The sequence below is a fragment of the Glycine soja genome, chromosome 2 (genome assembly GCF_004193775.1).
Source record: "Glycine soja cultivar W05 chromosome 2, ASM419377v2, whole genome shotgun sequence".
NCBI classification, from domain to species: Eukaryota; Viridiplantae; Streptophyta; class Magnoliopsida; order Fabales; family Fabaceae; genus Glycine; species Glycine soja.
The window spans coordinates 8,127,851-8,199,064 of NC_041003.1; the positions used below are offsets into that span (position 1 = coordinate 8,127,851).

The 71,214-nt window shown below is 34.4% G+C and overlaps 7 protein-coding genes and 3 pseudogenes across 11 annotated transcripts in view; 5 read left to right on the top strand and 5 right to left on the bottom strand.

The window, feature by feature from the left end:
• The first annotated feature begins 10,550 nt into the window (after positions 1 to 10,550).
• Positions 10,551 to 12,617, top strand: LOC114385188 (dof zinc finger protein DOF2.4-like). 2 transcript variants are annotated; one of them, XM_028345216.1, is made up of 2 exons: positions 10,551 to 10,747; positions 11,027 to 12,617. In XM_028345216.1, exons 1-2 carry the CDS (start codon positions 10,694 to 10,696, stop codon positions 12,083 to 12,085), a joined length of 1,113 nt encoding a protein of 370 aa, XP_028201017.1. In that variant the 5' UTR covers positions 10,551 to 10,693; the 3' UTR covers positions 12,086 to 12,617. The 2 variants fall into 2 exon arrangements, with proteins under 2 accessions (XP_028201017.1, XP_028201011.1); XM_028345210.1 differs by having other exon boundaries at positions 10,552 to 10,747; positions 11,024 to 12,617.
• A 7,334-nt stretch (positions 12,618 to 19,951) lies between these two features.
• Positions 19,952 to 21,333, top strand: LOC114370194. The gene is made up of 4 exons (XM_028327484.1): positions 19,952 to 20,062; positions 20,448 to 20,734; positions 20,866 to 21,046; positions 21,157 to 21,333. The coding sequence occupies exons 1-4, from the start codon at positions 19,952 to 19,954 to the stop codon at positions 21,331 to 21,333; spliced, it is 756 nt and encodes a 251-aa protein (XP_028183285.1).
• Positions 21,334 to 22,214: 881 nt separating this feature from the next.
• LOC114370202 lies at positions 22,215 to 23,453 on the bottom strand. The gene is made up of 3 exons (XM_028327493.1): positions 23,010 to 23,453; positions 22,899 to 22,934; positions 22,215 to 22,340 (listed from the first exon to the last, which is right to left on the bottom strand). The coding sequence occupies exons 1-3, from the start codon at positions 23,451 to 23,453 to the stop codon at positions 22,215 to 22,217; spliced, it is 606 nt and encodes a 201-aa protein (XP_028183294.1).
• A 4,485-nt stretch (positions 23,454 to 27,938) lies between these two features.
• LOC114385213 lies at positions 27,939 to 33,713 on the top strand (annotated as a pseudogene).
• A 3,989-nt stretch (positions 33,714 to 37,702) lies between these two features.
• LOC114385235 lies at positions 37,703 to 41,557 on the bottom strand (annotated as a pseudogene).
• Positions 41,558 to 41,837: 280 nt separating this feature from the next.
• On the top strand, positions 41,838 to 46,902 carry LOC114385221 (geranylgeranyl transferase type-1 subunit beta-like). Of its 2 annotated transcripts, none has more exons than XM_028345245.1 (11): positions 41,838 to 42,189; positions 42,326 to 42,401; positions 42,486 to 42,544; positions 42,657 to 42,796; positions 42,987 to 43,042; positions 43,146 to 43,222; positions 43,364 to 43,409; positions 44,822 to 44,946; positions 45,178 to 45,245; positions 45,336 to 45,423; positions 46,497 to 46,902. In XM_028345245.1, the coding sequence occupies exons 1-11, from the start codon at positions 42,007 to 42,009 to the stop codon at positions 46,644 to 46,646; spliced, it is 1,068 nt and encodes a 355-aa protein (XP_028201046.1). In that variant the 5' UTR covers positions 41,838 to 42,006; the 3' UTR covers positions 46,647 to 46,902. The 2 variants fall into 2 exon arrangements, with proteins under 2 accessions (XP_028201046.1, XP_028201053.1); XM_028345252.1 differs by having other exon boundaries at positions 42,047 to 42,189; positions 42,473 to 42,544.
• Positions 46,903 to 53,302: 6,400 nt separating this feature from the next.
• LOC114385245 lies at positions 53,303 to 55,257 on the bottom strand. 3 transcript variants are annotated; one of them, XM_028345273.1, is made up of 2 exons: positions 55,137 to 55,257; positions 53,303 to 54,382 (listed from the first exon to the last, which is right to left on the bottom strand). In XM_028345273.1, the coding sequence occupies exon 2, from the start codon at positions 54,285 to 54,287 to the stop codon at positions 53,592 to 53,594; it is 696 nt and encodes a 231-aa protein (XP_028201074.1). In that variant the 5' UTR covers positions 54,288 to 54,382; positions 55,137 to 55,257; the 3' UTR covers positions 53,303 to 53,591. The 3 variants fall into 3 exon arrangements, with proteins under 3 accessions (XP_028201074.1, XP_028201080.1, XP_028201071.1); XM_028345279.1 differs by lacking the exon at positions 55,137 to 55,257 and adding an exon at positions 54,811 to 55,125; XM_028345270.1 differs by lacking the exon at positions 55,137 to 55,257 and having other exon boundaries at positions 53,303 to 55,126.
• A 6,089-nt stretch (positions 55,258 to 61,346) lies between these two features.
• On the top strand, positions 61,347 to 62,001 carry LOC114370745 (annotated as a pseudogene).
• Positions 62,002 to 62,999: 998 nt separating this feature from the next.
• LOC114385265 (heat shock cognate 70 kDa protein 2-like) lies at positions 63,000 to 65,927 on the bottom strand. The gene is made up of 2 exons (XM_028345286.1): positions 65,588 to 65,927; positions 63,000 to 64,978 (listed from the first exon to the last, which is right to left on the bottom strand). The coding sequence occupies exons 1-2, from the start codon at positions 65,799 to 65,801 to the stop codon at positions 63,243 to 63,245; spliced, it is 1,950 nt and encodes a 649-aa protein (XP_028201087.1). The 5' UTR covers positions 65,802 to 65,927; the 3' UTR covers positions 63,000 to 63,242.
• A 4,599-nt stretch (positions 65,928 to 70,526) lies between these two features.
• The window catches only part of LOC114370209 (protein MAIN-LIKE 1-like), a 1,192-nt gene continuing 504 nt past the window's right edge, over positions 70,527 to 71,214 (bottom strand). The window contains exons 2-3 of the mRNA XM_028327503.1: positions 70,784 to 71,214; positions 70,527 to 70,709 (exon numbers count right to left, since the gene is read on the bottom strand). The exon at positions 70,784 to 71,214 is cut by the window's right edge and continues 166 nt beyond it. Coding sequence (XP_028183304.1) covers positions 70,527 to 70,709; positions 70,784 to 71,214 — 614 coding nt within the window. The remainder of the gene's footprint in view (positions 70,710 to 70,783) is intronic.

Sequence of the window (71,214 nt, forward strand, 5' to 3'; positions counted from 1 at the left end):
ATTTAGAGCATCTATGAATATAAGTTGTTTATTATAATTTTGTGGAGTCTTATAATTTTACATACATTTAAACACTTCACATGAAATTTACTTTAATGGCAAGAAGGTTGTTTAACTTAGTGATTAATTTTTCAAGTCTTACAATACTTGAAAAATATAATATTTTTGGTTCAATTTACTCTTTTATTTATTAAAAAGTTTATTTTAGTTCTTTTATCTTTTTTCGGTTTAATTTAGTTTTTTATGCTTTAAAAAATTTATTTTGATAATTTATTTTTTTGTTTTGTTCAATTTGATTCTTCAGCCTATTTAAGATTAACCTTGTTAATCATTTAAAAATAAACTATTTCAGTTGAAAATAAAGTAGAGGGAAAATAAGAAAATTGAACCAAAAAAAATTATTTGTAAAGAATTAATATCATCAGTTTTAAATAAACTAAATGACTAAATTAAATAAAATAAATGATTAAATTAAATTAAAAAAATTAAAAAAAAATCAAATTCAACTTTTTAAAACATAAAAGATTAAATTTAATCAAAAAATAAAATAAATGATCAAATTGAACTTTTTAAATGATAAAGGATAAAATTAAATAAAAAATAAGATAAATAACTAAATAATTTGTTTAACATAAAATTATCTAGGTAATATTTGGCCCCATTAATATTTTTTTTGTTGGGTCTGCCCTTGCTTTCTCAACTCATGTTCTGTTACAATAATGATCCTTAAATTCCTAGTCACGTACTCTATTTTTATTTTCTCATGTTATCTCACACTCACGGGAGAAGAAGTATTATATATATGCTTTTAGCCATTAAATGAATGCCATTAAGTTTAACTAAGTAACTTGTAGTAGTAATTAGAAATATCGCTACATAAAAATAACTTGAATGATTTGCAACAATTTATGGAGTGCTATTACGGCATTAATATATCTGGAGAAAAGCTACTTAATTAATTATATGTGAAGAATTATAATGATCTTTGATCATAGCTCTAGTGAGAAATAATGATGAAAGTGTGGAATATTTTGTTTAGCAAGGAATTGAATGAGCAAGGAAGTGACAAAAATGAGCTTGATTATGAAGACAAATGAAAAAGTGAAAAAGGAGGTTGACTATATATAGAAGATTCTCAGCAAGATTTATATCCTATGAAGGCAAATCTCTATGGAATATAGTGTAACTTGTCTTTCACAACTAAAAGCTTATTATATAAAGAAGCACACCCCAAATAACAATAGTATAGCTAACTTGGATCTTCAATTATTTTTTAATCAAATTTGCTTTTATCTATTATCTTTTTTTTTTTAATTTCATGTATTTCGATCGGCTTTGAAGATAGTAAGTTGAGCTTGTTTTTCTGTTTAATTAATTTAGTGGGAAATGGCCGAAATGCAATATAACAAAAGTATGAATTCTTGTATATACATAGAGCTAGCAAGTGATAATGTGCATACATGTATCTCTAGAGAGCATAAACATTTGCGGGGCAGAGGTGTGGAATCAAGAGGTCACAATCTTATCCTAAAATCAAGATTATTTGATGCACACTGCGCATGTGTTCCATCTTCCATGTCGCAGTCCATGCATGGCTGTGGGGCTGCCCCTGCCTTATCATTCATCAAAGATAAAAAAAAAAATTAAAGATAAACATATACCCATTTTCTCTAGTATATATTTTTTTCCACCTATTTTTTTCACATCACTTTTATATATATATATATATATATATATATATATATATATATATATATTTTTTTTTTTTTTTTCCTTTCATCCTGTATATTCCAAAATGGGTTTACTTTTCTTCTTTTCCATATCCATCAAACAAGGGAGGGGACTTGGCTAAGTAAAGTAGGAGTCCCCCCCTAGCCACCATCTGTATGCTGACTGCCATTTCCTTCTTCCTCGATCCCCACAATAACTGGCTGCCTTGTCCACCACTTCCACCATTCTTTGTCCCTCAATTGTCTCCCTCATATTTTGTTTAAACAGTTTTTAAAATACAATTTTAAAATTTCTTAAAACAGGTGGACCTTTGCTTTCTGCATTGAATTCTAATCAAATATTGTATTTTTACAACATAACAACTGGACAATATTTGTATTACTATTTCTAAAAATTTAGAATTACTCTAGTATATATCCATTATTATTATATGCTAATATATATTACGGATACTTTAATCACTTGTCTAATATTTACATGCTTATATCAAATACATTTTAATATATATTGTCATGATCAATAACCGGTAAATAGTTTACAATTTATCAAAAAAAAAAATCCAACAAAAAATTTAATTACTTTAGTTTTTAATATTTCAAAAATTAAAACTAGATTTTAGATTGAAGTTTCAGACGATTATTTTAATTTTTTCAGTTTTAAATCTAAAAAATGTGAGAGTACTCTTTACATTAGATTGTGATGAAAGAATCTCAAATGAAAGCATATATAATAGAATAGAAAAGAAAGCTTTTTAAATGTTTTTATAAGCTATATATGATCGAATTAGATTAAAAATTATCAGATTTAATTTGAACTAAAAATCATACCAGCCACAAATATACTACAATGTGATGTGATTTTTATTAGGAGCGGATCGTTTGATACAAGTCACAGAGTTTGGATAATGCTACTTCCAGAAAGGAAAGGTAAGTCAAGGTAGACGCCAGAAGAATTATCTTGATAAGTCTGAGATTGGTTCAACAAAGAACCAAAAGAGAAGCTCTCACAAAATTTTATCAAATGCCGAAAGTGCTTCCATTGAAAACAAAATCCATACATATTTAGCATGTGCCTTTAAATCAGTTTGGACCAAAATTACAATGAAAAAAGATATAAATAAAAAATAGAACATATTTGGCATGAACCTTCAAATTAGTCTGGGCCTTCAGCAACGATTAATATGCTTAGTAGTGTCTCTGCTTCTGGACTTTCATCCTTCTCCACTTGGGCCTTGTTAAGTATGTATGCTACCATTTGTTGGAGGGTATCCCTGATTGTTTAGTCTTACTCCTGGTTATAGGTCCCTGTATTTGGAAAATTTCAAGATTCTTATCATTTCCTCCTTTTTGGAAAGCATTTGTCCTCAAATGTTCAACATCATCACCTGCAACAAATAGAGTCAAGTTAGTAACATTAAATGAAGAACTTACTTCGTACTCAGTTGGAATATCGGTCATGTAAGCATTTTCATTGATCCTCTCTAGTACTTGGAAAGGTCTGTCTCCTCTAGGTTGAAGTTTGGACTTTCTTTGTTTAGGGAACCTCTCCTCTCTCATGTGTACCCAAACCCAATCACTTGGTTCAAGTACCACTTCCTTCCTGTTCTTGTTGGTTTGTTTGGCATAGCTTTCATTCTTCTTTGCAATTTGAGCCTTTACCTACTCATGCAATCTTTTCACATATTCAACTTTAGCCAGTGCATCCTTATGCTTAAAATCAGAAATGTTAGACAATGGTAACAAATCAAGAGGAGTCAAGGGGTTAAAACCATACACTACTTCGAATGGAGAGTGTTGTATAGTGCTATGTACAACCCTATTGTATGTAAATTCAACATGAGGTAGACATTCTTCCCAACTCTCTATATGCTTTTTAATCACAGCTCTAAGAAGAGAAGACAAAGTTCTGTTTACTACCTCAGTTTGGCCATCAGTTTGAGGGTAACATATGGTGGAAAAGAGAAGCTTTAATCCAACCCTACCCCATAGTGTTCTCCAAAAGTGACTAAGGAACTTGGTGTCTCAGTCTGAAGCAATGCTTCTTGGTAGTCCATGGAGACGCGCCACTTCCTTGAAAAATAAATCAACAACATCAGTCTCTTGGGGATTGCTTTTGTAAGCTATCTTGTTAGGCAATGAAGCTCCTGGAAGAAGGCCAATTTGATGTTCTATGCCTCTTGAAGGTGGCAGTCCATGAGGAATCTCCTTGGGAAAGACATCTTTAAATTCCTGCAATAAGGGTTCAACACTAGGAAAAACAGAAATAGTTAACACATTAGAGTTTTCAGCAGAAACTCTACTGTCTTTGCAATATAGTAGATAGAGCAACTCACAAGCAAGTAACACTTTCCTCACTTCACTCACCTTTGCTACACAATTAAATTTTCTCTCATGTGTATCACTCTTTCTCTCATGTGTATCACTCTTTCCCTCACGTGTATCACTCTTCTTTTTCATATTCCTCTTTGGTGTTTCACTCTTTTCTTTCTCTTATTCTCTCTTTTCTCCCATTCTGATTTGGTCATCACACACTTCTCTAGGGGATAAAGGTTTAAGAATAATTTTCTGGGCATGGTGCTGAAAAGAAATCTTGTTGGTGAAGCCATCATGCATTGCTTTGGTGTCATACTGCCATGGTCTTCCTAATAGTATATGAGTCGCCTCCATTGGAACCACATCATAGAGCACCCTATCATTGTATCTTCCAATGGTGAGACACACCTCAACCCACTGAGTCACCTTTACCTTTTCATCTTCACTAAGTCACTGAAGTTTGATGAGAATCATGAAACTGGCCAAATACAGGCTAAAGGCCCAAGTGGAGAAGGACGAAGGCCTAAGTGGAGAAGGACAAAGCCCCCGAGTGGAGAAGGATGAAGGCCCAAGTGGAGAAGGATGAAGGCCCAGAGGCAAAGACACTATCAAGACTATTAATTGTTGCTGAAGGCCCAAACTAATTTGAAGGCTCAAGTTAAATAAGTTTTTAGTTATAATTTATTTTTATTGTAATTTTGGCCCAAACTATTTAGAAGGCCCATGTCTATTTTTATCTTTTTGTTTAGCTACACTATAAGTATTGGTTTTTGTTTTGAATAAAAAAACTTATCTTCCTTCACCGGAAGTGGCGTCTACCCTGACTTATCTTCCTTCACCGGAAGTGGCGTCTACCCTGACTTATCTTCCTTCATCGGAAGTGGCGTCATCCAAAACCTCCGTAGCCTGTATCAAAGTTTGTATGGCCTAGGATGAGGCTTAGTATCCAAATTCAGTTTGGACACTAACCTGGAACTTGTAACATTGGTACAACTTCCTCCATCAACAATTAAAGAGCAAAGATTACGATTAATTGTGCATCTGGTGTGAAAAATATTTTCTCTTTGGGTGTTGTCCAATGGCTGCATCTGACTTCCCAAGAGCCTCCTCAGCATTAGCATATCACCCTGCATAGCTTCCTCCTCAAGCTATTCTTCCACTTCTTCTACTTCACTGATTTCATATTCACTAGTGATTTCTCCATCTGTCTTCATGATCATGGTCCTCCTAGTTAGACAGTCAGAAGCAATATGTCCTCTGCCTAAGCATTTGAAGAATTTTATGTTTTTGGTACTGGTGTTGGATGATGAGGCAGAATTATGCTTGGTTTCAGCATTGGACACTGCTGACTTTCCATGTGGACTGTACGAGTTGCCTCCTTCCTTCTTGGATCTGTTGGTCCAGTTCTGGTTGAAATTGTTGGATGAGTTCCTTTTTGCTGCACTTCTCCTCTTAAGTTATTGTTCAACCCGTACTACTTTGTGTAGTAAGCCATCCAATTCCACATACTCCTGTAATTCAACAACATCTCTAATGTCAGGATTTAGGCCACTAAGAAAACGAGCCATTGTGTCCTCAGTTTCCTCTTCAATGTTTGCCCTCACTAGTGTCATCTTCATCTCTTTGTAGTACTCCTCCATAGTCAGACTTCCCTGTGACAGCCTCTGGAGCTTCTGTCGCATGGTTCTGTTGTAGCTAGTTAGAACATACCTCTTTCGCATAACCCTTCTCATCTCAGTCCATGTATCTATCTTCCGCCCTTTCTCTCTCATCATCTCTCTTTGATTTTTATTCCACCAAACAAGGGCATAGTTTGAGAATTCAGTTGCTTCTAACTTCACCTTATATTCTTCAGTATAATAATTGCAGTAGAATATATGCTCAATCTTCATCTCCCAGTCAAGGTACGCATATGGATCACTCCTGCCCTTGAAAGGAGGTATATTGAGTTTTACCCCTTCAATTTTGTTCTACCCCTCCATTCGGTTTAGTCCATCATTGACCCTTTTGTTCCCACCATAAGGTCTCCCAGTATTCTGATTCATTTGGTGCTCTAGTCCTTCTATTCGTCTGTAGAGCTCTTCATTGTTACGATTCAGCAAACGTTGCATTTGTGTAGTCATCATGTACAGTAACAAGCGTTGAGATCCATCCAGTTAATGATATTTACCACCACAGTCACCAACTCTTGTCATAATTAAGGAACAGAAAATTCTACAGTAATGTAAACAAAGGTTATAGGACCTCACCACACTCTACTCATGTGTTTCTTTCTTTGATGGTAGTTCACTCGTATTTGATGCTCTCAATATAGACTTTTGTGTGATGTTTTTCACTCTTGCCTTTTACCACTCACTCCCTCTTAAGTTCTTGAATGAATCAAATTAGACACACAATGTAATATAATAGGAAAGACAATTTAATTTCACAACTCAGTAACAAATTTGATTTTGGATAACAGATTTGATTTCGATAGGAGAATTAATTTGGATAATAGATTTGATCTGGATAACAGATTTGATTTGGATAGTAGAATTGATTTGGATAACAGATTTGATTTTGGATAACAGATTTGATTTTGAATACAAATTTGATTTTGATAACAGATTTGGTTAACAAATAGAAGAAACAAAGAAGCTACTTAATCAAAGAGAAGAGAACAAAATTAAAGAAGATGACATATAAACTTTAATTGGTCATAACTTCTGCTACGGTTGTCCATTTGAGACCCACTATATGTCAAAACGCTCAAAATTCAGAGGAGAATCCATGGATTTGGTCTACAATTTTTGCCAAAAAAACGCCTCTAACTACCTCAAACACCCACTTTCTTTCTTTCTTTCTTTTTTCAAGCTTTTTGCAACCTTTTTTCGTTTTTTTTACAATGCTTTTTTTTTTTCAAATTCGTGTAGGATAATTTAGGAAATTCGTTCAATAGGCAAATAGATTCAAGAGCTTACTCCCTAAATTCCTAAATTCTTCCAATAAGCCAAAATCTCCCTAAACAGAATTTGAAACAGAATTCAAACAAATTTTTTTTTGACACAAAATCTGAAAGAAACAAGAACAAGAACCTGACAAGAACAAGAACTAGAACGAAAACAAAAACACAACAAGACGCAAACAAGAACGCAAATAACAAAACATGAACCTGGAAAAATTACAAAGAAAAGGAATTGATAGGATAAAACCTGTATCAAGAGCTAAAACTCTGATACCAGATGATGTGATCCTTACTAGGAGCAGATCGCTTAATACAGGTCACAAAGTTTGGATGACGCCACTTTCAGAGAGGGAAGATAAGTCAGGGTAGACGCCACAAGGATTTCCTTGATAAGTCTGAGATTGGTTCAACAAGGAACCCAGAGAGAAACTCTCACCAAATTTTATCAAATGTAAAAAATGCTTCCATTGAAAACGAAATCCATACATATAGTGTATCTGAATGAAAAATAGAAATATACACGAGTCTTCAAATTGGTTTGGGCCAAAATTACAACGAAAAAATTATAAATAAAATATAGAACATATTTGACATAGGTCTTCAAATTAGTCTGGACCTTTAGTAACGATTAATATGCTTAATAGTGTCTCTGCTTCTGGACCTTCATCCTTCTCCACTTGGGTCTTCTTAAGTATGTTTACTAGCATTTGTTGGAGGATATTTCTAACTATTTAGTTTTATTCCTGATTATAGGTCTCTGTATTTGAACAGTTTCAGAATTCTTATAACTACAATGGGTGAGGCAAAAAGGCTTAAAATCAATTAGAGACTAAATATTCAATTTCCTTCTCATAAAAGATTATTTAACTCGATTTTATTTGTTGAAAAAAGAAGTTGCTAAATAGTTTCTCATGATTATAAATGTAGAACATTTTAATCCTCTCTATTTATTTTTTATTTTAGTTAATATTTTTAGAGACTAATTTGAATTACTAATAATTCTTTTAAAGACTAAATACGTACACATTCTTTTTTAGCGCCTAAAGATGTACTAAAAATTAAATATAACAAAAATAGTAGAAGGACTAAAATATTTTGTTCGTAATCTTAATGAATTATTTGATAATTTCTTTTTCTTAAAGAACAATTAGACAAATGATTTCTCTTTTTTTTTTCAAGGTTCGAATTGGATCGATGTCTACTCCTATATATCTTTCTTCGAAGCACTAAATTCAATAATTCTTGAGCGATTACTTTGATAGTTGGCATAGGGAATCTTGGATTAAGGTTGGAAGCAGATCAGCAGATGCCAACATCTAATGTCCAAATAAAGATCTGGAGCCTGGTTTCAACAATATACATATCATTATTAACATTACAACGATATCATTGTGTAACGACAGTATGCAATTTTACGCATTACATTAACCAGCAAAAAATAAAAATCTTAAAGTTTGACAAGGATATTAATTTGTACGTTTCATTTGTCTGAACTTGAGCACAACCCTCCATCACTTCCGACTCACAAATTGTCATTTCAATTTCAACATAGTTTGGCAGACGACCGGCCAATATGTAAATTTAGTGGTTTAGTGACAACACAATTCACTATTTTTTTTATTACACACAATTCACTATTTTAAAATGGTGGGGGTGGGGGTTTAGATTCTTCACTTGGATCAAAGTAAGTTTTTCTTGTATAAGACAAGTCGGGGTCTAATGGATACTAGCGAAATCGAATTTAATTGTCATGCTTTGATGATATTTGTATGGGTCATTTTTCATAGTAGAATATTTACAGAACCTTGAGAATGAGTGTGTGAGAGTAATGAGGGTGCTGAAACGAAAAGAGAGAGTATGTTAGAATTTAAGACTGTATTTTATTTTATTTTAATTTAATTTAAAGCTTTGATATCTTTTTTTAGCTTCAAACATGTCTTTTTTAATTTTAATTTTAATTTTAATATTTGCAAATTATTTTTGTTGTTATTAGTCTTTCTAAATTATTAATAATGTGGCATATTTATTAACATGACACTCTTGTTAGGTGACATGATATATAATAATCATCAAGATGATGGTGTGATATTTTTACTAATTTGACATGACAATATGATCTAGGTGATGAAATGACATGTGATATCATCAAAGTGCATATGTCATTCTTTTTGTATGAAGACTAAAGACAAAAAAGAAAATTAGAGTTAAAAGCCAAAATACATTAAATTAAAAGAATGAAAAGTACATTTAACTAAGTCTTTATTTTTGTTATAAATTATCTCATTTTATTTTCATGTATATTTTTCTTTAGAAGCAATCATGTTAAATATATGATACGGTCAAACAATAAATATAGGTACTTCTTTTAGTAAGAATTTAAGCCTTTAATTAATTGAATGTAAGTAAAACATCAATCTTTTTCACTAGACTCAACTCACGTTAATATAAAATATATCATTTGATTTCATTGGAAGTTAAAGTGTAGAATTTAAATGCATTTTTAATTTATTTTCTTCTAATTATACATATTTGTTTAACTTTTTTTTAATCTAAATTAACTTATTGTGAATTTTTATAGAATTAATTACTATATATTGGTGAGTTTTTTTTTAATATAGAAATTGAGCTTAAATACTTAAGGAGTTCTCATGCAGACTGTCTAATATCTGAGCTAGATACCTTAATTATTCTTTATACGTATGGTTTTGCTTTTCTTTTTCTTTAAAATAAAATAACTTTCAAGTTCCAATTAGGTTTAATAAATACCCTTTGACTTATAAATATATTTCATAAGAAAGGTGGGAATGGGAAAAGGGAGTAAAATGTCAATTAATTAATCTATAAACAACGTTTGAATTTATATATACCACTGTCTCTTTGTAAGAGCATAAGGGGTACCGGTAATGAATCTTACTACTCTATCATCAGTAATATAATTTGGATATATATTGGTCGATTTTAATCGTAGTAGCGTAGGACTGAAGTATATCACAATATCCAAAAAAAGGTGTCAAATTTTTTATGATACATGCGTATTAATGAATAATTTTACACAAAAACGAAAAAGCTGTTACTACAAAAAAAAAAGTTGAATTAAATAGAGGATAAAAAAAGAAAATAATGACTACTTTTTTTCCTGAGGAGAGCTGGCGGAAGGGAAACAAAGGTACATTCGATTGTGACGCATCCACCGAAGACCTCCCCACCATGAGTCCATGACTCATCACCTTTTTACTTTTACATTCCATATTTATTATTCTAAAATATTTTTTAGGCATAAAAAACCTCACAAGTCATAATACAAAATATATAATATGTTAATCTAAAGCTAGGGCTAGGGTTTCTCTTTCTTAAGTCTTAACATGCATGGCGATTGGAGAGTAAAGTCTTTAATGTTAATGCCACAATAAAAGCAGAAAAGAAAGGTGCTTATAGAATAGGAAACTCGTTTGGTGCTCCTCCGTAATCCCCCAATAATTTTAATAGAAACAAAAAGATCGAGGAGAGATAAATTAAGAACAAAAATAAACAAATAAATTAAATATATAGACACACCCCCACAAGCTCCTTTATCTTTTCCCGTCCCCCTGTGATCTCTTTCTCTGCAACTCTCTCATGTTGATGTGATTCTCCACCCACACACACCACCAAAGAACCCATCAAACTTTTACAAAAGAGAAAGAAAGCTCTCTAATTAACAAGAACTATGGTCTTCCCGTCCCTTCCAATCTATCTAGATCCACCCAACTGGTCACAACAGGTAAGGATTAATTCTTTCATTCTCTCTTCCATTTCTTTTCCCTTTCTTCTTTTTCTTATCATAGCTTCTTCATCAATAAAGCTACCTAAGAATACAATTGATCAGAAAAAAAAATCAGATATTCCTACACATACACTTTATCAATCTTTTTATTTATTTTTCCCTGAATATACTCTCTGTATGTGTGTACACTTGTAGATATTCAATTATGTAGTTTCTTTTTTTTTTCTTTTCTTCTTTTATTGTTTGGCTTACACTTGTAAAAAAAATTCACAGCAGCCTAATCAGCAAGCAGGAATTGGCACTAATAATCCACAGATTCCACCACCTCTGCAGCCGTCACCACCTTCATCGGTGACGACAGGTATCGGAGGTGGTGACTATATTCAAGGCTCTATCAGACCAGGATCAATGGCTGATAGAGCCAGGATGGCCAAGATACACCAACCCGATGCAGCACTCAAATGTCCACGATGTGAATCCACAAACACCAAGTTTTGCTACTACAACAACTACAGCCTCTCACAGCCTCGCCACTTTTGCAAGACTTGTCGTCGTTACTGGACCAGAGGAGGTGCACTCAGGAGCGTGCCAGTTGGAGGTGGCTGCAGAAGGAACAAAAGAAACAAAGGGAACAGTGCTAGATCAAAGTCTCCTATGAAACCTTCAGCAAGTGCTAATTCTTCTTCTAGTGGCTGCACCCCTGATCATGTGATGATGACTCATTTGCCAACTCCAATAACACCAACTCAATTCCCATTCTTGGCCTCTTTACATCATTATAATGGCGACTACGTTTCTGGGGGCATTGGATCTCATTTTGGGGCGATCACAACACCTTTGGTGGCTAGAAATAATGGCAACAACACTAGTGATGTTGAGTTTCAAATTGGTACTAGTTCAGCTTCATCACTTGGTAATATTAGTGGAGGGGCTATGTTGTCAAATAATGGCCTTGGTGATCAGCAATGGAGGTTTAACAATCTGCAACAAGTTCAACATCAGTTCCCTTTCTTGAGTACTAATTTTGAGCCACAAATTGGGGTGTTTCAGTTTGGTGGTGGAGAAAATAACAATGCTGAACCGCCAAGTTATGCAAAGGATCATGGAGGCCGGTTTAATAATATTCGTTCTAAAATGGATTCTATTAATTCTAGTGTAAGTGGAATAGTGCCTCAGCTTAATACAATAAAGCTGGAAGAGAATCAAGGTTTGAGTTTGTCAAAAAATCTCTTGATGACTAGTTCGGGAAATGGTGTACTTTGGAATAATGGAAGTAGTGGCAATGCATGGAGTGAGGTTCCTAGTTTCATTCCTTCACCTAACCACTTGTTGTGATCATTGGAATTAAACTACTCCAATTCTACTGCTTTGCTTTATTTCCTACTCGCCACACAGATTTTTATGATCATAGAAATGATCTAATGTATAAGAGTTATTAGAAGAACCTATTATATCACCTTGCTAACTTTGGAACGGAATTCTACTACCCTCTATGCATGAGTCTTGTCTTTTGAGGATAAATGGGATGGAAGGATAAGAAGATCAGAACACTTTGTGTAACATCAATGTGACGATAAAATGGTACGCAACTCTTCAAGTAATTTCCTTTTTCCATCGTTGGATGTCGTCGTTGATATTTTTTTGTTGTACTCCAAGTATGAACAAGTTGAGCAAAAGTATTGGTGTGTAATTGTTTATATATATGCTTGTGTTGTGATGACATGAGCGGTTAATTAGTTGATATTACTAATTGTGTGAAGCTATGTGGACTAGCCTAGAAGGCTTTTTATATGATGTCATTTTTTTTTATATTTGCTCATTGTTAACGATTTGCACCAGGTATAATGTAAGTTTAAGAAACTTTACACATTAATGTGTCTGACTTCGGATCCTTTTTTTAGTTTTCGTCAAATACAATATTCTTAATTACTGTCATTTTCTATGCAAAAAAGAAAAGATATAGTATATGTGTAATATACCGGCAATTGAAAGCTGCTAACAAAATATTTGAAACAAAGGTAATGGTGATATTTGAGTATAATAATTAATGTGAGAAATTCTAGCAAAATAATAAAGATATGTTGGACTTTTTTTAGTGCTGTGACATTATCCAGTTCAATACTGTTATATATATCATGGTTAGAAAGTCAATGAATTATATATATTTTGAGCGAGTGTGTGAAATTAGTGAATTTTGAAGATGCATTTTCCAACACTTATAAGGTGGTTACCTCTCTCCATCCCCTGCACCTTTTCCTCTCTCACATTATACTAGATATTAGATAAATAATAATCACACACACACACCTTTTCCTCTCTCGCATTATACTAGATATTAGATAAATAATAATCACACTCACACATATTCCTCTTAATTAAGGCCAATATAAAATTAATTTAAAGCATGGAGACTCCCTCGTGCATTAATTTTGTCATGCTAAGCTCTAGTTTGTTCTGACCCACTGCTGCTGGGTAGTACGTTCAACTTGATTTTTTAATCATCTAAATAGAAACTTCAAATTCGTATACTTCTCTTGGTCTCATATTTTGAGAATCACTTTTTCATCTTGGCTACTTATTTTTAACCTTTCACAGAAAAAGCACTTTGAATACATCCAAATTGGGACCATGACAGTGAGAGAAGAGAGTCACGTTGATCTGGTAGAATTGTAGTAATACGAATATGTACTAATTTGGTGTCGAAAATGATTATCAAATTATAAGGAAATTGACCAAATGGATCTATCGTACTTCTTTGTTTTATTATGCGAACTGAGAGCGGTAGCCATGGAAAAGGAGGATATGTTTCATTTGTTGTTAAAGAACCGCCAAAATACCCCTCAAAAACATGCAGCTCCTCTTTCATGCACTACAACTCTAGATATGACTTCAATTCAAAAACAAAAGAACTAATCAAGACAAAGAATAAAACAAAGGAGACATTATCAAAAGCTAGATTTCTAATTTAAACCTTTAAAGGTACAAGACAAAAAACAGGAAAAATGAATTTTGAATTAAAAAAAACAGAAAAAAATGAAATTCTTAATTTAGAAGTCATTTTTTTTTTCAACTAAAAATGCATATAACTAATTATGTTTATTCTTTATTTTCTTCTTTTCTCTCGTCATGCTTAATATTGATGGGAGGCTTGCTAATGCTTAGCACACATCTTTCATTCCTTAATTTTTTTGTTATAAAATAATGGAATAAAGGCACAAGGAAATCAATCTGGTAAAGTAGATTTGTCATAATCTAATTATGATTATGATGTCATTCATATGATAATTGAAGGAGGCTTTAGAGATGGAATCTGAGACTTTAAGTTGTTTGCCTTTTGCAATTTTCAAAGCTAGCTACTTGATTGCTTGCTTACAAGGAATAAAGGTGTCATAACATAGTCAAAAAAGCGAATCTCTCTCTCCCTCTCTCTGTTGGAGGAAGCAGTGAAGGGTGGTTTTTGTTGGTCGGTCGGTCGTAGTATACTGATGGGATAGTGATCACAAAAATGTCTATGGTAATTGTTTCCATAAGGTTCTTATGGGAGACATTATTCATTAAGTATTCCATCGTCACAATTTTATGATTCTAAAAAGTGTTTTGGTGCGCAGAGAAAAAAATATTTATAAATAATTTATAATCGTAACTTAAGTGAGGTAAGACTTTGTAATTTTTGAAATAATAACATGTATATATTTTTTTGAACTTTTTAGAAAAAATTTTGATTGAAAATTAAAGACTAATTAATCTCGATCTTATTCATGTTTTGATTGCTAAGAAAGGAAGAAAAATTAAATTTAGTAATATAAGTTTCATATCTCTTTGTCTCTACTTTAAATATTTCTTCTAATTAAATTCTATTTCCTTCAGTTTTCTTTCATTCAACCATATTATTAACTTAAGGTATATATCAAGATTTATTTAAGAAATAAATTATTTTAATAATTATTTCTTATACACACAAATTTAAAATCAAATTCTTGAGCAACTATTTAAGGAATAAGATTATTTACGAAGAATATAACACCAACATGATACTAATGTATATGCTATATCTGATGATAAAAGCAAAGAAACTTCGAAGAAATAGGTGCTGGTCCACCAGAAGTAGTATAGTAGAAGAAGTAGTAGCAGCAGCAACTAAAGGTAACAATAGCTCGGAATCCCAAGCAAGCATAGTTGCTGATGATGCCCACATGTCTAGGCGTGAATATGTTCTCTCTGTTTCCTTAGCAGCTTTTGCTTTTTATGACGTCCTTCTTCAACATGATCATTCTCTCTCTTTCTTTCCGTGATTCCAATCTATTCCTTCTTGGTTCCAAGGCCTATTGTTGCCCCACATTAGCTCAATCATATAATTGTTAGATTCTTCGTTACTTTTAAATAATTTATATATATCTTCTACTGTATAGAAACGTGGGCATGCAACCTTAACGTTTATTCGGATATTGAAAGAAAGACGTACTTCTTTTTCTTTCTTTAATTTTCTTCAATAAAAGAAATAAGTCTTTTAGAGCATGAAACTGGTTTCGTTACAAGCTATCAAATTCACTGCAAGAAAACCATCTAACTGTTACCTCAGAGATTCTTTCTATTTTAAGTTTATTCTCTCTAAGGGTATGTATGTTTTGGTCATCGATATCGTTGTGAATTCTATATCAATGTATAGTCACTATACGTATAAACTTTACAAATATATTAATTACTTTCTGTAGGAAACTGAGTATAAATATCTCTTCTAGTCTTCTTTACTTTATTCAGTAATCAAATGAGCGAGTCTCCGAAGTACAGTATGCAATTTACTGTAAGATAGTAAATAAGAGAAAAGATCCACCGAAAAAAGATAAAACTATTTCATTTAAGAGTAAAAGCCAAAGAAAATTGCTTTTAGTGCATTAGTCGTTTACTCTCGATTAGTACCTAACTTTGAATTCAAGATCGACCCAGCTTTATGTTGTGGTTAAAAAATATTAATCTGTGAACAAGGGAGTGATCTTAAATATATTCGTAATGAATTAATTCTAATCGATGTGTTCTTTATAAATGAAATTGTCTATTAGTATTTATATATATATATTATCCGATAAACTAATTAAAAATATATCAGTGGAAGTAATACTATAGACAAATATTTTCTTACCATTAGTATATAATGATATTTTTTAGTATATCTCTTACGTATTACACTGTTTATAAGAGAAGTATACCCAGTTAATTAATTCATATAAATAAATAAAATAAGTAACTCATATTTAAGAAAAAGTAATAAGTAAATTTTAAAAATAAAAAAAAAATCAATTTGAAAGTATAAAATTTTGTCATTCAAGACAGAAAAAAATTATTATTATTTGTAAATTCGATATTTAGAAAATAATAAGTAAAGTTTTAGTAAAAGTTCAAAGTGATTAATAGTTTGATAGTTTTAAAATAATAAATACGATTATCTAGGTGTGTTAAAAAGAAAAAAAAATATTATAAATGTCTTTTCTCAAATTATAATCTTATAATTAAAGTTTTTACTTATTATATCATATATACTGGTGAACTAGCATTTAAAAAGTAAATAAAAGACATGAACAATTGTTCGTGTTTGTTTTCATTTGAAGTAAAGCATAATACAAAATTAATTACAGTTTTTTATTTATTTATTTTACTATTGTTACCTAAGATTTTGATTCATTATTGTAAGTGTTTTTTAGAGAATAAAATAAAGTTACAATAATGAAATGAATCATTAAAATTATAGTAGACAACATAATGTATTTTTTGAATTTAGAGATTTTTTCTATCTTGAACTAGGTAGCTTTGAATCATAAAAAATACAACATCTCAGTTATAAATAATCAGTAAAATTTAGTACAATATCTTTCTTCTTCTCTTCTTTTTCGTTAATTGTACAATATCTTATACAATGTAATTAATAAATGTTGATTAATATTTTAAAAAGAAAGCCAAAATAGAATAAGAATAAATTGAGCCTAATATTCATTAGGAGGAAATCAGAATTCAGAATTCAGAAGGGATGCTGCGACTTGCGAACATGAAAGTTACCCTTATTGTGCATCTCATATTCTCATATATCGTAGAGAAAATAAATGTTAATATAAAATTAATAAGTAGAACTAAGTCCTATTACTTATCTACAGATATTAATATAATTTTTTAATAATTGCAATCGTGCGTTTTACAATCACATGTGCTGTCACTTTAACTAATTATGATTTTATATAAATTAATTATAAAATTATTATCTTGGATTTTTTTTAAGCAAAGACATGAATGGTTCGTGTGTTAACGCGCACGCTTTTTTTTTTTTTTTTTTTCTGGGTCTAGATGCACAAACTCTGAAGGCAACTATTGGAGTATTGCTAGGTACACCCAGCAGTTCATGTAAAAAGATGGAACTATTCCTGCTTTTTTTTTTTAAAAAAAAACGCTTCACTCTCCCTCCCTCCCTCCTGTGTTGGCCTTCTTCTTCCTCCATCCCACCATTTTTTTATCTTCTTCCTCACCTCAACTTCGTTTGTTCTTCTTCCTCACCCCTCACCTCACCTCACCCGCGTTCTTGCTTCTCACCTCACCCTCGTCTCAAAAAAGCTTCACAGGCAGCACCCATCATCATCATCCTTCACGTCGCGACTAACGTTTGTTCTCCGCACATGAGCGTCATCTTCTTCCTCCGCAGCGGGAGTCCTTGTTCTACGACCGCGCCTCCGTTGGTGTTGAGTAGCCCAGGCAAATTGAGGGTGGTGTTCTCCCTCGGTGCGTCAGCATTGTCGAGGTAAGCACCATTGTCTCTTCCTTTGTCGTCGTTTGTAGTTGATCCGTATAGGTTTATAGGTGATCCGTAAGTTGTAGTTGGCAGTAAAGTCTGATATAAATCTAGTTGATCCGTAAGTGTGTGACAGATCAAGTTGATATGTATGAAGCTTACGGATCAACCTGATCCGCGAGCTTCAATTTTAATTTTTAAAATTGGCAAATATTTGATAAATAGTGATTTTTTTAATTAGGATTTAGGGTTAGTTGATTAAGTTTATAATATATAGTTTGAAATTTGGTTTTGAGGCTTTTTTGTTTTGTACTGTAGAGTGCCTGATGTTGTATATTATAATCTTGGAACTTGTTGAGGCTTTTTTGGTTTGAATTGAAGTTTACTATGCATACTATATTTTATTTGTTTCTATTTTAATTGTTATCATTCACTTTTGAGGGTTAAGAAATAGTTTGAACATCACAATTATCTTTGTTGAAAAACCACCTTATAAGTGGAGTTAATGGTTGCATATGTGTTCCATTTGAAGCTTCCACTTTCATGTTACAAATGTTGCATCTTCACTTAACAAGTTAGGCTGTAAGGAGTATTGCTCCTTGAAATAGTGTCGAGTCACAAGCTGATGTCTTTGTGCCCCAGAAATTATCTTGAAACATACTCTCGTTTTTCTCTTGGTTACCTTCAAGGTTAGAAGGTAGAAAACATATTCCACCATGGGCAGCATTATGTGATGATTTAAACCTTTTTGATGAATAGTATTCATCTGAATTAGGATAATTATTATAAATTGTTAAAATATCCACAATATTGTCATCCTGTAATGATTTCAGAAGAAAGTAAGCAGATGAATTCAATTCTTGAAGAGCTCAAAATAAAGTAAACAAATATAAGAAACTGAAGAAAAAAGTACTTATGATTCTGAAATCCTAGGGTGTATGTTAGGCAAGAGATGCAAGGAAGGGTAAAAATGGGTACATAAATAGATTGGTTTATCTCCATTTTGTTCCCTTTCCTAACTATTCCCTTCATCAAAGCATGCTATAAAGTATCAGCCGTGAATCATTCATGATCATGAATGACAACAAAATGTGACATAACCTATAGATCCAATGCAAAAATATGGCAACATTCCCATAACCACAATGCACACTACAATTTTAACCTATAGATCCAATGCCACTTCACAAACAAATGGAGATACTCTCCCCAGTATTATTTGAACTTGATAAATGTTTACCAGTTTAGAGATGACTTCAACATATGTATCACTGCTTTCAAAGTATACCCTTTTAAATGACTCTGATTGGGTAGAGCTATTGACAAAATCATGATTATTTTCTTCATTGATCACTATACTTTCATCGGCTAAGATTAAATTTAGGAGTACTATACTTTCATTGATCACCATTCATAATTAAGGAGTATTATACAAATTAAATTTTCCTTGCCAAACCATGCATATTGATGGTTGCACAATATTTGTCCTGTTCACCCTCAAACCAATGACACGTAAGCATCAAAAACCTTAAGTCACCATAATAGTCTAAATCAATTATGTCATTGATTGCTCCATAATAAGTGTTACACCTAAATAATTGACTGAATGACAACCCTACAATCAATGAAATCCTAACAACTTGCATGACTTTAAGTCAATGAAATTTGCGTTAGACCAATGAAATTTGAGTGAATGAAATTAGTGATGGAATTTGTGGTAGACATTTGCAGTTCATGGTTAGGACTAGAGGGTTAGGTCATGCCTTAGGTGACGTTACTGGCAGAGGTGTGGGCAAAGGAGATCGTGATGATTCCGATGATGCTCTGCAGTGTCGACGGCCTACCGCATCCGCACGCAGGCAATGAGTACCTGTCACTGTTGTGGACGATGAGCCAGTGGTCCTTGTGACAGAGGCTAATGGAGCTTCGGTTGAGGTTGACGTATATGCGGATAAGCCCATGGCAGGAGGTGACGTACGAGACACTAGGGCAGACACTCCTGCAAACACCGACGCACAGGCTGTTGAGGATGAGCCTAAGGGATTTCCGGGTGATCCGAGCGACCCATCCGTGCTGACCGAGTATGCAGATCATGTTGCAGGCAGCGTATGGACGGGAGAGGTATTTATAATATTGAATTTTAGTTAGTTGTTAATTATACTTTATCATTGAAATTTGTTTTCCTTTAAAAGATGATGTTAATGAATTGTGTGTTCCTTTATACTTCAATTCAGGAGCGTCCTGAGTTGAAGTTATCCTCTCACGGGAGGAAGGTGCATAGTTTAGGCAGGCCTGTTCCTGCCATTGAGGGGCTAGTTGTTGGGACATGACTAAGTCCTCTGATCGCATGTTTGATAAACACTTGCGATCGGGGACTTTTGTTGTCGTTTATCGAGCGGTGGCACCGGGAGACTTCTAGTTTCCATCTCCCTATGGGAGAGGTGACGATCACGCTAGACGATGCGGTACAGATGCTGGTGGAGTTATTGATGGTCACTGCAGAGGCTGCCAGGGCTGAAACAGGGCAATGTCGTGGACCGTATGTATGCCTGCAATGGATACGTGATATCTATCAACGTCGATGCCAGGCCAGACATTGGACAGCTGCGGCTCGCACGTTTCATCTTCATCTTCTGGGTTGCACTCTTTTTGCTAACAAGAGTGCAACCCATGTTCATGTTGTGTTTTTGGAGGCCCTTCGTGACCTCAGTTAGACTAGGAGGTACGCCTGGGGAGTAGTTGCGTTGGTGCATATGTACGACCACCTGAATGATGCTTTTATCAGCACCAGTCGACAGTTTGGTGATTACATCACGCTGTTGTAGGTAACAAACATGTTTTTGATTCGTTGAGATTCAACAATGTTTAACTTGAAATTTTTTTAGACTTTCATTATTAATTTTTATGATTTTCATGTTATCTCTGTAGTGCTGGATATACGAGCACTTTCCCTCAATCGCGGAGTCTACTGTTGATCCAAACTACGACGAGGATTCACCGCGTGCCTGTAGTTGGATTGCTACGAAGAAGACCGTGAAGAGCATACGTACACTGATGTACAGGGAACGCCTGGACCGACTCCGGATTTCAGATGTCTGTTGGATCCCATATGGGGAGCACCGACCGGTCCAAGACTTCCATATGATTTCATGTTATTCCGGTCTGCTGCGCTGGGGGCTCGTTTTTGTGTATTACCGATCAGAGAGGGTCATGCGGTAGTTTGGATACACCCAGACCAGTCCTGCTCCACCTGTCGATTCATGGGTGTTGTTTGATGATACACACGATAGGTGGATGCACTATTCGGACCATATGGCTGCAACATGTGACATCTGTGTTTTGCCAGGGCAGTGTGCCAGCGACTACATGGACTGGTTCTTCCGTATTTCACATCCATTCATGACACCGGGCCAGCCATCAGATCCTCTGGCAGATGGTCATGCTATGCAGCCCAGAGTTATCCTTTAGGATCCAGAGACAGATATTCGTCCGATCACGAAGCCAGCAGTACCGTCGACATCTGCAAGGTCGGATGTCGACGACCCGAGACATGCAGTGGTAAGTGTTACTAATAATTTACGTCATTTACGTCAATTTTTTCATAGTAATTATCTAATTTGTTTTTTGTATTTAACAGGAAGCTTGTGATGCGATTGCGAAAAGGTTGGAGCGCCATCTCAACCTAGGGGTGGTCACGCTAGGCACATCGACACATGAGGTGATCGAAGAATGCCTCAAGATTGTCATGAGTGTCATAAAAGACCAACTAGTATATGTTAGGTCTCGACGCAGGCGGCACACGGATCAGTCGTAGTTTATTTACACATTTTATATTGAAATTCGATGTATATACATTTATTGTACTTGAACCAATTTCATTAGTAATGTTAGTTTTATTTATTTCCATTTTTGTTGTTCAAAGACCTTGGTCAATCTTTACAAAGTTTAATGAACAAAAATAATAAATATGGAAAATATTATAGTATAAAATTATTATAAATTATAAAATTTATTTCCATTTATTGTACTAATATATATAAAATTTTAAAAATAGATTATATAATATATTAATAATATAAAAATATTATAAATTATAAATTCAACACCCATGCATAACACGGAATATTACGCTAATATTGTCGAATATGTTTGCCTCACATTCACATCAATGATTGTGTATTCTAGTTAAAGAAAAGGCTAAAACATTGACATAAGTATATTAAATCCTTCAAAAGCAATTTATTCCACAGTTAAAGTATATGTAAAATACGATAGCTTTGCACATAGCAACTATATATATTAAATCAAAACTTAGAACATTCATTTTACCCTAGAAGCCTGAAGTCACCACGTTCAGTAGTTGAAGCATTATACATTATATTGAATTAATAATTGACTCATATAATTTATTTATTTTCTTAATTTCCATATTTTACATTAGAGTTAAATATACTTTGTTAACTATTTTTTATCAGTTCAACATTAAATTATTTTTAATTTATGACGAAATATATTTTAATTAAATTTTAATTTTATAGTAGTTTCTTTTAAAAAAATGAACTACTTGAGTTTAAATAATTTGTCTAATTGGAATCATAACCATTAATTGTTATTTTTCGTTTGTTGTACTTGTTTTTTTTATATTTAAAATAAATTTGCAACACCGACAAAAAGTAAAAGTAATACAAATCAAATTTAACAGAGAACAACAAGTCGTCTTCCATAAACTGTTAGGTACTTGAATGGGAACTGGAGTATTCTGATTTTTAACGTTTGAAAATCACAACCGTTAGGTACTTGAATGGGAACTAGAGTGGAAGCCTGAAAACAAACACCATTATCGTTGTGAATAATGAATCCATTTGGAAAAATAAAACCTAATATGGATGAAGGACGTAACAAATATACAAAAACACATAAATGTAATGTGAAAATCCAATTCAAAACGATCAGTCATTATAAATTACATGTTCAATCATCATTTATGTGAAGATAGTCTCTCTTGAACATCACGAAACTCTTGTAATGCTGCATTCTACTAATATATAGAGTTGGCCACTGTTTCGCCCGAGGATGACAATTGCTAGACCATAACAATGCCACAAGCGGTAAAGGACAACGTTCTTTTAAATAAACCTGTTGTACATGGGAAAAAAGTGTTAACTCAATCCTACAAAACTCATTGCATAAATATAAAAAAGCACTTCATATCTACAATGTACCTCAACAAAATGATTGTCATACACATGACCGATACAAATTATACGATGCAATGAAGAATTTGCCAGCGGTTGACTTCTAAGAGGAAAGAATGTCATGCTTTGTTGTTTAGACAAGGATACAATGATTACATTGTATCTTTGATGCAATGGCATGTACCATGTCCGTTATATCCATCCACTTATCCGTAGTCACCTAAATGAAACAAATATACACATCAAACTTAATTGTAAAGTTAAGTATTAAAAAGCAAAAACATAAGTTACATACCTTGGTTAACCCATCAACATCTAGTGACATCCTTAATTCCTCAAATCTCTTCGTGCCACCAAAGAGCCGGGTATAGTCTTCTGAGAATTTCCCAAGTTCTTTAAGAAGATGGTAGCGGACCACCGACCAAGAGTCTTCATCCATACCTAATAAACCGACAACTGACCGATATCCACAGTTATCATCAGCTTTGACATCAACAATCTTATCAATGGAGTCGTGCATAAATGGCTGAAACTGATCCAACATGGGCATCATCGTTCTTTGATTCGGTTGCTCAGAGGATAATGTAGTACGCCTCACCGAAGAATTGCTATTTTGCATAGATTCAAAGGCATCTACATACTCCCAGTAAGATAGATCACACTTTGTTGACCTTGGGTTCCTGCTCATAGGTTTCTTCGGTGCCTGCTTTATGTTAACCTTTGCTGGAGGAGGACACATCGAATTCTGATCAGGGTATGAAATTTCCCAAAGTTTAGTCTTCAGAGTAAACTTGCCACAAACATCAAGTTCTTCGAATCTTTTGGATATTGTTTCTATTTCTGCCTTGATGCTCACTTCGGGCTTAGATAACCTTTGGTCAAAAAACTTAGTCTCCTCCAAAACATATGGATTGAATCCAGTGGGATGCAACCACCAACATATTTGGATAGCTCAGAAGCACAAGGAAGACCAAGTGTGGTTCTCACCACACAACCACAACTTGAAGGATTCTTGCAAGCGTAGTCAACACGCTTTAATTCAACAACAATCTGATTTAAAGCATACCTTGAAACCATTCCAAGAAGCCTCATGTATATGGTTTTTTTGAAGACATGTCCAACGACATTTGTACTTGTTTCAAATGATGCTTTAATCTCCATGTGCTGCAACGTAATCATGTTGTTCATGACATCCCACACACTGCATAAGTCTCCAAGGCTATTTTGTAACAATCTTTTTAAAGACGAGTGAGCAGATTCAACCCTACATTTCAAATACACAAATAAAAATAAACATATACAACAATACAATTCCATCAATTCATCAACGTTAATAGAAATAGTTGAACAATTTCATACCTGTTTTTTGTTGTGTTTCTTAAGTGCATCACCTTATTAGTCCAAGCGGAAACAAATTTTTCCTTGTGTGGTATTATCCATGTTTCCTTGACATAGTCAACAAACATTAGTCAAGGTAAGCAAGCCATTTCGAACTTTTTCAGGCATTCATCAAACTGTTGTTCTGAAGGACAATCAATTAGACATCCCCAACAATCCATGACATAATCCCAAACATTTTTTTTCCCAATTAGTGATTTACATTTGGCATTCACATTCTTGTTTATGTGAAAGCTGCACAACAAATTTGTACAATCAAGGAATACAACCTTCACTGCATTCATCAATGCTTGGTCTCTTTTAGTGACAATAACTCTAAGGAGGGCATCACGCTTTAGAAAAAGGCCTCGGAAACGTTGTAAAGCCCAGACCACATTATTAACGTGTTCACCCTCCACATATGCAAAACCGGTAGAGAATGTCATCCCAGTCGGTGTCACCCCAACAAAATCAAGCAATGGGAGTCTATACCGGTTTGTTTTGTAGGTGCTGTCTATCAAAAACACCAAATTACATGTGTTGACTAACTTCACTGCATCAGGGTGACACTGTGGAAGCAAAACTTTCCAAGTTTATTTTGATGATGTCAAAAGACTCAAGTCAAGAATCAATAGTCAAACAAGTTTTAAGAATCAAAGAGTCCTTCAATCAAGAATCAAGATTCAAGAGAAGACTCAAGATATGCAAGAACTTCAAGAAAAGCATCAAGATAAGTATAAAAAGATTTTTTTCAAAAGAAAAGATTGAATAGCACAATTTTGTTCAAGAGAATTTTCCAAAGAAAATCTTTTACCAAGATTTTTACTCTCTGGTAATCGATTACCAGAAGACAGTAATCGATTATCAGTAGTCAACATTCTTTTCAAACTGATTTACAAAGCAGTAATCAATTACTATGATCATGTAATCGATTACCAATGTTTTTGAACGTTGAGATTTCAAATTTCAAGAGTCACAACTTGTGATAAAACATTTTCAAACTTGTGTAATCAATTACACAATATATGTAATCGATTACCAGTGTTTCTAAATGTTTTGATTTTTAAATTTAAACATGAAGAGTCGCATCTGTTGATGTGTAATCGATTACACTATGATGGTAATCGATTACCAGTGACTTATTTTGAAAAATAAATTACCAAAAGTCACAATTCTTAAAGTGACTAATTTCTGAAAATTTTTTAAGAGTCACAACTTTTAAAGTGACTAGTTTTCAAAAAGAGTCAACTTTTAAAGTGACTAGTTTTTCAAAAGAGTCACAACTTTTAAAGTGACTAGTTTTAAAGAAATTTCCTAGAGTCACAAACTTTAACTTGAGTCATCAAATGACTATAAATATGTGACCATGGCATGAATTTCAAAAACAGATTCCTTTCATTCTAAAAGAGATTCCTTTCATTCTAAAATAGATTCCTTTAGTCAGGACACATTAATAATTAATTCAACCTCCCCCTTCTTAATTATTCCGAGGCCACTTGATCCAACAGACACCAAAAGATATCACGAACAACGTCTTCATCCTTTATTCTGTGTCAATGAATATACTGATCACGTTTAAGAAGCTTCATCAGATGTTGCATTTCAATATCGCTTCCTCTTATGGAAGAACGAAATGCACTTCTTGCATTGTATATATGTTTAATGGTCGTACAACTATTGGCATTGTGTTCCTTCAAAGTCAGCAGAATGTTTCTTGGCTTCACCATGGACTTCGTCATATCAGCAATAACTGTTTTTTCAGCTTTAGTCAATTGCCCTGCATATGGATGTCCAACTAATAAGTTGGCCAATTCATGATTATGCACTACACAAATCAACTTCACCATCCAGCCTTCTCCTCCAACCACTGGCTTGCAACGAAGCTTGAAGGGACACCCACATTTCCTATTCCCAGTGTCTCTTCTGATAAATTATTTTTTCCTACACCTATACCCGTCACTCCTTTCACAGCCAATTAACACAAACGAAGTCCTTCCTCTACTACCTGTGTTTGTGTCCGACCTTATAATCACCGCCACAAATCCGTATTCATGAGCAACGGATCAAGCCTACCGCAAAACATCCTCTCGGCTGTCAAACACCTACAAAGCAATCCACATAATTTAAGTTTTCTACCAGTATTCATTTTATTAAATCACTCACAAACATGAACATTATAACCTGAGAAGTATTGAACACATTGAAACAATCAACATGTGGTTCATTCACACCACATGCTTCTTTATTTTGATAATCCATATCCGCTTCTTCAGACATTATACTTTCATACATCCACTGATCTTTGTCCATCTAACCAACTTAAATAAAAAATGACCATACAAACAAATTAATAATTAAAAAAATGAAACTTAATTAAAAAACCATAAAATTTTAAAAAACATTACTCTTACGGATCAACTTGATCCGTAATAGGATTTTATCAACCTACTTACGGATCAACTTGATTCATAAGTAACTTCCGGATCAACTTGATCCGTAATAGATTTATGGATCAACTTGATCCGCCAGCTGATTTGAAACACGTACGGATCAACTTGATCCGTCAGTCTTTTATGGATCAAGTTGATTCGTAAGTGACTTACGGATCAAGTTGATGCGTACGTGTCCCATAACAACTGTCGGATCAAGTTGATCCGTAAATCTATTACAGATCAAGTTAATCCGTAACTGATCCATACGTCCCCGACAAAGGCACCACCATCTACGTACCTCGTATGTCATCGAAGACCACCGCAACGCTCAACACCAGTAGCTTCACCTTCACCGCACCTAACCATTCACAATGAACCGATGAACCGGAGACAATGCCGCACCAAAAACAGAAAACGAGAGAAATAGAAGCAACAAAAATGGCGTACGGTGCATTTTCGGGAAAAAATGTTTACAATGAAGAAAGAAGCCAGAGGCATTCTTGCCATTTAAAAAAATTGTTGGGTGCACCTAGCAACACCCCAACTACTGTGTGTAAATGGGCTTGATTAGAAAATGGCCTTGCCTCTTGAGAAAACCTTAAGAAAAAGGCCTTGGCTCCAACAAGAGGTACTGAGATACTTGCTTCAACCTAAAAAACACTTGCTAATTATTTGTTTTGGTGCATGTTAAATGCATTAGGGACACACAAAAACAAATAATGAGGTATGTTAAGTAATACCCAAAACATTTTCAGTTGAGTTTTAACCTAAGAAGAAAAAAAAATCTCTTTCAGTTTCATGATATTTGTAATTTGTAATATCAAGATTATTAATATTTTTAGCTATGTTTTTTAAAGGTTAATGTTGATGGTTAGTTTATTAGTTTTTTAAAACTGTTTAACTTTAAGCATGTGTATGATTTGTTATTGTTTATTTATTGTAAACTCATGTTTATATATGTCATTGGACATTTTCAATGGCATTTGCAATGAATGTTCCTTTGACAAAACAAAAGACTACCAATGTGTTTGTTTCAAGATTTAAAATATTCAATTTTTTTTTGTTATAACTTTCATTTCTACTCTTGTTTTTAAAACAAAAAAGAAGAATTTTGAGTGGATTAGGCCTATTAAACCCAAAGCTAGTAGTGATAAGCAACAAGTCTTAAACAATTTTGAGTGGGTTTGGTTTGGTGGAATGAAGAGGCAGAACGAACGATTCAAAATGGTAAGAGAAGAGAAGGAATGAGCAAAGAGGCAAATGAAAAGCGGAATTAGTTAAGTTGAGGGCCCCATGTAAGAATAGGATATTCTAGTTCTAGACATAGTCTCTCTAAAACCTATATATAGCTCACTTGTTCCATTCAATCATTCATTCATTCATTCATAGAAGCAAGTTAAAGTTACTAAAAAGAAATGGCCAGAAAAGAAGTGGGACCCACCATCGAAATCGACCTTGGCACCACCTACTTATGCGTCGGAGTCTAGTAGCACCACTGCGTCAAAATCATCACCAACGATCAGGGCAACCGTACCACACCCTCTTATGTTGCCTTCACCGATACCGATAATTTAACCTAGATTTTTAACAGGCCTTTTGCATTTTATCCAACTTTATTATTACTATTGTCATCATTAACCTCATTTTTGTTAGCAGTTAAATAACTTTGTCAGTTTCTGTTTTTTGTTTTCAAGTATTAAGTTGACCTATTCTTTAGGGAGTGAGAGCTAAAATTTAGGAAACCACCCACGATTTGCGTGGAGGTGGGACAATTTTTTTTTATTCTCGTATTTCGTATATAGATGTGATTCATCTTTCAGTTTGAATAATACAAACAAGTACAAAAATTTAAAAATATCTTACCTAATTGTGTTCACAATTTGGTATCAGAGCTCCTTCACAGGGGCCTGAACCAAAACAACCGAGTGAGAGTGAGAGAAAACACCTGTGAGTGTGAGTGTTTAGACGAAACCTTGAGAAATGGTGGAATCCATTAAATACGTACAACCTGCAATTCCAAAATTTGATGGGCATTAAGATCACTGGGCAAAGTTAATAGAGAATTTCCTTCAATCAAAGGAATATTGGCACTTGGTAGAACATGGAATTTCCACTGTTCCAGACAAAGCAAACGCATCAAAAGTAGAAATCAAGTTGATGGAAGAACATCAACTGAAGGACTTGAAGATAAAGAATTATCTTTATCAAGCAATTGATAGAGAAATTCTGGACATTATTCTAAATGATGAGACGTCTAAGAATATATGGGATTCAATGAAGTAGAAGTTCCAGGGCTCAACATGGGTGAAACGAGCGCAGCTACAAGCCTTACACAAAGACTTTGAGATGCTACAAATGAAAGAGGGAGAGTCAATGAATTCATACTTTTCTCGGGCGTTGAAAATAGCCAAAAGTATGAAAGCATGTGGAGAAAATATGCAAGAGAGTGTCATAACTGCAAAAATTTTGTGATCTATGACAACGAAGTTTAACTACGTGGTGTGCCCTATTGAAGAACCCAACAACATGGATACCATGACAATAGACGAACTACAAAGTAGTCTATTGGTTCACGAGCAGAGAATGATGTCTCCAGCAGAAGAGGAGCAGGTCATGTAGATTGTGGCTGATGAGAAAAGTGGAAGAGGTAGTGGAAGAGGGAGAAGTAAAGGGTCTTTCTGAGGCAGAGGAAGGGGAAGACAGGCATTCAACAAGGCTGAGGTTGAATGCTTCAAATGCCACAAGCTTGGAAACTTTCAATATGATTGTCCTGTGTGGAGAAGAAAGCAAATTATGCTGAGATGGAAGATAAAGAGGAACAAGAGGATGAGATCTTGTTAATGACCTTCGTAGACTACAAAGAAGGGAAGAAGGATGAGTGGTTTCTAAACTCAGGATGCAGCAACCACATGAGTAGTAACAAGGAGAGGTTCTCAGAATTAGATGAGAACTTTCGGCACAAAGTAAGGCTTGGTAATGATACTCACATAGTTGTGAAGGGGAAAGGTAGTGTTCAGATGGTTGTGAATGGGATTATACATGTAATCACACATGTATATTATGTTCCTGAACTCAAGAAGTGCAATGTTGTTCATCCTAAGAGAGGCCTGATCATGGAAGTAAACATGAGTGGAAACATAATGTTTGTGCCGACAGCAACTATGGGAGCGGAAACTACAACACGTCTTCAGGTGGATTTAGAGGATAATTCTCAACTATGGCATAATCGGCTAGGACATTTAAGCTATGATGGCTTAAAAACTCTTCTCTCTAAACAAATGGTGAAAAGGTTGTCTTCTATCACAACTCCCAGAAATATTTGTGCACATTGTCTAGCAGGGAAACAACACCGAAATGCAATGCCAAAGAAAATTCTATGGAGAGCATCAAAGAAGCTACAGTTTGTTCATGCTGACATATGCGGGCCTATTCAGCCAACATTAAGCAGTAACAAGAGATATATCCTGAGTTTTATTGATGATTTATCACGTAAAACTTGGGTATATTTTTTGAGTGAGAAATCAAAAACTCTTTCTTTCTTTAAAAGTTTCAAAGCACTGGTTGAAAAAAAGGTTGGAGAAAGCATTATCTGCTTACGAACAGATAGGGGAGGAGAATTTACTTCCAAGGTGTTTGAAGAATTTTGTAGAAACCAAGGCATAAGGAGACAATTGATCTCTACCTACACTCCCCAGTAGAATGGGGTTATTGAAAGGAAAAATATAACCATCATGAATATGGTTCACTCAATGCTGATTGGGAGACAGGTTCCCAAAAAATTTTGGCCAGAAGCAACAAAATGGTGTGTTCACATTCTGAATAGAAGTCTCATAGCAGTAGTGCAGGACAAAACCCCTGATGAAGCATGGAGTGGAGTGGAACCTTTTGTTGATTATTTTTGGGTATTTGGTTGCCTAGCTCATGTTCATACACCAGACCAACAACGATTTAAGTTGGATGACAAGAGTAAGCAATGTGTTTTGTTTGGTGTCAGTGATGAATCCAAGGCATACAGATTATTTGATCCAGTCAACAGAAAGATTATAATCAGCAAAGATGCAATCTTTAAAGGACAAAAGAATTGGAATTGGGAGTAGAATGAAGAAGAAAATCAACAAGACATTGTTAACTGGGGGGAAAATGAAGAATATGACACTGAGGAGTGGACTACACAAAGGTATTTGCACCAGTTGCCAAACTAGACACTATACACATAATACTTTCAATGGCTGCACAATATGGCTGGAACATTTTTCAGTTGGATGTGAAAAGTACATTTCTTCATGGAGAGCTCAAAGAAGAGATATATGTACAGCAGCTAGTTGGATTTATGAAGAAGGGTAAAGAAGATAAGGTGTACAAGTTGAGAAAAGCACTGTATGGGCTCAAACAAGCACCAATAGCCTGGTACAACAAGATAGAAGCATACTTTGTGCGAAATGGATTTGAAAGATGTTTTTGTGAACATACATTGTTTACAAAATCAACAAAAGGAGGTAAAATTTTAATTGTGAGCTATATGTAGATGATTTAATATACACTGGAAATTATGGGAATATGTGTGATGATTTTAAAAGCTCCATGATGTCGAAATTTGACATGACTGATCTAGGGAGGATGCGGTATTTTCTTGGAGTTGAAATTTTGCAGAATGCACATGGAATTTTTATATGTCAAAGGAAGTATGCTCAGGAGGTGTTATCTCGGTTTGGCATGAAGGATTGTAATACAGTCAAGAATCCGATTGTTCCAGGAACAAAGTTGTCAAGTAATGATGCAGGGACTAAAGTGGATGCTACATTATTCAAACAAGTAGTTGGAAGCCTTATGTACTTGACTGCAACCCAACTAGACTTGATGTATGGAGTCAGCTTAATCAGCAGATTCATGGCTAATCCCACAAAAACTCACTTGTTTGCAGCCAAAAGAATTTTGAGGTACCTAAAAGGCACTACTGAATTTGGGATATTCTACAAGAAAGAGGAAAACACAAAAATAGTTGCTTATACAGACAATGATTTTGCTGGAGACATAGAGAATAGGAAGAACACGTCTGGATTTGTGTTTTCATTAGGAGCCGGAGCAGTTTCATGGTCTTCCAAGAAGCAGCCAATGGTAACATTGTCTACAACAGAAGCAGAGTACATAGCCGTTGCATCCTGTGCATGTCAATGTATCTGGATTAAAAGAATATTGGAGACCTTTGGTTTCAAGGAACAAAAAAATATTTTAGTTTTATGTGATATCAATTCAGCTATTCAGTTGTATGAAAATCCAGTATTTCATGGAAGGAAGCATCAAGATGAGTTACTGCAGCACTCAGAATCAATTGGCTAACATAATGACTAAGCCACTCAAATGGGAACAGTTCTTAAACCTTAGAAGCATGTTGGGCATGATTGAAGCATCAGAAGTAAACTAAATGTTTTTTTTGGCATCTAGTTTAAGGGAGGGAATGTTAGCAATTAAATAACTTTGTTAGTTTCTATTTTTTGTTTTCAAGTATTAAGTTGACCTATTCTTTAGGGAGTGAGAGTTAAAATTTAGGAAACCACCCACGATTTGCGTGGAGGTGGGACATTTTTTTATTCTCGTATTTCCTATATAGATGTGATTCATCTTCCAGTTTGAATAATACAAACGGGTCCAGAAATTTAAAAATATCTTACCTAATTGTGTTCACATTTTTTACCAGTAGTGTGTAGTTTGGTTATACAACATTATTCATCCAAATTGAACTCAACCAAACATGAGTTAGGGTTAGTCTTTCTTTTTCATATTAGCTAAAAGAAATGTAAAATGATATAAAGGTGTTTAAATTAGTATAATTTTGGTGCGTTCTTTGATTTTGTTAAAAATTACGGACCACAATCTCGGAAGAACCTTGATGACATTGTGGTCAGCGTGGACCGTTTTTTTAAAATCTTAGATTATTTTATTAAAATGAGCTAATGCATATGTTGGGGAAATTATTTATAAAATATCAATTCTTTTAATATACATCAATTAAGAATAGTTTTTTTTAATCATATGAAATAGTTGTTTCACTGTTTTGTATGTTTATAGTGTAGAAGGTTTTTATTTTAATGTGGTGTGTGATTTGTAAGTTGATGTTTGGTATGATTGTTGATGATTGGGGGTTGTTATTTTGCAGATGCCAAGAGGTTGATTGGTAGGAGAGTTAGCGACCCTTCTATTCATAGTGATATGAAGTTGTGGCCATTTAAGGTTATTGCTGGTGCTGGTGAGAAACCCATGATTGGTGTCAATTACAAGGGTAAGGAAAAGCAATTTTCTACTGAGGAAATCTCCTCTATGGTCCTAACAAAGATGCGGAAGATTGCAGAGGCTTACCTTGGGTCGACTGTGAAGAATGCCTTTGTTACTGTGCCTGCTTACTTCCATGATTCTCAGCGTCAAGCCAGCAAAGATGTTGGTGTCATTACTGGCCTCAATGTTATGAGAATAATAAATGAGCCAACTGTTGTTGCAATTGCATTAGGACTAGACAAGAAAGCCACTAGTGTTGGTGAGAAGAATGTCTTGATCTTTGATCTTGGAGGTGGCACCTTTGATGTTTCTTTCTTCACCATTTTGATAATAGAATGGTGAACCACTTTGTACAAGAGTTCAAAAGGAAGAACAAGAGGGAGATTACTGGAAACCCAAGAGCCTTGAGAAGGTTAAGAACTTCTTGTGAGAGAGCAAAGAGGACACTCTCATCCACTGCTCAGACCACTATTGAGATTGATTCTCTGTTTGAGGGCATTGACTTCTATTCAACCATCACTCGTGCTAGGTTTGAGGAGCTCAACATGAACCTTTTTAGGAAATGTATGGAGCCTGTGGAGAAGTGTCTTAGGGAAGCAAAGATGAGCAAGATCACCGTTCATGATGTTGTCCTCGTTGGTGGCTCTACAAGGATTCCTAAAGTTCAGCAGTTGTTGCAAGACTTCTTCAATAGGAAAGATCTATGCAAGAACATTAACCCCAATGAAGTCGCTGCTTATGGAGTTGCTGTCCAGGCAACTATATTGAGTGGTGAAGGAAATGAGAAGGTTCAAGATTTGTTGCTTTTGGATTTTACCCCATTGTCTTTGGGTTTGGAAACTGCTGGAGATGTCATGACTGTATTGATTCTAAGGAATACTACCATTCCTATTAAGGAGGAACAAGATTTCTCTACATAATCTAGGCCATAAATCTGGGTATAGCCTTTGGCTACCAATCGAGCTTTGAGGCGATCAATCTGTCCATTGGCCCCAACTTTTATAGCATATACCCATTGACAACCAACATGTTTCTTGCCTGGGGGAAAAGGAACCAGCTCCCAAGTACCATTATGCTCCAAAGCCTGCATTTCATCAATCATGGCTTGTCGCCATCCTGGATGATCAAGTGCTTCACAAAGATTTTTAGGAAGAGAAACAAAAGATAAAGAGGAAACAAAAGAATGGTACAAATATGAGAGACGATGATAACTTAAGAAGTTATAAATAGGATAAGGATTACGTGTAGATCGAGTATCTTTCCTAAGAGCAATGAGCAAGTCAAGATTCTCTTCGGGTAGGTCCATGGTCGGGTTGTCCGTTGGACTAGGGCATGATTCAACTGGTCTTTCATTACCTTCAAGTTCTACGACAAGAATTCGAGGACGAGGTTGATATACGATGGGTGATCTTTGAGTTTGCTCAAGTGGAGGATTATTAGGAATATCTATGGTAGAATCTACAGTTGACTCTGATTCTTGCAAAGAAGGTGATGGACCAAGATAGGGAATAGGAAAAACTTCTTGAAGAGTATTGGACTCAACCATAGAGGGAGAAAAGTATGGTTTTTCTTCAAAAAATGTTACATCTGCAGAGATATAAACGATTGTGAATAGGAGAGTAACATCGGTAACCTTTTTGTAATTTGGAATATCCAAGGAAAACACATTTGATGGCTCGAGCAACAAGCTTATCAAGACCTAGAGACAAGTTATGAACAAAACAGGTGCATCCAAAAATAAGTGGATCAACATGAAACAATGGTTCTTTAGGAAACAAAATGGAATGTGGTATTTTATTTTTAATAGAGGAAGAAGGCATCCGATTTATCAAAAAACAAGTTGTCAAAACTGCATCACCCCAATGTCAGACATGTACATTGGCATGAAGTAATAATGTCCGAGCAGTCTCAACAAGATGCCTATTCTTTCTTTTGGCAATGCCATTCTGTTGAGGAGTATGAGGACAAGAGGACTGATGGAGAATGCCTTGCGTTGGCAAAAAAGAAGAAATAGTAGAAGAAAAGTATTCTTTCACATTATCACTTCTAAGGATCTTAATTGTCTTACCAAACTGAGTTTTAATTTCATTAACAAAAGAAGTGAGAATGGACAAAATTTTATATTGTTCTTTCATTAAGAAAACCCAAGTACATCGAGAAAATTCATCAATGAAAGTAATGAAATATCTATAACCCATAGACGAAACACGACTAGGACCCCATATATCAAAGTGAATAACCGAAAAAGGGGAATCAACACGACTTTCAACATGCCTAAAAGAAGAATGAACCTGCTTTCCTAGTTGACATGAATCACAAAATAGGTCCTTTATTTTTTCAAGACTCAGAACCATTATTTTTAATTTAGATAAATGTGGGTGTCCCAAATGTTCATGAAGGATCTTTGGTGATGTGGCAGCACTGCAAACCCAAGAAAGATTAGGCTTGAGGTAATAAAGACCATGAGATTCATGTCTTACGCCAATCGTCTGACCCGTACCACATTCATGTATGACAAAGGAGTTAGCATCAAATGTTACTGAAAGGACAACCAGGTAAGAGATATTATATTGAAAGGACAACCAGGTATTATATTGAAAGGACAACCAGGTATCAACAAAACAAAGTTTAAAGACAAAGAAAAAATGGGTGATACATGGCTGATTCTTATTGCCGTAACTCTAGAACCATCGGCTAAAGTAATGAAACAAGGAATTTTAGAAGGAGAGAGGGATGAAAATAAAGAACTATTACCAACAATGTGATCAAAAGCACCTGAATCAATTATCCATGGACTTTGATTATTATCAGATTGGGAAATGCAAGCAGTGGAGTTATGACCACTTATAGCAGATGATGTTTGAGATTCCTTGGCGGCTCTTAGCTAGAGATACTCTTGATAGTCAGCCTCCAAAAACTTTATCTCCGATGTTTCAGACTTTGAAATATTCAACGATTTTCTGGGGAATCCATGAATAGAATAACAAGTGTCTTATGTGTGGTCCACTCTCTTACAGTAAGAACATTGAGGGCGACCTCCTCTTCCAGCTTATCCTCCTCGATTTCCATGATCACCTCGTCCCTCTCGATTAGATACCATGGCAGAAGTTTCAATACTTTCAACTGAATTTCCTCCTATTTTTGGTGAGGGGACTCGAAGGAGCCGAGTAATTAAATTCTCTAGAGAATGAACTTTTTGGCCAATTAAGACTTGGTCACGAATATGATCAAAATCTGGATGCATCTCACGTAGTACCAACACCGTATATAGATTAGCAAGTTTCATCTTTATGTCTTCAAGTTTATCGGCTTCCAATGATAATTTTAACTCTTCCACTACAGATTGGGCTTTTGAAACATAGGCAACCATGTCATGATCAGTTTGTTTAAGAATGACCAATTTCTGAGTAGCATCATACAATTGTTGAATATCATTAGCAAAAACACTATGTGCCATATTCCAGAAAGAATAACAAGTTTTGAAGGCTCTGAAATCTGTCAATATAGCTGGATCAATAGACTGCCACAAGAGAGCACAAAGCTGATAATCAAGTTTCTTCCACTACTCACGTTTGTCTTCTAAAATCTTTTATAAGGATTGCTCTAGATGTTCATGATAACCTTGGCCAAGAAACCAAAGTTCAATAGAGGCTGACCATGTTAAATAATTTTTTCAATTCAATTTTTCTAAAGTGATTGTTGGTGTTTCAGAGATAGAGAAGATAGAACCATCAGTTTTCTGAGAGTCTAAAACCATTTCAACACTTGTCAAAGAGTTGTCTAATCGGTGGAAGGGACTTTTGGATATTGAGGTTGCTGTTTGAACAAAGGGACAAAGACGGGACTTTATGTTCTGCTGACCAGATGCATAAACCTTTAAAGAACAAACATGGTGGCTCTGATACCATATTGAAGAGACTAGAGGTTGTGAAATGTTTAAGTGCTTAACCCACTCAGCTGATCTATATTTATATAGACTTAGGGAGTAAATACAATTTGAAATTTACAAGAATATTAATGAATTTATAGTACCTATGTACATGCATGTGAATTCCTAGATACATGAATATGTGACTAACTAGGTACATTAATAACTATTCTTTGATGGAACAACTACCCATACAATGTTGTAATTCCAACACTTTCATATTATAATTGTTTGCGGATGCAATGGCAAAGTTTGAATTGGTTGAAGCTATTTATTTACACTTTTCTTTATTTTTTTTAACTTAGTTCTTGATTTACTTTCATTATTTGCTGGCTGATTCTGGTTGTCACTTTTTCTACAGGTATAGTTTTGGATTATTCAAAAAAGAAAAATATTATGTGTTTTTATATTGAATTCATATTATAAAGTATAAAAATAGTGAAATATTTAAAATAATATTTAGAATATATTAATAATACAATTTTTTTTACACTATCATAATTATGAATTGTCATTTGGACGGTGTAAATTTTTTACAGTGACTACATTTGCTTTGTTTGATTCCTCGTTCACAAGAGTGCTAACGTAGCATTGATCCTATATGAAGTGTGACATAATTACATAAATAAGGCTCGAGAAATATTGGTTTTGATTAAATGGCCACGGCCAGTATAAGGGGAGGGACGGATTTAATTCAAGCACTTAATAATAATAATATTCCCTTTCTGTTGATAGCATTATTGTTAGAATTGAAAAATCAGCAAACAACTGTAGCCAACAGCTCAGTTTTCCTTTATTTGTGACACTTTCAATGACAATAATCAATTTAGTAGCATCACAGTTAGTTTGCAGATATTCTAAATGCATATGTTTGCTTCGACTATCAACATTGTCCACTTAATTTTCATACATAAATCAAACTCGTGGGAATGTTCACAACTTGAGAGGGAGCATACAATATGTTACACCATGTCAGTATGTCAAAATACACCAAAGACTCCTCCAAGTTAATTTACTGTAAGATTTACAAAGAGGTCTATGTACAACCAGGGGTCTATATGAGATTGTCAGGACTTAACAAAATCTTGGTTACAATTACACAGCTATAATTTCAGAAAACATGGGCTGCAGTTTTTAAAATCCCGACCTCTCCATCAAGACGTACTCATACATAAATCTAAATCAGCTTATCAAGTTTGTAAAAGAGTAGTTTAACAAGCCAAGCTTGTATGGGCCTAAGGGTAAAATTAATAGTTGAGACTGCATTATACAATCAAGATGTGCAGTCTCTTGCATGAGTGATTGCCATACCTATAGCTGATAAAAAAAAAATAATACAAAAAAATAGATCCAACCAAGGTATTTATCATTTCTATTTTAGTCCACTAGAGGTTGAAACCTTATTGATGACCTCCTTTTCCATTTCGACTACTTGACTACAGAACATTTCAACATTATTTGCCTCTTCCTTGAACATGAACCTGAATTCTTTCCATTGGTAGCCACCAATACCATCCTTCAAAACTGGACTGGTAACTTTTGCCAGGACATCAAATCCCTTGCGATCAATGGATGTAATATATGTATCCTTAATTCAACACTTGAGGTGAATTCGTTAGTTCTTAAAATTATATTACAAGAACATAAAAGCAGAGGAATTTCTAACGTATAGTAAGATATAGGCTCTACATGTGTAAGCACTGTCAACTTAGTCATCGGATAGTTGATACTATTTCATGGTTTTAATTTGATGTTGTTAAGATAGGCTGGTCTAGGCGCAACGGTAAAGTTGTGCCTTGGTGATAGGCTGATCATGGGCTTGAATCTGGAAACAGCCTGTCAGCCTCTTTGCATATGCAAGAGGAAGGTTGTGTACAATGATCCTTCCTCATACCTCGCCTAGCGAGAAACCTTCACAGAGAACATAATTTAGAGTTCATCAAAGGTGCACAGACAAAACCAGCAAACCAAAAGAAACAATAGAAGTTCTACCATAAGAGTCAAGAAGGATAGACATACATTACATATCTTGACCCTGTGGTATGAAGATATCCAATCTAGCCTTATTTTGGTTAATCCTATTAAACAAGTGGCCTTAATAACTTAAGAGGGAGCGTGAATTAAGTTTAAAAAATTCCCCTAACAATTTTTAATTCTTTCTTTAAAAGAAATATGCAGACTTAATAAGTAATGAACAATTAATTTGATGCTTCTTTAAATGTGCAAAATAAAATTAATTGTTCATTGCTTATTAAGTCTGCATATTTCTTTTAAAGAGAGAATTAAAATTTGTTAGGGGAATTTTTTAAACTTAATTCAGCCCCCCTCCCCCCTCCCTCTTAAGTTATTGAGGCCACTTGTTTAACAAATCCCATCAACAATCTTTGCTGAAAATGATGCTAAACAAGAAACATACAAGACATGTGAATCTTCTGTTACACAAATAAGAGATACTACTTGTATGGATTTACAAACCAGGTATTTACCTAATGGATCAGCTTTGGATGTTTCCAAATCTTCAATATCCACATCAAAGGTGCCTCCGAGGCCATCAACAAATGTGCAAGATCTATGCATTAAACTCTTAGATTAGATGCAACAGAGATTTAGAGGTATGTTGGAAGTTAGGTTTTGGAGGGGAGGACAAATTTTTATTTCAGATAAATAATTTAAAATTTGTGTTTTTTTTAAATAAAAGAAAAAAAAGACAGATTAACAAGAATTTATTGTATTGATTTTTTGTTTATATTTATAAACATATAAAATTCACTTAATTTAAAAATAAAATATTTTCCCCTTCTTCCCTTCCCCTTAAAAACCCAACTCCCGAAAATAAGATTTCTTAACTTCTTTTGTAGTTTAATGATGGTCCTGATCATACTCTATCGAATGCAGGATGAGAAAATTTTTCTGAAGATTAATTCAGGAAAACTTTCTAAATAAATGACTTCTGTAAAAGCCCTGTTAGCAGATGCATACAGTACAAGATCATGGCCAATCCTCCAACGCAACATATTAGACCCTTTTACAGGTTTTTAAATTCTAATTTCTTTCACAGTAACCATTACTTGAGTGTCATAAGACTCAAAACCAAGTATTGCCAATTCACCAAAACTTTATCAACTTGAAAATTGTAAAACCAAAAGCTTCACAGAAGGAAACAAAACAGTGATTATGCTCATTCTCCCTCCCACGATGAGAGTGTATATGTTATATAACAAATTGATATTCCACATGGTAAACTTGTACATGGACAACTGTTCAGGATTGGTGCAAGAGTCAACCTAGATGCTAGAACAAGATGAGCTTTGCCTTCATCTAGTGAAATAGCAATTGAAGATATAGATGTTTTTGGGGTCAAGATTTAAGAGATAGATTTAAACATACAAGCTCTTACCTCGTTTTAAATCTATATATTGTGTATCTTTCATTGTCTCCCAATAGATCCTGAAGATTATCACTTTGTGATGTACTGCTACTAGCACTAGAACTTAGTACACCAGAAACAGTGCAAGTGAACTCTTTGATTGCTTTTTCTCAGATAGTATGACTTCCTGAAGTTTTTCTGCAAGAGACTTAGCCTACACAAAGATCAATAACTTGAGTAAAACTCTAGAACAACTCTACAGCAATATGCAGAATTCTGTTGTCACTTGCTAATATTATGATAAAGGACAAGCATATACAAAATTGATGCAGCATTACCTTATCTTCTTTAAGAGGAAGAACATCCCCAGATAAAGCAATCCGTGCTGGTACTGCAGCATGGGAATAAAACAACCAATTAGCTTATATCTTCATTTCTTCTAATTATATGAAAAACAGAAAGCAGGCTCCATTAGGACAAAAGCCTTTATTATTACTTTTTACAGTGAATCAAGCTAGGGTGTAAAAATTTTCTCATACAGGATAATATTGGAGTTTCAAAAGAAAACATATATATTCCATGCACGACCTTTTTCAATGATTTCAATAATACTCCTAGTGGACCTGGATAGGGGCTGCTCACAGCAAATGAACCACGCTCATCAATGATTGTGTTCTGCATACAACAAAAATCAAATGTGTCATCCTTGCAACTATACAATATATTCAGATGATTTCTAGCACATCTAATCTCATTCTCATAAGCACACCAAAAAATAAAAAAAGGATTTCATCCACTAGATGGTAGCCTTATACATTTCAGGGGGAAAGAAGCAAACATACCACATTATGCAAATCCTTTTCTGGCACCCAAAGGTATGGCTCCCCTTCTAACTACGTACTTAACCTTAGATGTATGGATATTCCCCTTGCTGTTGAAATCATGCAAAAACAGCAATGATTCATTAGCAAAGTACTAATACTGCACCAGAATCATCACACCACATGCCCTTAATTTTTGACACATAAAAGAGAGAGAGAACTTTATACAACATGTTAATTTTTGCAAGCAAAAGAAAAAGGGAAGGGGGGGGGGGGGGGGGGGGGGGGGGGGGAGAGGAGGGGAATGGACACCTTCCTTTGCCATCTGGTTTGATAGTATTAAGGAAACCTTGCCAGTTTGATGCCAATATATTCTGCATGCATAACAAGGCAACTTATATGGGTTGAAATGATACAGAAAGTGAATAACTTTATGACGCCATTGTGATAAGGAAGGTATGAAATTTGAAGCGAAAAGAGAGAGAGGAAGAACCTTGCATTTCTCAGCGAATGTCAAGACAGTTGCTTTGTTGCGTTTCATGGGTCTGAAGAGTGCACACCACCTGCTCGATAAAACTACACTATACTACTATAGTTTATCAGGGTCTGCTACCAAGGCATTGGACAAGCTGATTTATGTTTTCACAGGATGAATATTTATTTATATAACTATAATAATTAATGATAATAAATATTTTAAATTTATGTAAATTATATTATAATTAAAACTTATAATAAATAAAAATTTTAAAATATATAAATTAGTATATTTTAAATTTATAATAATTGATGAATATTCTGATATAAAATATACAATTTAAAAATTAAATATATAGATAAAGTCATAAAGATAAAAAAAAAAAAAACAAATGATAACCTATAAAATGCACTTTCCAACAGAAAAGGAGCATTGAAAATTCTTTGCTTAGAAGTTAGAAGCTTCATGTTTATAGGATAAAATTCTTTACTTTAGTCATTCTCTGACCTAAAGCAATATATCCACCAAACTGTTAAGTGTTAACAAACATTGCTAAAACTAAATGTTATAGTTCTGATTCTGATTTCTCACTAGTAAAATTGAGGATCGGCATTCAGCAATGATGAATTCCACAGAAGAAGAGTATCGTGGCTGCGAGATTATGGAGAAAGATGTTCATGTCACGTTTCTCGAGTTAATGTACTATTTACTCCCATCTCCGTACGAGTCCCAAGAGATCAACCATCTCACTCTCGCTTACTTTGTCATCTCTGGACTTGACATCCTCGACTCTCTCCACAAAGTACTCACAATATTATCCTATTCCTATGTTTTTGTTTTACTTTACCTATGCTGTTATTATTGTTACCATGCTCCTTATTCATCTGTATTCTCATGTGTTTCTTCTCTTGTTTTTTGTTCCTTTTGTGTTATTTAAGGTTGCGAAGGATGCTGTTGTCAGTTGGGTTTTGTCCTTCCAAGCTCACCCCGGTGCCAAGACTGATCTCAATGATGGTATCTATGCAAATGCACTTGTTGGCTCGATTTGATCTCCGAAATTTGATTTTTAACTGATCCATTTGAAGGGTTTTGCTGTAGGGCAATTCTATGGCTTTCATGGATCCAAAACTTCACAGTTTCCTCCAGATGAGAATGGGGTATGGAAAAGTTTGAAATTTGAAAGTGCTAAACTTTTTTTTTTCTGTTGATGGAGCCTTGGAGGATCCTGATTTCTTTATGTTGGTTTTTTTCTTTTTCCTAATTTTGAAGGTTTTGATTCACAACAACAGTCACTTGGCAAGTACTTATTGTGCCATTTCCATATTGAAAATTGTTGGTTATGAATTGTCCAATCTTGACTCTGAAACAATTGTGACTTCTATGAGGAACCTTCAACAGCCTGATGGAAGGTATGGTTTTGAAACTTGGACTAGAGCTGTGGCCTTTATACTTGTGCAATGGTAAAATTAGTAAAATTCACAGCCATTTTTCAATTTTGTGGTATGTGGTTCCCCAGGTTTATTTCAAGACTTACATCCCTAATGATATGCTTAAGTGGAATTATTTCATATTTCTTAACTTTCTGATCTAAGTTGACAGTTTCATTCCGATTCATACTGGAGGCGAAACAGATCTTAGGTTTGTGTATTGTGCAGGTAAGAGAAATAAAGTCATGAAATGATGATGCTAGCTAATAGCTATTTAGTTGATTAATAATCCTGGATATATTATATATTTTTAACTAATTGACTGTATCAGCTGCCATCTGTTTCATGTTGGATAACTGGAGTGGCATGGACAAGGAGAAAACCAAGGATTACATATTACGTTGCCAGGTATGTGAAGCTAGTGCATCAACTGGTGATGGTATACGAAAATTATCTCAGGATTGTACTATATTCTGGACATACATGTTTGTTGAAAATGTGTGTACATAAATGAAATTGATATTTTTTTTTCTTTTCTATTTTTTCTAGTCTTATGATGGTGGCTTTGGATTAGTTCCTGGTGCAGAATCGCATGGTGAGTTGAAACAATCATTTATCACAGTTTAGATGTAATTCTGTGTTATGAGAGAGGTCACTGTAATGCTGTTAGTCATATCAAGTTATTGGAATCTTTTGCCTGAAGTTTTTTTATGCTATTGTCCATCACATGATAGATTTGTTTGATACAATGTTTAAATTGCTCTTGGTTGGTAGGATGTTGAAATCTAGGACTTAACGCTGGTACAATCTGAAAAGGATATTTTTTTTCCTTTTAGAAGATATTATTTGTGAGATTTAAAATTGCTTCATGAAATTCTACAGATTAAGTATGAAATTTCGAGTGTAAAGTTTTAGCCCTTCCCCTTTGGTTGGCTCGACAGATTAGTTTTGACATTTGGGAGTATCTTTCATTAAAATATTGATTGTGGATTGCCTTCTTAACTAGCCTCAACATTTTTATCGATACTTTTTGTTATGGTCAAGGTTATTGAATTGAAATTCAAATTGTGAATCGTAAATCATATTAAATCTTAAGATTCAGATACATAATGAAAAACAACTTAAAAATATATCATGTAGATGATATATAGTGCTTAATGTAATAATTTTTAACTAGAAAATGACCAAAAGCCTCACAAAACAAAATCATGAATAATAACTTAGTGTGTGAAGCCTCTATTTTATTTATAATTGAAATACAGAGGCAATGATACAATCAAATAGAGTGGATAGAATGAGTGAGTGGCTGTGTGAAACCCTTTAGTTTGTAAGAATGAAAATAGAACATCTGAATAATCAAATAGAATGTGTTTAGTGGTGCTTTTTTAGTTCCTTTTATTTAACAATTGAATTGTATTTGACTTTTCCATTTGTTTTATAAGAAAAGGTGAAAGAAAAGTAATAAGTTTAGAAATAATGAATTGTTGAATCTTGTAATTTATAATCATGATAAGCAATCACTTTGATTCATTCATATATCATAAGATTCATAGTCATTTTTACATGATATGATTATAAATCACTGGATAGCCAGCAAATCATATCAAATGGTGTGATTCAAATTGCAAATCATATATGATTCTAATAACTACAGTCGTGATTTTGTTTACACTCGAGTATTGACATAGTAGGAGTGACTTTGTCAGTCTGATATCCTTATCAACCAACCAGTTGACTGTTATCCTGTATCCTTGTGGTGGCCAGTTTAATACTTGTAGGCTTGTTGTGGTTCTTATTGGCCAGTTAAGTAACAGGCACAATGATAACAAACTTCTCAAGCCCCAATCAATTTAAATTGTGTTTTTTGAATATTAATGATTCTGGTTCATGCCTGTTGGTTTTTTTTTTGTCCTGTGTGTGCATCTTGAAAGGTGATCTTCATCAATCATTTAATGTTTATTAATTCTTAAATGATATTTATCAACATTACTTTTTTTAGTGTCACAGGAGGTGCAACTTATTGTGCTATGGCATCTCTCCGATTAATGGGATTCATTGAAGATAATATTCTCTCAAGTTGTGCTTCATCTTCTTTGATAGATGCGCCATTGCTGCTGGACTGGATCTTGCAGGTTTGTACATTTGAACTCTTTCAATGGAATCTGATTAGATTGTATTAGTTTGTAAATGAACATATTGCACCAAAGGTCATTTTCTAGAGCTGTTTATTGGCAAATGCCTTTCATATAATGGCTTGAATATTTTTCTTTATTGATCAGTGAACACTTAAAACTTGGTTAAATTTAAGTGGTTGAATTGTTTTCCCGTAGATCAAGATTCACTAGTTCTGTCTTCTTTTTCAGAGGCAGGGAACTGATGGGGGTTTTCAAGGTAGACCAAATAAATCTAGCGATACATGTTATGCATTTTGGTAAGCACAGTATGGAGCCTTAATCAATTTTTATGGTATGGCTTTATTTGCTAGTTGTCAAAGCCTTGACAAGCATCATATGTTTGTTAGGATTGGAGCCGTTTTAAGGATTTTGGGGGGCTTCAAATTTGTTGACAATAAGGCTCTACGTGGATTTTTGCTTTCTTGTCAATATAAGGTACAATACCTAGCAGTCTATTTTCCATACATTGTATTGTAGTTGTAGGCTTGACATATTATATTTATAACACAAAAATGATAGGAAATGAAAGGAAAGGTAAATGGTAATAGTGATTTAAGTTAAACCTGATTTTTGTTGTTGAGATTACTGAGGAAGACATAAGTTACTCCATTTTCATTTATTAGATTTTTAATTTCCTTTTCTCCGTCTTTCTTCCTTTACTTTTGATGTTTTAAGGTTATAGTATTGTCAAAAGCATCATAGTAAATTTTATGCATTCTGTATTTGATTCTAGTTGAAAAAGATTTCTTTACAATAATGTGGCCTCTTTAATTACCTCTCCCTTCTATTAAGTTTTAAGCAAGGCAGTGCCAGAAAATTTACTTGGATCAAAGATGCAAAGAATCAGGAAGTTACTGTATGTTGAATCCTTCTAGTTATAATGGTGTCTTACACATGGATTTGTTACTTCTTATGGAACTTGCCCACAATAAATAAGAAGAAGCTAAGGCTTGTAACCTTGTCAATTTGTAGCAATGATGCCTGTCAGACTGAGTATTATTTTGGTTAGGTTGGACTACTCGTGCTTTAAAGAAAACCATTGGTTTAGTAACTTTAGTCCACCCATTGAAAAGAAAAACCAACTTCACCTGGGCCTTGTTTGTATAAACTTTTCTATAAGCACTTATAGAAGAAGTAAATAAGAGGGGAAAATGACCATCATAAGCTAAAATTAGCTTATGCATAAGTTAAAATCAGCTTTTGGAGCTAAAATGAGTGAGCTTCAACAAATTAGCTAATTTGCTTATAGGAGAAGCTTAAATCATTTTTCGCTTGTATTCTCTTCTCCTATAAATGTTTATGAAGTTTATCCAAATTGGACCTTACTTAACAATTGGTGAACTGAGGATTTTAAATTCATCTCAAGAGCATTAGATTTTTTTTTTCTTCCTTTCAGGATATCTGAAGGGGAGGGGGGGGGGGGGGGGGGTGGGAACCTATTTATGTGATATTAGTAAATGTACTAGTTTGGGAACTCATGTTTTAGTGCTTATATTTGTTTTCACCAGTATGGTGGTTTCAGCAAATTCCCTGGGGAGTATCCAGACCTATACCACTCCTACTATGGATTCACTGCTTTCAGCCTGTTGGAAGAATCTGGCTTGAAATCACTTTTTTCGGAACTGGGAATCACTGAAAATGCTGCACTGGCACTCTAGCTTAGATTCAGAAATGGATGTACCTTTATACCTGACATTTCTTACATATTATATGAACCTCTCAGCACTAATCCACTCTTACTGGACTTTTTTTTTTATTCTTTCACAAATTTAGGTGGAGTGTAAATTTTCCATTTCATTTGATTGTATTTGTGTGCATTAATTCAGGTAATTGGACCTCTTCTATTTAGAACAAGCTTTTTTTGTATTGCTTTCTTTTTGTTTTATTTACATTTCGATGAAGTTTATTATTGAATATGTTAATTTGAAGTTCAGCATAATGATTGGTAAATGTAAAATTATGGAGTATAAATAAAAGATTACAATTTTATTTCAGTGAATAATAATAAATAGTAATAATCGTGATGATGGTTCTCAACAGTAACAGCAATTCAGTTAGGAAGTCTGTTAGCTTAGTTTTCTGTTATTCAGTTAGGAAGTTAGTTAGATTAGTTTTCTGTTGTAACTAACTAGCTTCTTTACCAAGCTTCACTTGTATATAAGGATACTGATATGCTTAATAAAGTTGCTTAAGCTGTTTCTGATCATTTTTGAGCTTTTCTTCTTTCAAGCTTCTATTCCATGGCCGTTCATATCTTTGTGATGGTATCAGAGCTCTTTCTTTAAAGAGCTCAAAGAGCTCTGCTGCGCACTCTTTTCCTATTCATTTTTTCTTTCGTTCATTCATTCATCATGAGCGAAACAACACTCAGCAATATCGAAAGCTTCCTATATCTGCATCCGAGCAAGAATCCAGCCATCGCGCTTGTATCTCCGGTGTTGGATTCAACTAATTATCATTCATGGAGCAGATCTATGCTCACAGCGTTAAGCGCCAAAAATAAGGTCGAATTTGTCGATGGAAGCGCACCAGAACCTTTAAAGACCGATAGGATGTATGGAGCATGGCGTCGATGCAACAATATGGTTGTGTCATGGATTGTTCATTCGGTAGCTTCTTCTATCAGACAAAGCATATTATGGATGGACAAAGCAGAAGAAATATGGTGTGATTATTATACATCCTAAATGTAATATCATCCCCATAGATCTTTGGCACTTTCGAATGGGTCATCCATCTTCTGAAAGATTACAATGCATGCAATCTTATTATCCTTTTTTGCGAAATAATAAAAATTTTACGTGTAATACATGTCATTATGCAAAACACAAAAGGCTACCCTTTACTTCTAGCAATTCTCGTGCACTTCACAGTTTTGATCTCCTGCATTTAGACATATGGGGGCATTGCTCGAAATCATCCATGCATGGGCATCGATATTTTTTAACAATTGTTGATGATTATTCCCGTTTTACATGGATTCATCTCATGCATACAAAAGCTGAAACTCGCCAAATTGTGATGAATTTTTGTACATACATTGAAACTCAGTTTGAAACTAAAGTGAAAACCATAAGAAGCGATAATGGTCCAGAATTTCTCATGCATGATTTTTATGCTTTAAAAGGAATCATTCACCAGACTTCATGCATAGAAACACCCAAACAAAATGGGATTGTTGAACGCAAACATCAACATCTTCTCAATGTCTCACGAGCTCTTCTTTTTCAAGCTAATTTGCCACCCAGCTTTTGGTGTTATGCCCTACCTCATGCTGCATATTTAATCAACTGCATACCCACTCCTTTCCTACATAACATGTCTCCTTATGAAAAACTCTATGGTCATCCATGTGATATTTCTAATCTTCGAGTTTTTGGTTGTCTATGTTACATTAACACTCTTAAATCACATCGTCAAAAGCTTGATCCGAGAGCACATCCATGCATTTTTATTGGTTTTAAATCACACACTAAGGGATACTTAGTTTATGATCTTCATTCGCATAGCATCACTTGTTCAAGAAACATCATATTTTATGAAGATCATTTTCCATCTTTTCATGAAACACTACCTTCAACATTTATTCCCCCCCTGCACCAGCTCCGGGATCTTTTTCCGGCGACCACCACGATCCAATTGTTGAGATCACAGCCCCACATACCTTAGACCAGACTCTTTCCAATTCCGAACCCTCAGATAACTTGTCCCCTCCACAGTTGCATAGGTCCACCCGCACCAGGCATGCCCCGACCTACCTCCAAGATTATCATCGTGACTTCACTTCACTCACTGCCAATGCTTCCACTACTATTCGGTATCCTCTCCACTCAGTCTTGTCTTATTCTCGGCTTTCTCCCTCACATTTCCATTTTGTTATGTCCATTTCCTCAACCACAGAACCCACTTCCTATGCTGAAGCTTCTCGTCATGACTACTGGATTAAGGCGATGAATGCCGAGTTAGAAGCTCTAGAACTGAACCATACTTGGACTCTCACTTCTCTTCCTCCTCACAAAACAGCTATTGGTTGCCGATGGGTGTACAAGATAAAACATTGCGCTGATGGTTCCATCGAAAGGTACAAAGCACGCTTGGTCGCGAAGGGTTATACACAAACAGAGGGGTTGGATTACTTAGATACATTCTCCCCAGTTGCGAAGCTTACCACCGTTCGTCTTCTTCTAGCTTTGGCTGCACTTCATCAATGGCATTTACGACAACTTGATGTTAACAACGCTTTTCTTCACGGTGAGCTTACTGAAGATGTTTACATGCATGTTCCTCCAGGCCTCACAGTTACGAATCCAAACTTGGTATGTCGTCTTCAACGTTCCTTATATGGGCTTAAGCAAGCGAGTCGACAATGGTTCACCCGCTTATCGACTTTTCTCACTTCACATGGCTTTCATCAATTTTCAGCGGATCATTCTCTCTTCTTGCGCTTCCATGGTAACATCACTACTGCCCTTTTAGTTTACGTTGACGATATCATTTTGACAGGTAACAATCTCGACGAAATCCACAGCATCACCACCCTTCTCGATCAAACTTTCAAGATTAAAGATCTTGGCAACTTAAAGTTTTTTCTTGGGCTTGAAATTGCCCGCTCTTCTCGAGGGATTCATCTATGTCAACGCAAATACACTCTTGACATTCTTGCCGACTCGGGGATGCTTGGTTCTCGTCCAAACTCCACTCCCATGGATTATTCCACTCGGTTACAGGCTTCTTCGGGTACTCCATTATCAGATGCTTCTTCTTCTTCTTCTTATCGTCGACTGGTTGGACGCCTCATTTACCTCACTAACATGCAGCCCGACATTGCTTTTGCCGTTCAACAACTAAGCCAATACATGACTAATCCAACCAATGCTCATCATCAAGCTGCTCTACGTGTGTTACGCTATCTTAAAGGCACACCCGGATCAGGTCTTTTCTTTTCTGCTCATGGCACTTCTCAACTTCGTGCTTTCAGTGACTCGGACTGGGCTGGCTGTCGGGACACTCGCCGATCCATTACTGGTTTTTCCGTTTACTTTGGTTCTTCTCTTATATCGTGGCAGTCGAAGAAGCAATCCACCGTCTCACCTAGTTCTTCTGAAGCCGAGTATTGGGCTCTCGCATCCACTACTTGTGAAATACAATGGCTCACTTACATTCTCCAAGATTTTCGAGTACCTTTCGTTCAACCAGCTACACTTTACTGTGACAATCGTTCCACCATTCAAATAGCTTCGAATCCTGTCTTCCATGAACGCACCAAACATATCAAAATCGACTGCCATATTGTATGACATAAGGTCAACACTGGTCTCATCAAGCTTCTTCCAGTTTCCTCTTCTATGCAAATAGCTGACATTTTTACCAAAGCTTTGTCTCCATCTCTTTTCCATGGATTCTGCTCCAAGCTGGGAATGCTGAACATCCATTCCTAGCTTGTGGGGGGCTCTCAACAGTAACAGCAATTCAGTTCGGAAGTCTGTTAGCTTAGTTTTCTGTTATTCAATTAGGAAGTTAGTTAGATTAGTTTTCTGTTGTAACTAACAAGCTTCTCTACCAAGCTTCACTTGTATATAAGGATACTGATATGCTTAATAAAGTTGCTTAAGCTGTTTCTGATCATTTTTGAGTTTTTCTTCTTTCAAGCTTCTATTCCATGGCCGTTCATATCTTTGTGAATGGTGGTGGTCAAATTTATTATTAATGATTAATATTCATTTTAACATTAGGAGCTAATTTATACGAAAAACCTCATATGTACTAGTTCACTAGTTGAAAATTTTTATATTTTTTTTTTTCGAAACAGAGTTACGAGTAAACCTCGGCAATCAGTTTAATAAAGATTTGCGTTAAATAATATCAACACGAATCATTTAAATAAAATGTCAATTCTGTTCAGAGAACAATATCTAAAATTTCAATTCATTGTAGTATTTGTTATTGAGTGAGATTCTGTTTAGAATTTCCCTCCATTCATTTAGGTGACAGTGCAGCTGCAGCCACGGATCTGTGACCGAGGCTGACTTTTTCTGTGAGTGAGAGTCAGCAAAAAAAAAAGGACAACAAGGGGCCAAGTTAAGTTTCTGAAACAAGAAAATCAATATCTTTGTCAATTTTGTTGGCCTTCTCTAATCTTCAATTGTCCATAGTGCCAGTACCTTTCCAAGTTATTTTTACCATACATATTCTTATTTTTTCAACTACAAATTTTCACCACAATATTAAACATCAATTAAAGCTACACTTGTCAGTAGAATAAAACACCTTTGTTGCTCGAGAATCTTGAGGGAAAAAAAATAGTATATTCTAGCATGAAACTATTGCTTTACTTTTTGCTGTTCAATGCTTCCAAGTTCCAACTATTTTCTCTTTCGGTAATAGCAAGAATAACTCTTCTTCTTTTTTTTTTTTAAGATAATACAAGAGGCTAAAAGGGTGCAATTTGAATTGTATGTTAGAAGAAAGAAAAAAAGTCTTTTAACACAATTTTTCTAATGCATCTTTTACTATAGGGGAAATTGACGTGAAACCAACGAAAAAAGCATTGGACAGAATTTCACTCTAATAAATACAAGATTTTTTTGTAAAAAAAATATATTATAAATGATGTTCATTAAATTGGGTCAAACTTGATGAACTAAAGTCATTCAATTAAATTGGTCCTTTTTTTCGGCTTTCAAATAATTATGAATTGATGAAACTTATATTATTATATTTTAAAGCCATACCTATTTGAATCAACTCTTTTTTTTCTTAGATTAGAAATTATGGATGTTTTCCAATTCACTGAGTTAGATACTAATCTCGTTTGAGGTGTCTGATTGCTGATTGCTGCTAGTTCAAGAAAAACACAAATTCTTTATGAAATAGATATTTTTTTACTCATATGAATGTACTAAGATTTTAAACTATTGTGTCAATCTCGTTTGAGGATGAATCAATTTATTATATTATTATTTTAGTATCTCATGTTGATAAATATATTCTAATTAGCATTCCAAATTCAAGGTTATTAATTATTTTGTATGATAAATTTATTTATTTTTTACAACAAAGTTATGGTTTTTAATATTTGTTGAATTTGAATTTAAAAAACATCTATAGTTTGTGAATCTCATCACCCAAATCGAACCAAACTATTCTTCACTAAATTAATTTGATTCGAGTTTGTTAAAGGTTTTTATTTATAGATGTATGGCAAACAAATCCAATTATTTTTTATTAATTAAGATATTTTCCCTCCTTTATAACCAAACAAACCCACCCGTTACTATCATTTCTGTAAAATTATTGTTCCACCACTTGTCATTTATCTGCGTTAAATTAGACAAGACAGATTCAAATTCAAAGGGCCAAAAGAACCATCTCTTGTTGGAGGAGCGAAAAACTCAGGGCCAACATAGATAATATCAGTAATAATGTGTTTAAAAAATCTAAACATTGTGTTTACTTGAAGCTTAATGGCTGACATATATGTGCAGCTTCAATATGCAACACAAAAAGGAACTCACAAAAGGTTATGCTTAAAACCATATTTTATTCTTTATTCTGACCTATTATGATTCTTCAACGTGGTGGTGGGGTTAGAAAAGATGGCATTTTCGGTCATGACCCACCAGACATATTCACGGGGCAATTGCACCCCTTCTTGTTGTTTTGCAAAAAGCCACAAAAGCAGACCCTCTCTTTTTACCAAATTTGTCACTTTGTTGAGTGGTGAATTGGTGAATGTCTGAGCAATGTGCTCATTAACCGTGGCTCAATACAAGACCCTTTGATCTTCATCAAATTTTGATCACACGGCACATATTATTTTTTTACACTAAAAGTTTAGTTGTGTAAACATGGAGACAAAGAAGCAGAAAAACATGACATGGGACAATGTTGGCTTAACATATGTCTCATTCACTGGCAGGCTAGTAAAGAGAGAAAAAAAAAATGGAAAAGACCCTGAAAGAATTCTTTCAATGACCCTTAGACAGCTACTTGTATGCAAGAGGTAGGGTAGGACCATCTCATCACTAAAAAAAATTGAAAATAATAACCATGATAGTCTCTGATGCATCAACAAAATGGAAGTTATTTTGTGAGCATTGAAATTTTAATAAACACAAAAGAAACAAAAGCTTTACCCTATTAAGCGTGGTTGATTACAAGAAATCATCTAATGTCATTAGGTTTAATTAAAGACTAAATTTTCAGAGATATTATTTACATAACATCTTTTTTAACAACTTTCCTCAAAGTTGTTCTTGGTTTTCCTGTCCCTTTTGCACACAACTAAAACTATGAAATTTTAATAAAACAAACATAAACTTTCCAATTGCATCAGACCCACCTTTAAGCATTTATGAGTAGAAAATATTGTCCCCCATATGTTTTGAAACATTGAGGGTAGTACATTTCACAACTGGCTTAGCAGATTAAACCATACTGCATCCCTAAACAACTCGGGGGGGGGAACAAATTCCCATAACAAAAAAAAAAGTGGAATTCTTCAACATGTAAGTAGAAAAAATTAATGAAGAAATAAACTCTTAATTGACTTGACAGAACTTTGGTGTTAGCTAGCTTCTTTCATCTGGTTTTTGGTGAATGTGTCAAGAAGCTAAGGGAAGTACCTGTGAAGTGCTTGAATGATACTGTGGTGGACGAGGCTGGTGATTAACCTCTCTTTCTGTTTTCTTGTCAACTACTATTGTGATGAAAGAACCATCAACCTCATCTCCATTTCCCTTATTTTCGTCTTCTTGTAGTTTTCTTCTAAGCTTCTCTTCTGCTTCCTGTAAGAACTTGAATTTTGGAGGAGGTGAGGACTTTAATTTGTTGAACTCAGCATCAGTTGCTGTTTCAAATAGAGGGTTGAATCCACGTTGGTTATAGGGACTGATAGGAGTAGTGAAAGGAGGAGTGAAGAAAGGTGGAGAAGTTGTAGGTGTCATATATGGTGTCTCCACAACTAGTAAATCACCCAAGCTTCTACCCCTTGAACCTTTTCCACTCTTGTCACACTTGGATTTGCCATCATCAGATTCTAAATCTTCTTTTGATTCTTCTACTATGGTGAACAAGAATCTTGGAGGGCCTAACAGTAACAGGTCCTGTTGCCTCATGTATTCTGCATCGGTGCCATCTTCTCCAAAGGGTTTGAAAACAAATTCCTTTCCACTTTGAGACTGAACTTGTTCTGGGTCATGAACAAGGGTGTCACCAATTCTCATTGAAGAACAAAACTCAGGAGGAGTGAAACTTGTTTGCCTCAAAGAAGATGATGATGGCCTTTTCCAACAAAACATGTAGAATAATTCCTTCACAGGGTTGCCATAATCATTCTCAATCTCTCTGTTGGTTATCCTCTTCTTCCACCATAGCAAATAGTAAACCTCAGCTACTAGAGCCAACAAGAGACAACCAAAAATAATACTCAGACCAAGACCTACACTACTCAAGGATTTCATCTTTGTCCTCAAATCACATTGAAAACAATTTGAAATTGTTCAACCTCCTAAAATACTTAATGTCCAAACTAATTAATCTCTATGATCCAGAAAATCACATCAAACAGACCAGTGCACTACAAAAACAAAATCAAATTTCATCGAAGAGAAGATACATGTTTAAGTGTTCAGGGAAAGCTTACTGAGCAATTAACTAACAGTACTCTCAACTCAACTTTTACCCTCTGATTCTGAATTCAAGCACTGAAAATGTGGATAATATCTTGTGACTAAAATTCAATGTATGAATGTAATATTGTATCTACATACATAACATGACTACATCCCCTCCCCACCAATAAAGCATGACATAATGACAAACCTTGGTTTCAAATTGCAAAACCTCTCAGAACATCAATCTGCTAAAAGGGCCAACCGAAGAAAAAGCTCTCTTTTTTCCCTTGAAAGCAACACTTGCAAATCATAAGCATGAGCCCATGGGCCCTTCGCTTTAACCTAGCTAGCTAACCCCATTTAAGATTAAACACCCTCATGTGGATTAGTCTCATAATTGCCCTCAAAGAATGTAATGGAACACTTTTAAACAGGTGAAAAGAGAAAGATCCATTAAACCATAAACCACTTTAAGTTTGAGGGTGCACCAAAACCAGGAGCCAGAAAATAACTATAGAGAGAGTGAGCATGTACCTGTCTGGCTTATGGATGGGGGGTCTCTTCCTTCGAGAGAGACTCACATGGGATCAGAAAAAAAAAATACAGAAAGTGACATGTCACATTGTCACTAAGTCATTGCATATCTAATAAAGTATCTAATATAACTTGTAATGTAAGATCCTTCAAATAAGGGAAGATTTTTCATTTCTCCCATACACTAGTTGGTACTACTTGCTGTTATGTTAATGTTATGTTATGTAATATGTATGCACTGACAATTTGGAGGGACAATGATTCCATATCTGAAAGGTTCCTACTATGCTTCGGTTTTAAAAATATTAATCATGTTTTTTGTTGAATGCTTTTTATCCTAGCAGCACTAGCATGATTTTTTGTTTTGACGGAGAATATTATGTGGAAGTGAAGCAACGTTGCTATTGCTTCCTTTGGTTCACTAGATCATGATGCTTCAAAGCAACAAATTAAATGGCGGGAGATATTGTCATTTGGCCGTTAATTAATTAGTTGAATATTTTGCATTTGGGACAGGCCTACGTCTTCATTCATTACCTTATTTCATGGGTAACACTTCAATTAGTATTAGAAGATGGGCCAGAAAACCCTAGGATGTCAGTCAAACCAAGTTGCGGATTTTATATTGTTTGAATTATTTTATTTTTTATAGTACTAACGAATTAATTAATTAATCAAACTATTTGCCGTATGCTTAATAAATTAGCTGCACTGCATGGAGTATCAAACAGATACGAACTGAAGCAACATCTACTTCTAGTAACATGTAATTGATATATATTTTATACATATTGATTTAAAATACCGGAGTTAAATTGGAATCTAACCCAAGCTCAGTTCAATAAAAACTTGAACAAAATTTCTTAACTCAAGCTTCATTCATTTTAATGTTTAAACTTGTTGTGAGACCCTAATTCTCCCCGTCCTAAAAAAAAAGAAAAAAAAAAAAGAAGAAAAAAAATTAAAGAAAAGAAGAAAAAAACAGAGAAAACCAAAAAGAAAACAAAAGGGAAAAAAAAGAGAAAAGAAGGAAAAAAGAAAAGAAAAAGAAAAAAAAAAGCAAACGTGCAATAAAAACTAGAAAAAATAAAATAAAATAAAAAATTGATTTCCTTTTCTAAATAAAAAATAATATAACAAAATATAATTCATGTTTTCTAGGAAAGATAAATAACTAAAAATTATTTTATTTGTATGACACTTGATTAAAGATTTTCATCTTTATGACAAACACGTGGAGTGCTAACATCTTTCTTGTGCCTACATAACTTCCGAAACCTTTTTCTCAAACCTTAGACCATTTTTTATCCTTGTTTGAATTTTTTTCGACGTTTTTCTTAAATAAACGTTGGTGACGTCTTCCCAAATTTTTTGGAAAACAATTTATTTATTTATCTAAATAATTTTTATTTGGTCGTCCCGTCGTAGTCCACGTTGGGACACTTACAAATTATTCTAACTCAATAAGAAAATATGAAGCACTTGAGGGTAAAGTTTTGGACCCCACAAAAAAGAAGCAAACTTAAGAAAGAAAATTAATAGAAAAAATAAAAAAGGAAAAAAAAGACTATAAAATAAGTAGTTGGTAAAATTTTAGAATAAAATGATTTAGTGATAAAATGATAATATTTTAATAAATCAAAAACATATTTAAGTATAATTTTTATCTAGGTATTTTTATAATTTTATTTAAAATACAATGACATATATTAAACAAGAGGAGGCGAACTCTGGAGCTTGGCAAGCAAGGTTCCGTAACTTAATCAGAAATAATAGTGATCTTAACTGTCATTTGACCTTTCTATTGTTTTACACAATTTTGCGATTTTTCTACCTCATTATCAGACAATTAACTAGATACATGATATGTAAATATTGTGCTAATTTTAGGCATCTCCTTGTCCAATACATAAAGTGCAACATTTTGAGTTGTTTGATTAGTTAAAAAAAATTAAGAAACAAAGACATCACAAAAAACTTGTACTGTGCTTAATTTTTTTATTAAGTATGAGTATTGGATAAAAAGAACAACTCAGTGGATAACATAAAGTTATAAACATTTCTCTCCCATTAAAGTAGGTGGTAAAATTTTGTCCTACATACACACATGCACACATAACAATGTACAATACAAAGGCATATTACTTTCCTAATATATTAGTGAAAAGTTGATATTATTTTCTGCTTAATACATGTATGTTAACATAAATGTACAATACTTAATAGTATTTTTTAGTTTTATTCATGTGCCACCGACATGTTTATTTAGTTCCAAGGAGACAGAAGGCAATGGCTGTGAACTCTTGAGGCTGGCGTAAACTAATGGGGGACAATGGACTGGTTGGTTATCAATTTCTGATTGTCTATGACTCTATGCCCATGAAGTTGAGATAAAAAAGAAACACGCAGTGACTAGTGAGTGAAGGAGTTCACGAGCATCCTTATAAATATATATAATTGCTCCACTTGAAAAATGAAAATGAATTAGTGTGTATTCAAATTCGATTTTTTGTTAATTAAATTTCTAACAATTTGATTCAAAATTGAATAAATAAACTGAGATTCGCGTTTTAAATTTTTAATTTAGAATTTTATTATAATAGAATAAATATTACTTAAAATATTAATATTAATAAAAATATAAAATTCAAAATTAAGACATTTAATCTCCTATTTTATAAAATTAATGGTTTTGGTCTTGAGCAATTCTTTGTACTCAAGCTCCTTTCAAGATGTAATCCAAATCATAGCAGTTGATACAAAAAGATGTAAGCTAGCAATGTGTTATAAGGGAATTTTCCTTTAGCGCTTGACTACAAAGAAAATAGCAATGAGTCTCTCACTAGACAAAAGAATACTGTATTAATGACGGATCGAGAAGGCAAGATAACATTTTTTACTTTAGATGAGAAAAAAAAAATATAATGAGATGGAAATAAAATTGAGTGAGAACATGTGACCCCACATTGTTATATGTAAGTTTGTCATTGGGGAATACTTCAAAAACAAAATTTGTTGCGAATTGCGTTTGAGCCCGGTCCGTAACAATGATTCCCAGGCCTATACACTATAGGCAGCCAGTAGCCCAAAATAATAAATATTGGCCAAGGGTTGGGAATAGGTTCTACAGGGGCCTACGATCTAGCCTATATAAAATCTGGTCTGAATTAGCCTATTTAATTAAAAAGTTAGATTCAGACATTTTTAAAAGTCTATTAAATTAAATAGATCAGGCTTAGACTTATTAAAAAGTCTTATACGCCTAATAGGCCGGCTAAATATATATATATATATATATATATATATATATTATTTTTTACGTATCAATTTATACTTATATTATTTTTTGGGTATAATTAATTTTTTTTAACTTACAGATTTGATTACACATTACTGCTCCATAACTTCCATTCTTATAATCAAGTAAGACTTTAACTACAATTTAGATGTGAGTCATGTGCCCTTCTATATTCCTCATTATTTTTATTGGTTTTCCGATCCCTGTTAATGTTTCATTTTCCTTTAACTTTCCTATTATGTTCCTACTCCAGATCAAAAGAATATTAAAGATTTAACGTTTAATATGAATAATGTTTTTAAAAAGGCTACCAGGTCAGGTTAGGCTTTTAAAAAGATCAGGCCGAGTCAAAATAAAAGTCTTTGATAGGCTATAGGTCAGACTCATGCCTCAAAAATTTATCGTAGGCTAGGCTTAGACCTTTTAAAGCCTGACCTGTCTTATTCCCACCCCTAATCAAAGTGTCGATAATTAATGAGAAAATTAACCAGTACTCATTTACGATTAATGGTATCTTAATCTAGAATAGAATTTCCTTCTTGCTACACTAAAATAGGGTATAATTATTCATAAGAGATTTTGGTCCTATACTTGAGAATTTAGCTCAATTCTAACACTTATATGTACTATCAGGGTCGTTTACATTTAATACACATGATTATTCCCTTCCATCGGGTCAACTCAATTTTAAGGTAAAGAAATATTTCTGGTCACGTTTTCATTCTCAAGCCCCAAAATTTGAATCTCAAATCTTACTTAAAAAAATTAAGTGTCAAATCACTTTTGTAAAAAAAAAAAATAGTTACAAAGAGTCTTTCATACCTTGTCAAAACACAAGATATTGCTCAATTTTAACATGAATCCACAGAAATGATAATTTATTTGTTTTCAATCTGTAAAACTCTATATGCACAATATTTTGTTCAAAATAATATTTTAATTTAAAATATATTAAAAAGAGTGTGTTAATAACATGAATTTAAATTCAAGTATTCAGATCGATGAAAAATTATTATGATAAGTCATCTCAAATTTAAGTCCTAACTACGTACGACAGTTTTGTCACACAATTCAAAAGATTATGATTTAACGAAATAATGAGAATAATGGAAAGTAAATAACAATGAAAATTGCTTCCCTCGCCGAAAAAAACAATAACAACAATAATTTAACATTTATAGGTGTAACTAATATTTATAAAAAAAACAAATAAAGAATATAATTGATGAAACGATATCTAAAGTAATCGATGTTGGGGCCAGCATGGGTGGATCCAGATGGCGAGACAACCATGTTAGGAGCAGCTCCACTCTGGCAATGCAATTGCAAGCTCATTCCCCTTGTTTTCCAACACATTTTTCATCACAAAAAAGGTTGGAGACAATCTTATCTCTTGTTGTAGGCACAGTGTTCTTCTTCTTGCAAATAAAACATACAAAATTAAGTTAAATTAATAATGGAATACATTAGTATTATTTTCTCATAAAGATAAGGGAAGGGAATTATAAATTGGGTTGCAATCCTGCAGGATTCCTACTTTCTTAATTACAAACAATTTTCGTCGAGTACTATAGGTTTTATATTAGTTGGGCTACCTGGTACGTACTCTAGTAGTAAGGAACCATGCAAGGATCAATAATTAACTTGATTAACATTGAGCAAATAAAATATTAGATTCAACATAACATCAAACTAATGTTTGTGCCGAATATTTCCAAGACCTGATTGATTTCAAAAAATGTTTTAATTTTATTAATGATTACAAAAATATTTTTATTTTTAAATATTTGAGTAAGAAATAATTAAAATAATACGTTGTTTCTTACTATTTCCTTAAAAATGCATAAAAACCTAAAACAAAAAGCAGATGAAAAGAATAGCAACTTTGTGATTTTTTCCAAGATCACTTAGGTTATTATTAATAAAAATAATAATAATACAACAAATATTTTATTAAATCAAATAGACTTTACTAGTTAGAAGTAAGTGAGTTGAGTTAACTCGTGAGTATGTTAGTAATAAATTGAAATATTTGATCGTTCAAAAATAAAACGAGCTTAAACTAATAATAAGTTTTTACATGCTCAACTTCTTAACTCGAAAGTCATCTTCATTTATTTTGTTTGATTAAATTATTTTTAACTAATATATATATATATATATATATATATATATATATATATATATATATATATATAAAAAGTATTGTTATAAATTCAAGCCTAAATGAAAGGAATAAATTAAGTGAAATAAGATAGCCAGATAGGATACAAGGCAGGGGGTGTACTGTTCATTGTTTTGAAGGTTAATGAAGACATCAGATGGAATGCCAAATTAATTAAAGAAAAGGCAATCGTAAGGATTAAGGAAAGTGGGAAACAATCAGTTTGCAGCATTAACCTTCGACAGAAACACATAATAGAATATATAGCGGATACTATTCTGCAACTAACTAAAGTCTAAAAAGCTAGGCATAAGAAGAGCCTACAATTTCCGGATTTTCCCCTCAAATTGCAGCAACATGATTCTAATTGTCATTTCTTTAATATTGCAATGTGTCTCCCTTTATTCACTTACAGTATGTTTGGATGGAGAAATTTAATAAGGTAATTCAATTTTTTAAAGAATTTTAATTACTTTTCAATTAAATAAGATGTTTGGATAAAAATTTGAAAAGAAATTGAAATTTAAGTATTTTAATAAGGGATTTTCATTAACTTAAATATTAGCATTTGAAATTCTTTCATTTTATGAAAGAATTTGAAATTCTTTTATACTTTAGGATATCTCCATGACACCTTCTCCCGAAAATAGGAGATCTCCATGTAGAAATCACGTATGCGACGGAGAGCCACCACTAGGCGCGGCAGGTGGCGACGCCACTTGGCCTCGGCGGCACGGTGGTGGAGCTGGACGAGGACCTGCACGATGCAGAGGCGTGCAGGCAGAGCGCCTCCTGGAGCGGGTTCCAGCCAGCGGCATTGTGGAGGGAGATATCGATAGGGTTTTCTCTCTTCATCGCTCTCTGTGTCGCTCCGTTTCAATGGCTCAGCAAGACGCTCAAAACGGCGGGTCGAAGAATGCTGCAGCTGCTGCTACGGTGTCGTTTGTCGCTATGAAGCCATAGCTCCTCGTCGAAGCTCCTAAGGCCAACGTCGCCATTCTGTTCTTCAAGGTCGTGTTTGGCGCTGAGGAAGTTGGTCGTACGCTCAACCCTAAGCACAAAGCCAAGCACGAGCTCCCTCTCATACTCTCCGCAGAACTCAAAATCGCTGGCTCCACCATTCTCGTCACTGACCTCGTTGATGACACTTCTTCGCCGTTAGTTTTCTTTCATATTCACGTTCATATTCTCTAGATCTTGAATATTAACATTGCTCCTATTTTGTTTCTACTATTTTTTAAGATTTTACTGATTCTCTCTGCTATTCGGTTGTTTAGGTATTTTGTTTTGTTTATTTTTTATATTAATTAGTTTATGCTATTTCATGTAATCTTTTCTGTATATTTTGTTTTATATGCACCCGATCTGTGATTAATAGAAAATACAAATGATTTTTCTTCTGAGAATCGTGATTTCCTTTTTGTCTTTATTACTCTTCCATAGTTCTTGCTCTTACTTTTCTTGAATTTAATAAGGAGAAACTCTTTTTAACCTTTTTGGATGTAGTACTTATTGTTCTCACGGGAAGAAATGAATGAAGAAGGAAAGGATCTAACTCACGTTCTCTTTTTGTTATTTAAGAACAGTTCACCTAAATAAATATAAAATTTTAAAAGAGAATGCATTTGATTATTTTATCAAAATAAGAAATTTTAAAAATGAAGAAATTCAATTTCTTTATTCAAACACAAAATTTTGAAAATGAAGAAATTTAATTTCTTTATCCAAATACAAAATTTTAAAAATGAAGAAATCTAATTTTTTATCCAAACACAAAATTTTGAAAATGAACGAATTTAAATTGAACGCATCACAATAGGGGACAACAAAGAAAGTATTTGCAGCAAATTTTGCATTTTGTTGTTCCAGTAACTGCTGTGTCTCTATAGTCTATACAGCACGTAATTTGTGGATTCAGTGGAGCAACAAATACCGAATACGACAACCGTGCGTACTTCAGTTTTTTAATTAGCATTTGAAAGATTTACAGAAAGAGTGTTGAAAACAAGCTCGACCGTTTAGATATTAGTAAGATAGGACTACTCTCATGGTTTAAATCTCAATATCAACTTGAAAATCTGGTTTATCAAATTAGATAATCTTAAGCTATAACTCAATTCACCTAAACTTTGATTAAATTTAAAAGCCAATGTCTATAAGAAACTCAATTAACCAAAGATTAGGAGAGGTACTTCTTAAGAAAGGAATTATTTTCTTTAACCTTCATGATTCGAATTAATTAAAAGTTGAACAAATAATAATCCTCTTGTAACATTTCTTTTTTTAACAAATTTCTAGCTTCATCATTCTACTAAAAGTCAATTACTCGCGTGATAAGAAGAACCTTTTATGCTTCTAAACCAGAGGAACAGCGCAATTTGCGCTAGTAACGTTATCTATCAAAGACCGAAATTTAAGAAATCTTTTAAATAGGAACGGCAAGATTTGGCAATAATATTGTTTCCTTTGCCAAAAAGTAAACACAAGTCTCCATAAGGTGGAACTATTCAAAACCAAAAAACATTATCACCATACCTAGTGTGAGTAACCAAAATAATGGGCTAATATTCTAAACCAAAAAATAAAGAAAATAAAAACTGAATAGATCCACCACAAACCCATCTCATCTGAATCATAAAATAATTTAGTCAACTTCCTCGATCTTGGGGCCAGCACCACCGGAACCAGATGGAGGAACATCTTCATCCATGCCTCCGGCCATGTCGGGAGCACCTGCACCCTGGTACATCTTAGCAATGATTGGGTTGCAAGTGCTCTCAAGCTCCTTCATCTTGTCTTCGAACTCATCAGCCTCTGCCAGCTGGTTTCCATCCAACCACTGAATAGCACTCTCAATGGCATCTTCGATCTTCTTCTTGTCGTCACCAGAGAGCTTTGATGCAATCTTCTCGTCTTTAATGGTGTTCCTCATGTTGTAGGCGTAGTTCTCCAATGCATTCTTTGCATCAACCTTCTTCTTGTGCTCCTCATCCTCAGCCTTGTATTTTTCTGCCTCCTGGACCATCTTCTCGATTTCCTCCTTTGAGAGTCTACCCTTGTCGTTGGTAATGGTGATCTTATTCTTCTGCCCTGTGGTCTTGTCCTCGGCAGAGACATTCAAGATACCATTGGCATCTATATCGAAGCAAACAGTAATCTGAGGAACACCCCTGGGTGCTGGGGGAATGCCAGAAAGCTCAAATTTTCCCAACAAATTGTTGTCCCTGGTTCTAGCTCTCTCTCCCTCGTACACCTGAATCAAGACACCAGGTTGGTTGTCTGAGTAAGTAGAGAACACTTGCTCCTTCTTGGTGGGGATAGTAGTGTTCCTGGGAATGAGGACAGTCATGACACCACCGGCAGTTTCTAAACCAAGAGAAAGGGGTGTAACATCCAACAGCAACAGATCCTGCACCTTCTCGTTACCTTCACCACTCAAAATAGCAGCCTGAACAGCAGCTCCATAAGCAACGGCCTCATCAGGGTTAATGCTCTTGCAAAGTTCCTTTCCATTGAAGAAATCTTGCAACAATTGCTGGACTTTAGGAATTCTAGTGGATCCACCAACAAGGACAACATCATGGACAGTGCTCTTGTCCATCTTGGCATCCCTCAAACACTTCTCAACAGGCTCCATACACTTCCTGAAGAGATCCATGTTGAGCTCCTCAAACCTGGCACGGGTGATTGTGGTGTAGAAGTCAACACCCTCGTAAAGAGAATCAATCTCAATTGTAGTCTGTGCAGTAGATGAAAGGGTCCTCTTCGCCCTTTCACAGGCAGTCCTCAACCTCCTAAGAGCCCTAGGGTTTCCACTGATATCCTTCTTGTGCTTCCTCTTGAACTCCTGAACAAAATGGTTAACCATTCTGTTATCAAAATCTTCACCTCCAAGATGGGTATCTCCCGCAGTGGCCTTGACCTCAAAAATACCCTCTTCAATAGTGAGAAGAGAGACATCAAAGGTACCACCACCCAAGTCAAAAATCAACACGTTCTTCTCACCCACGCTGGTGGCCTTCTTGTCAAGACCATAAGCAATGGCAGCAGCAGTGGGTTCATTGATGATACGCATGACATTGAGACCAGCAATGACCCCGGCATCCTTTGTGGCCTGACGCTGGGAGTCATTGAAGTAAGCAGGAACAGTAACCACAGCATTCTTCACGGTGGAACCCAGATAAGCCTCGGCAATCTCACGCATCTTCATGAGAACCATGGAAGAAATTTCCTCAGCAGCGAACTGTTTGTCCTCACCCTTGTAGTTGACCACAATCATAGGTTTGTCAGCTGGGCCAGGGATAACCTTAAATGGCCATAGCTTCATATCACTCTGAACGGAGGCATCAGAAATTCTCCTTCCAATCAAACGCTTAGCATCTGAGATCAGACAACATATCATCAATCACCAAACAATCCTCACGATAATTAATTAATGACAATAAAAAACAGATCTTAACTATCCACACACCATATTCCGTCAAAATAGTAAGATCAAATAACTCTCTTAATAATAAAATAGCACACAACATTGCTATTCAACTCAACATCAGATTTCAACCAACAATATGAGTGTACGTAATACTGTTATTCAATTCAAAACTAGACCTCAAACAAATAACAGGGCATTACGTTACACAATTCAAAATCAGATTTCAATGTGTAATACGAGTGGCGTGTGCATAACAATATTATTCAATTCAAAACCAGAATTCGACGAACAAATACGATGTTTATGCATATCACCATTCGATTAAAATTATATTACTATTCGATTTGAAATAAGATTTTAACAAACAATACAAGTAGAGTTCTAAACCAGTTCAGACCATGCAACGATTAATAATAACAATAAGACATATAAACAGCAGGATTACAAAATAAAACTAAAAATTACCAAAATAGAAAAGTGGAGTTTCAAACAACAGATCCAAAAATCTAGGAACAATGCAAATCCTGAAAAGGCGAAGTGTCGGCTAGGGATCTTACCGAAGACGGTGTTGACGGGGTTCATGGCGACCTGATTCTTGGCGGCATCACCGATCAAACGCTCTGAATCGGTGAAACCAACATAAGAGGGCGTGGTTCTGTTACCCTGGTCATTGGCGATGATTTCGACACGGTCGTGCTGCCACACTCCGACGCAGGAGTATGTGGTGCCGAGATCGATTCCAATAGCAGGACCATCTCCTTTTCCGGCCATTGATCGGACAATGCAGAGAGAATGCAGAGAGAATCTAGAGACAAGTTAGGTTTGGCTTGTGAAGCGGCGCAAGAGAGAGAGAAAAGAATAAGAATTGTCTACGAACTTATGTTATGTTAGGGTAGAGATAAAGGAAGGGTTTATATAACTTTTTTATTTTGAAAATAGAATTCTAGAATGTTCTTTTGGTTACGTGGGAATGGGATGATACGCGGGAACGACTCTTTTTCCGCTTCTGGTTAGTTCTAGACCCTTCTTTTTATCTGCCTGCCACCTTCGACACGCAACGGTACTTTCTCAGTCGACGTAAAATAATATTTTAATAAAAATTGAATCAATCAAAGTATAAAATATTTGTTTGATTAATTCAGATTTTATTTTAAATGAAAATAAATTAAATGAATTCACATTTTTTTTAGTTTGATTTAGATGATTTTATTTATGAAAATCAAATCGAGTTACAAACATCCTTAATGTATATCTTTTGTATAATTGTTTCATGCGATTATGTCCAACAATTAAATCTTTGGGATTTGCCAGGGGCACCCAGCAGTATTGTTGGTGCACCCAGCAAATTTTTAAAATGGCAAAAATGTTCTTTAGCTTTTTTGCGAACTTTCTTTCGTTGACACTCGCGGATAAAATGTTCCACGGGCATCCGCGGAAGAACTTTCTTCCGCCAACTGCAAAAGAAAGTTCTTCCACGGATGCCCGTGGAACATTTCTTCCGCGAGTGTCAACGAAAGAAGAACTGCGGAAGAACCATCTTCCATGGAACTATGCGGAAGAACTTCTTCCGCCAGAGTCAACGGAAGAATGTTCTTCCGTGGGTTAATTAGTTAAATTATTTTATTAATTTTAAGATTATTTGGTATTAGTTAAATGATTTTTTCCTCTCACAAGTTGACCAATGGCCGATTCTTGTATGCACCGCATGATATGTATTGATCACTTTTTTCCTCAAATTATTTACAGTAAAATTCATTTTGGACTCGTCGTTCTTCACAGTTACACACACTCTAGTCACGCACTTCTTCCTCTCTCCATTTCTCTAACTCTAACCATGCAATTGGCGTTGGTCTCATTGCATTCTCTGTAGAAATGACGAACAAGGCCAAAGGAAAAGGCAAGGAGGTCGCCGAAAAAGGTTCTGCCGGCAAGCGCAAGGGCGCCTTCGACACTGACAAGACCGGTGGCGGCCAAAAGAGAAACAAGCAAGGTGTCCTTCAGTTATTTCTGACGACGAATTAAATGTCGCGCCAAGAAGGATGGACATGCCAGATAAGGGCCAGAGTAGCAGGTCACGTGTCATCCCTCAAGAGGAAATGTTGGCCCGAAACTAACTTTTTTGAGTTTTGGGTCTTCTGTTGCAGGCCCTGTTTGAATGAACCGGTGTCTCCTGTTATTTTTTTTGGATTCGTTGACGTGGAAACATGAGACATGACACCTTTGGAGAGTCTCACGGCTTTCCCAGATAATTTAAAAAAAACCCCGAACAGGGGTACTTAGGCAAGTTTACATGGCCCGAAACTAACTTTTTTGAGTTTTGGGCCTTCCGTTGCAGGCCCTGTTTGAATGAACCGGTGTCTCCTGTTATTTTTTTTGGATTCGTTGACGTGCAAACATGAGATAGGCCACCTTTGGAGAGTCTCACGGCTTTCCCAGATAATTTTAAAAAAAACCCCGAACAGGGGTACTTAGACAAGTTTACATGGCCCGAAACTAACTTTTTTGAGTTTTGGGCCTTCCGTTGCAGGCCCTGTTCGAATGAACTGGTGTCTCCTGTTATTTTTTTTGGATTCGTTGACGTGCAAACATGAGACAGGCCACCTTTGGAGAGTCTCACGGCTTTCCCAGATAATTTAAAAAAAACCCCGAACAGGGGTACTTAGGCAAGTTTACATGGCCCGAAACCAACCTTTTTCTCAGACGACAATGATTGACGTGACCTGACAATGAACGACGTGATAGGAGGTTGCTTTAGTTTTACGCTTCACAATGTAAAATAGTCACGGGTCTGGTAAAAGGGAAGCCATGTGCCTGGCTGGGCCATTTATATAAATGATAGATGGGGATGTCCATGGTACTCAACAACAACTAGTATTCAGAGTTTGTCAAATTAATTTTCGATAAACAATGATATTCTTAAGAGAGACTTCGTCCCAGACGATCGTGAACTCGAGGTTGACATTCATTTTTCGAAATGGAACCGTCATTCACAACGAGTGTGAGGTTTATTTTCAAAGTTCTGGTCCAGTGCCCATGCGAGTACCAAACCTATGCGATTTTTCAACTCTCAAAAGTAGAATACACAACAGTCTTCGGCTAAACAACAATGAAGTTGTGGATGAAATTCATTACCGGCGACCAGTGGAAGATACATGTAACAACATTTACTTTGAAAGTATGCAATTGAAAAATGACATGGATGTGAACACCATGTTAATGTATAATGATCAATTTTCATTTGTTGGACCGATTGAGTTGTTATGTACCGTTGGTAGAACAACAGATGCAATTTTAAACTTACTTGAACGCCCCAGCATCCCTACACATGATGCGGTTCTGTATTACAACGGAAGGTGGAACATGCCACGCCAAAACAACTTTGTGGGTTACGCGTTCACCGGAATAAATCCAAAAAAATTTGATATTCCAAAAGGATGTAGCATAGATCAACTGAAGGATTTGATCAAGCAAGTAGCACCTAAAGGGAATCCTCCTCATGGGATTCACGAATCCCAAGTTGAAAGGCGTTTGTTTTATCGACAACCTAGTCATTTGGAGTATTCTGAGAAAGTTTTAAAATTTAAAATTGTTGAGCTGAAATGTGACGACGACGTGCTGAAGGTGCTGGTAGAGTCTAATTACTGGAAACAATTTGTGCCAATAGAAATTTTGGCTCTCTTTAGTAAAGTGGTTATGGAAAATGAGGACGATGTTGTTACGTCCTTGCGTGATTGAATGCTAGTTAAATGTTAGGCTGTTTCGTGCAAATTAAATTTGTGTCCATCATGTTCTAGTCGATGCAATATGTCTTAGTGTGTCAATTTGTTATGTTTGTGATCCGTTTGTAATGTGTAGTATGTATGAAAAAGGAATAAAAGTTTTATTATCAACTTTTAGACAAAAAATTTATAAGGAATAAATGTTTGTGACCCGTTCGTGCAAATTAAAATTTGTAACTTATTTTGTCCAATCAATTACATTTAATTAAAATTTGTAACTTATTTGTTTCAATCAATTTAAATTTGTAACTTATTTGTTTCAATCAATTAAAATTTGTAACTTATTTGTTTCAATGACTAACTTAGTTTTTAAAAAATTTCTAGCTTCTTTTTTAAAATTTCTAACTCATTTTTTAAATTTTTTTTTTTTAAATTTCTAACTTATTTTTTTAAATGACTAACTTATTTTTTAAAAAATTTATAGCTTATTTTTTAAAATGTCTAACTTATTTTTTTGAAATTTCTAACTTATTTTTTTTGAAATTTGTAACTTGTTTTTGATTAAATTATATAACAATTTTAAGTAAAAATTAAAATTTGTAACTTATTTGTTTCAATGACTAACTTATTTTTTTAAAGTTTCTAGCTTAGTTTTTTTTTAAAATTTCTAAATCATTTTTTTAAAAATTTCTAACTTATTTTTTAAATGTCTAACTTATATTTTTAAATTTCTAACTTATTTTTTTGAAATTTGTAACTTGTTTTTGATTAAATTATATAATAATTTTAAGTAAAAATTAAAATTTTTAACTTATTTGTTTCAATGACTAACTTATTTTTTTAAAGTTTCTAGCTTATTTTTAAAAAAAAATTCTAACTCATTTTTAAAAAAAAATTCTAACTTAGTTTTTTAAATTTCTAACTTATTTTTTTAAATGTCTAACTTATTTTTCTAAATTTCTAACTTATTTTTTTGAAATTTCTAACTTATTTTTTTTTAAATTATATAATAATTTTCAGTATAACTTAAAATTTCTAACTTATTTTGTCCAATTAATTACATTCAATTAAAATTTCTAAGTTATTTGTTTCAATCAATTAAAATTTGTATGTTATTTGTTTCAATCAATTTCTAACTTATTATTTTAAATTTCTAACTTATTTATTTTAAATTTGTAACTTCTTTATTTGAAATTTCTAACTTATTGTTGTTTAAATTATATAATAATTTTTAGTATAACTTAAAATTTCTAACTTATTTTGTCCAATTAATTACATTCAATTAAAATTTGTAAGTTATTTGTTTCAATCAATTAAAATTTGGAACTTATTTGTTTCAATCAATTAAAATTTGTAAGTTATTTGTTTCAATCAATTTCTAACTTATTTATTTTAAATTTGTAACTTCTTTATTTGAAATTTCTAACTTATTGTTGTTTAAATTATATAATAATTTTCAGTATAACTTAAAATTTCTAACTTATTTTGTCCAATTAATTACATTCAATTAAAATTTCTAAGTTATTTGTTTCAATCAATTAAAATTTGGAACTTATTTTTTTAAAATTTCTAACTTATTTTTTAATATGTCAAACTTCATAAAGAAATAGAGACATTATATTTAAGTAAAAACATACATAAAGACATAATTTAAGTAAAAACATAATTTAAATACATAAAGAAATATAGACATTATCTAAGTCAATGTGTTTTAACAAATACAAAAACAAATACTAAAATTTAAATACATAAACAAATACAATAAAAAAGATAAATCCTAATCTATGCGGGATCTCTGTCGCGGCCTAAGACTGTCATCTGGGTTGTCATCTCTACCTATCCTTAGGCAAAGATCCATGATATCATATAAGTCAGTCCATGCAGTCACCATCCTGAGGTTGATGACACGCTCCAAATGCTCAGCAATCCTTCCCATCCTGACACATGCTGTGCAATCAACCTGTCTCAGTGAAAATAACAAGTGAGTATGAATTTATAAAAAATAATAAAGTTAACAAAAAGTACACAGCTTACCACAAAATGCGCAGGGGGATCTGACGTGACTGGAACCTGGGCGACAGGTGGCTCCACGAAGTCATCATCATGAGTGGGAAGGGGAGGCGCAGGTCTGGGTTCAGCAGTGTCCTCCGTCGGCATCACAAAGGGGTGTGAAATCTGAAAAAACCACTCTATGTAGTCTAGGGCCACCTGCCCAGGAACTACACAGAGCTCCCCTGTAGACGTTACATGATCTGAAAACTGTACCCACTGGTCGTCTATATCAGTACTTGTCAACGAATCACGAACCGGTGGCGGAGGAACTGTCTGAATGTACCCCATCTGCTGAACCACCCTCTCTGGTCGAAGGTAGACGATGATCGGACCCCATCTGACTTGCCCCATGTACAAGGAGATCAATTCATAGCCCCGAACTCCCCGATGCTCAGCATACGGCATCCAACAGA

Bases quoted from the DNA above. Each gene is read 5' to 3' on its own strand.
- LOC114370202 (XM_028327493.1), bottom strand. From the start codon at position 23,453: ATGTGTCCTCCTCCAGCAAAGGTTAACATAAAGCAGGCACCGAAGAAA. The intron at 22,935-23,009 runs GTATGTAACTTA...TGTTTCATTTAG, and splicing joins ATGTTGATGGGTTAACCAAG to GTGACTACGGATAAGTGGAT. The intron at 22,341-22,898 runs GTACATGCCATT...GTTTGTTTTCAG, and splicing joins GGATGGATATAACGGACATG to GCTTCCACTCTAGTTCCCAT.
- LOC114385221 (XM_028345245.1), top strand. From the start codon at position 42,007: ATGATGAATTCCACAGAAGAAGAGTATCGTGGCTGCGAGATTATGGAG. The intron at 42,190-42,325 runs GTACTCACAATA...GTGTTATTTAAG, and splicing joins TCCTCGACTCTCTCCACAAA to GTTGCGAAGGATGCTGTTGT. The intron at 45,424-46,496 runs GTACAATACCTA...TGTTTTCACCAG, and splicing joins TGCTTTCTTGTCAATATAAG to TATGGTGGTTTCAGCAAATT.
- LOC114370194 (XM_028327484.1), top strand. From the start codon at position 19,952: ATGGGAGAGGTGACGATCACGCTAGACGATGCGGTACAGATGCTGGTG. The intron at 20,735-20,865 runs GTAGTTTGGATA...GTGTTTTGCCAG, and splicing joins CGATCAGAGAGGGTCATGCG to GGCAGTGTGCCAGCGACTAC. The intron at 21,047-21,156 runs GTCGGATGTCGA...TGTATTTAACAG, and splicing joins GTACCGTCGACATCTGCAAG to GAAGCTTGTGATGCGATTGC.
- LOC114385188 (XM_028345210.1), top strand. From the start codon at position 10,694: ATGGTCTTCCCGTCCCTTCCAATCTATCTAGATCCACCCAACTGGTCA. The intron at 10,748-11,023 runs GTAAGGATTAAT...AAAAATTCACAG, and splicing joins CACCCAACTGGTCACAACAG to CAGCCTAATCAGCAAGCAGG.
- LOC114385245 (XM_028345270.1), bottom strand. From the start codon at position 54,449: ATGAAATCCTTGAGTAGTGTAGGTCTTGGTCTGAGTATTATTTTTGGT.
- LOC114385265 (XM_028345286.1), bottom strand. From the start codon at position 65,801: ATGGCCGGAAAAGGAGATGGTCCTGCTATTGGAATCGATCTCGGCACC. The intron at 64,979-65,587 runs GTAAGATCCCTA...GTCTGATCTCAG, and splicing joins CCCCGTCAACACCGTCTTCG to ATGCTAAGCGTTTGATTGGA.